General features: G+C 42.7%; 2 protein-coding genes across 2 annotated transcripts; one reads left to right on the top strand and one right to left on the bottom strand.

Moving 5' to 3' along the window:
• The first annotated feature begins 2,778 nt into the window (after positions 1-2,778).
• On the top strand, positions 2,779-15,660 carry LOC149322029 (G protein-coupled receptor 54-like). Its single transcript, XM_089521924.1, has 5 exons — positions 2,779-3,082; positions 8,554-8,678; positions 8,907-9,042; positions 11,916-12,154; positions 13,716-15,660. Exons 1-5 carry the CDS (start codon positions 2,779-2,781, stop codon positions 14,073-14,075), a joined length of 1,164 nt encoding a protein of 387 aa, XP_089378050.1. The 3' UTR covers positions 14,076-15,660.
• Positions 15,661-32,771: 17,111 nt separating this feature from the next.
• LOC149322028 (C-type lectin domain family 4 member E-like) lies at positions 32,772-56,372 on the bottom strand. Its single transcript, XM_089506947.1, has 6 exons — positions 56,303-56,372; positions 48,363-48,473; positions 43,734-43,868; positions 40,114-40,262; positions 36,524-36,621; positions 32,772-32,967 (listed from the first exon to the last, which is right to left on the bottom strand). Exons 1-6 carry the CDS (start codon positions 56,319-56,321, stop codon positions 32,832-32,834), a joined length of 648 nt encoding a protein of 215 aa, XP_089363073.1. The 5' UTR covers positions 56,322-56,372; the 3' UTR covers positions 32,772-32,831.
• Positions 56,373-60,948: the final 4,576 nt, after the last annotated feature.

The following is a 60,948-nucleotide window of genomic DNA, read 5'->3' as shown; positions in this document are numbered from 1 at the left end:
AATCATATATTTCCTTTGGAATAATTTTCAAAGAGGCAACTGTACTAGACTGCTTCAGTTTGCAAAGTGATCTTGTATCGCCTTTGAGACTGAGAGAAAGAAGTTGGCAACATGAGCATTTGCCTCTGATGAAGTAGATGTATTGTAAGTCCACAAAAGCTTATGCTATAACTTCTTTCACACAGTTATCTCAAAGGTATTACAAGATCTATTTGCATTATAGTATTATATAGTTATGCTACTAAGATAGCGTAATTAGTAAAGATGGGAAAAAGTAATATTGTTTAATATGATGCAATGTCTTAATTACTTGATATGATTATAGAAAGATAATGAGTGATACTTTAATGCTAGATATGTTAACCTTGGGAAGAAAACATATTTTTGGTTTTGTGAAATGAGGAGAATTGGGTAGAGAAAGAACAGAATTATTTAGATTCTTAGGTAGAGAGGCTTGAGTTAACCATGACTATTGTTAAATAACTGCAGAAGGGAAGAATGGAAGTCATCTTTTTCTTTGTCTTTAATCACATACCCAGACACAGACTTGTGGAAAACAAGTTTCAAAGGGGGAAAGTACAACAAGCATGTGTTTTTCTTAAAATGGGGTTTCCATTATCATAATGAAAAGTAAAGTTCTACTCAGTTTTTGTCATGATAGTGGGCTTAATCAGACCTGAAAGTTTTTGAAAAGAAAATCAGTCCTGCAGAGTAACTAAGCTTCTCACTGAAAGTATTATGTGTAGCGGAAAAGAGAAATGAGACAAGGTGAGTTTGTTATTTTTGTTTTTATTACTCAGATCTAGCTCTTCTGAAAGAAAAAGACTGCTCAACCCTGCCTTTTTCATGGTGCAAATAAGTGGTCACGAGGTGAAGGGGCATTCCTAAGTCTTGGCTGTCCATGGGATCCTCAGCACTCTTCTTCAGCACCACCTCTCAAATGAGTTGACTTTCTTCCTATCAGCATTTTTTTACTATCTGTTGAAATAGAAATGAAATCTACAACTTGAGTCATTATAGGTTTAATGAGCATTATAGGGTTAATGGTGAGCTACTGAGAATACACATAATCTTCAGCTGGGTATGTATAGCTCTAATCAACTTTTGAGCCTTTATTATGCTAGTTTTAGTTGTGAGTCTTTCCCTCTTTTACTCACTCTATTCTTAGCCTTCTTTTCTGTTGTATTTTTGCTTCAATCTAGTTTGGGTTATTTGCTGTTTTGATACTGTGCTTGCCATTCTTACTATGGTTTATTTTGTATCCTTTGTATATATTGGTTTTGTATACTTTTGTTACATACATTGTTTGTTACCCTTTTAAACAAATATAGATAAAGCTTATTTATAGCACCCTTTGTTTTTGGTCTTTCGAATGCTATCCAGGTCTCACATCTGTACATGAGGAGTATAATGGCTTGGACCATCCTAACTTCCGTGTTCAGAGTTGTGTCTTTACATTTTATGATTTTATCCAGCCCTTTCAGAGCTGCCCTTTCCATTTTCCATTCCTAGTCGTCTTCTGATATCTTGACTGCAGTCTTCATTGAACCAAGGTATGGGTTCTGCTATTTCAGTTTTTCTCCTTGTGTAGGATGAATTCTTGTAGATCTTCCATGGTTGTATTAACTTCTTCTTCTTCTTCTTCTTCTTCTTCTTCTTCTTCTTCTTCTTCTTCTTCTTTTCTTTTTTGACGTTCAGCATTAATGCAGCCTTGGCACTTCCCTCCTTGACCTTCCTCCATAATTCCTACAGGTCTTTGTTCGTTTTCTGCTAGAGACAAATGCTATCCTCTGCTTAACTTACGCCTTTAACATTCCTTCCTCCTGGCTTCCCTCCTCCTGCCTCAGGATATTTTCTGCACATAGATATTGAATGGATATTAATGCTATCACAGGATGGGGCGATAGAGGCTGCATCCACACTGCAGGAACAAAGCGGCTTGATACCGCTGCCACTGCCAGGGGCTCCATGCTGTGGAAGTTCGGGGACTTGCATTTATTGGAACCATTTATCCTCCTCTGTGGGAGCGCCATAACTGACTCCAAATCCCAGCATCCCGTGGCAGTGAAAGCGGCGTCAAAGTGGATTGTTCCTGCAGTGCATCGAAATAAGTGTGCAGGCGCTGGGAACACGCGTGGAACGCCAGAGGTAAAAGTAGGCACACGCACAGAGAGATCTAAACGAGCTTGCAGGCAGCATCGACACGTGTACAGCGTCACATGTGAACACTCTAGGAAGGTACAAGTGGCGACTGGCTGAAGCGGTGGACCTGCTTGCCCCTTTTCCCCCCGGGCAGAGCATCGTGGAACCCCCCCCCCTTAATTTTTTTGCGACCAGCCTCCTCCGGAGCCAATCCCCTCCTTCGCCCCTCCTCTGCCTTGCTTTTCCCCTTGGCACTGAGCCCTGCCAGCTTGGCTCCCCCCTGACTCTGGGTCCAGTCCTTGGCGGAGGCGGCTGAGGAGGGACTCCCATCATCCCCAAGAGAAGGAGGCTGCCCTCCAGCCAGGAGGAGGAGGAGGGCAGGCTCCTTGGCACTGGGAGGGCATCCCTAGAAACTGGGCAAGGGAGAGGGGCTCCCTTCTGCTCCCCCTTCCTCCCTCTCAACTCCCAGCCAACCTCTTCTCAAGCCTGCCACGATGGGGAGCAGGGGGCTGGAGCAGGGCAAAGGGAGCCTCTTGAGTGTTGCCTAGACTGATCCCTGCCAGGCCCCACAGCCCTTGACCAAGCTGCCACGTCTGCCAGCTGCTCGGTGCCCAAAGCCTTCCTTGCTCCAGGACGATGGGGGCTGGCTCTTTGGGTCCGGAGGCCTGGCCCTGGCAGCCCACCGATCCCTGGCCGAGACAGCCGGGCAGTGCCCCCAGCCCCAGCCCGACGGGAGGGCAGGCAGCCTGGCTGCTGAATAGCACCCTCGGAGGAGGAGGGCAGGAGGAGGAGGAGAGCGCGGCCCCGTTCCTGACCGACGCCTGGCTGGTGCCGCTCTTCTACGCCCTGGTGCTGCTCCTGGGGCTGGCCGGCAATGCCCTCGTCCTCTACGTCGTCGGCAAGCACCGCCAGATGCGCACCGCCACCAACTGCTACATCGGTGAGTCAGGGAGGGAAGGGGCACCCAGAGGACCCAGCAGCAGCAGCAGCCCAGAGCCCCCAAGGCAGGGGGCCACGGCAGGGGCACGGCCAAACACAAAGCGAACAAAACCCTCCCCTTCATTCATCAGAAGAAGAAGACGGATTGCATTTGTATACCGCCTTTCTCGCGGGAGGGTCCCGAGGCGGCTGCCATGCTTCTTCTGTGGGTGCGTGAGGGTGGGCACTGCCAAATGGAGCGGCGTGGCCAAAGGAAAGATCCAAACCCCCCCCCCTCGTCCCCCGTTCATCATAAGAATAAGAATAGTAGTGTAGTAGCACCTTTGAGACTCACTCAAAGAAAGAAGTCGGCAGCAGGAGCTTTCCTAGACTAAACTCTACTTCCTCAGATGCATTTAAGTCTAGGAAAGCTCCTGCTGCCAATTTCTTTCTTTCAGTGAGTCTCAAAAGTGCCACAAGAACTCTCTACTGACTAACTGGGCTGTATCTTTGAATGATACTACTACTACTAATATGCATCTGAGGAAGTAGACTTTAGTCTAGGGAAGCTCCTGCTGCCACCTTCTTTCCTTCAGTGGGTCCCAAAGGTGCTACAAGATCTCTCTACATACTGATTCCACAGACTAACAGGGCTATATCTTTGGATGATGATGATGATGATGATGATGATGATGATGATGATAATTTCCTTTGTATGCCACCTTTCTCGCAGGAGGGACCCAAGGAGGCTGGAAATGCATGCCTCTTGTGTGTGTGAGTGTGGACGTGGAGAACAGTCCATGTAGCCGCATTACCAAAGAAAAGACTTTTAAAAACTCCTATTTATATTGATAGATTGATTGACTGATTTTCATTTGTGTATGCTGCCTTTCTTCCAGGAGGGTACCAAAGCAGTTGGAAATTCAAGGTTTTGTGTGTGTGTGTGTGTGTGTGTGTGAGAGAGAGAGAGAGAGAGAGAGAGAGAGAGAGTGCACCACCAAATGGAGGACAGATGACAGAGCCACTTGACCAAAGAAAAGATTTTTAAAAACTTCTATTAAAAATCACTTATTTATTTCCCTTTGTATGCTGCCTTTCTCCCAGGAGGGTCCCAAGGCGGCTGGAAATGCATGCTTCTTGTGTGTGTGTCTTCAAGTCGTGTCCCGCTTATGCCCACCTGAAGGCGACCCTCTCATAGGGTGTTCTTTGGCCAGGTTTGTTCAGGAGGGGTTTTACCATGGCTTCCCCTTGAGGATGAGAGAGTGTGACTTGCCCCAGCTCACCCAGTGGGTTTCATGGCCAAGCTGGGAATTGAACCCTGGCCTTCCAGAGTCCTAGTCCAACGCTCAGAGTGCTGCTTGCTTAACCCTGCTCAAAATGGAGGGCATTTGGGAATTCCTCCTAGGCAGAAGGTGGAAAGAGAGGAGAGGTCCTAGGAAAGGAGGGCGCCTGCTCACCCTGGGCCTGCCTGCCTAGGGCCTTGTCAGTGGGGCTGGCAAGCTCTCTGGGTTTCTGTCTGGCTTTTAATGGAGCTGTCCAGAGTGCTGAAGGCATTTGGGAAGATTGTTGCTGTTGCTGTGTGCCAGGGGTGCCCAACTTGGAAGGACGCAGGGGCCGAAATTAAGGTCGGCTGGGTTGTTCGGGACGCCAATAGGTTTAGGACGGTGAAATGTAGGACATTCAAGCAGCATGGAGGACACGACCAAATAAAAGCTAGAAGCATATAAATATAAATCCATCCTTCTTAGCCATGCTCAATATGGAGGACGTTGTGGAATCCCTCTTCCTGTTCAGGAAGGCTGAGAGGGGGACATGTCCAGGAAAAGGAGGGGAAGCCTGGTCACCTCTCCAAGCGGCAGACATCCCCTTCCTCCCTCCCTCCCTCTCTCCTCTTTATTTCCTTGCATATTTCTTTCTTTCCTTAATCCTTCCCTCCCTCCCTCCTTCCCTCCCTCCCTCCTTTATTTTCTTGCTTCTTTCTTTCTTCCCTTCCTCCTTTCTTCCTTTCCGCTCCCTCCCTCCCTCCCTCCCTCCCTCCCATCTTTCTTTCCTGCTTCACTTCTTCACTTTCTTGATTATTTCTTTCCTTGCTTCTTTCCTTCCTCCTTTCTTTCTGCCTGGGCAATGGGGTGAGAGGAGTTGTAGGCCTGCACTGAGCAAAAGCTCTCCTGGGAAGGAATGGCAAACTCTGGGCAAAGAGCCCATTGCTCCCGTCCTCTAAAGCCCCCTGCGATTGGGGAGGACTCTGGGAGCTGGGACATCCTCCTCCTCCTCCTCCTGGTTATTTGACCCCAGGCCTCCAGAAATCCTTTGGCGGGCCACATCCGGCCCCCAGGCCGCATGTTGGGCACCCCTGCTGTGTGCCTTCAAGTCCTTTCTGACTTATGGCATCCCTAAGGAGAGCCTGACATAGGATTTTCTAGGCAAGATTTGCTCAGAGGAGGTTTGCGATTGCCTTTTCCTGAGGCTGAGAGAGAGTGACTTGCCCATGGTCACTCAGTAGATTTCACAGCCAAGCAGGGAATCCAAGCCTGGTCTCCAGAATCCTAATCCAACACTCAAACCACTGCGCCATGCTGGCCTAGGATTCAATATGATGGAGAGCTCTTTAGTGCTCAGGATAAGACCAGGAACAGATTGAGCACCCCACTGACATGGAGCCACAAGCCCCCTCCCCATCACCTGTATCTAAGTGTGCACCATGGCCACCTGAGTTTCTGTTCTCACTTGCACCCTGAGCAGAAAGAGTCAGACTCCTTCTAGCACTGCTGCCTGGTATTCTTTTGCTGCCACAATTTCATATAGTTCCCTGGTTTTGACTGTTGCACTGCACAGATTGCCTATTTAATTTCCTCAAACATCTATCTTTTCCCCACTTTTATTACCTGTGGTTGTAATATAAAGACAAAGACAAAGGCGTTGGAAACTAAGGTGGTATTTATTAACGTCTGCACAAGGTTTCTGTTCCCCCCTCCAGTTATCTTCTTACAAGCAGTCTTCAATGAGTATGTGGGTTAAGCAAAGACGTGATGGCTGGTTGTTAGCTGTACATGGTGTTGTTCTGCACACAGATTAATGCTGTTGTATTGCTTGCTGTAACTTTCCTCATGGCATGCAAGAAATTCTGTTGTTAGTTCTAACTAGAGTAGTTCCACTGACTGAATAAAACTTAGTTAAGTGCTGACTTACCAGGTTTCCATTGACTGTATCCTCCTACAGACAATTGAATTTAGAGCAAAGTGTGTGAATGTTTAAATATTCATTCTCTATGATACTTGTGCTTAATCATTTCATAAACAGTTGGTTAAAATATCATCTTCCCTTTAAAAAGAAACAAATTTTTACTTAGTGCATTGATTGTTATCTACCCCTCCTACTCGCAATACTTAGACTGTCAAAATCCTGCATGCATTGTTAGTTTTGAGACCACATTAGCATCAAACATGACTGCTCAGAAAGAAGTCTCACTGAGTTTAGTGAGTATGCTGAAATCGTTTCTGGCCAGCTCAGTGGGTACACTGAAATCCTACCCACACCGTTGGATTCAGTGTATAGGATTGCCCTATAAACAAATATTTTATTTATCAAATAGGTATTGGTGGAAGGTAAATTTCAGTAACTGATACCAATTCAGCACCCAGCTATAAAGGGTACACAAATAAGAACATATCAACATTCATATTATATTATAATAGGATTATAAAATTATATTATAGCATTATAGCTTGGTAAAATAATTATATTCACTTTTCCCCTTTGAAAGGCAAAGGGTTCCTTCCTGTTCACTGTCTTGAATCAGGAGTAAAACGAGTCTCAGCCACAGAAACATACTGTACAAAAAAGGAATGTTGTGACACCTTAAAGACTAATCGATTTATTTCTGCATAATCATTCATGTACTACAGCCCACTTTTTCATGTACTGCTACCCACGTAAACCCATGAAAGCTTATGCTGAAATAAACTGGTTAGTCTTTAGAATGCCACAGGACTTCTTCCTTTTATACTGAAACAGGCTAACACACTTATCTTTCTAAAAACTGAAACATATTGTGAATCTCTCAGACATATGATGTCACTTCTAAAGAGAGATCTTGAATTCCGCACCCTGCTCAGTTTTCCTAATGACTGACACTGCATGAGAGGCACTCAGCTACAATTCTCTTGTTACAGCCGGACAGAGAAAAACTGATTGCCCACTAAAGAGATGTCCAAAAAAAGCACATTCAGTTCCCCTGCGCTGACTAGCAGAGCTAGACAACATGTCTGAAGCTAACCCACATACTCATCCATAACTTGTTGGGAAGAAACTAACTGGGAGAAACATTCCCTACTTTGGACCGAATTGTTTTCTCCTTTCCTCAGGTTATGTATACAGTACACTGTAAGTATTTCACATGGTCTGTTATCTGTATCATTCAGAGGATATGGTGTCATTTCCAGTGTGTCCAAAAATTTATCATCATTAAACATGCAAGAATTCATGTACAGGATTGTACTTCATAAAAAAGGTGCTTGGGAGTGGTCTAGACCAGTGGATATCAAACCTGAGTTCCCAGACATTGTTGGACTGCTGCTCCCATAATCTTTAAATATTGGCCATGATGTCTGCGATATCTGGGAGGTGAAGTCCAATAACATCTTGTTGTGGTGTGCCTTCAAGTCATTTCCAACTTATGGTGACCTTAAGGTGAATCTATCACACGGTTTTCTGGGGCTGAGAGTGTGTGACTCACCAAAGGTCACCCAGTCGATTTCCTTGATGGAGTGAGGTATTGAATCCTGATCTCCAGAGACCTAGTCCAATGTTCAAACCACTATGCCATGCTGACTCTCCCAACATCTACGGACCCATATTTGGCAGCCTCTTGTCTAGAGAAAAATTGTGTTCTTTCCTTCACTGGAGCTTTACTCCAATCTCCACACTTCAGTTGACTAGATACTAGGTCACAGTCTCCTCTCAGTTCCCTAGTTTTTTTTTGATGGGATTTATATCTCACCTTTCTCCCAAAATGGGATTCATTTTGTCACATGAAGGGCCTTTATGGGCCATTAGGTGTGATCAGCTAAAGCAGGGGTAGGCAACCTGTGGCCCGCAGGCCGGACGCGGCCCAGCGAGGCCTTGGGACCGGCCCCAGCCCGGTCCTGCCGCCGATTGCCACCGGGGCCTTTGGGGGGCAATTGTCTATAGAAGCCTCAGAAACATGCATTTATATTAACATTTTTTTAAAAATCAGCAAATTTTTTCACGTGTCCTCCATTTTATAAAAAGTGCCCTCCATTTAGTTTGTCCTACATTTGTCCTGGTTTATTTATATATTTATTTTTTTTTTAAAAAAATATTTAATTATTTATTTTTTGGCTTCGGCCCCCCAGTTGTCTGAGGGACAGCAACCCGGCCCCCGGCTCAAAAAGGTTGCCTACCCCTGAGCTAAAGGATCCCCAGCAGGTAGATGTCCAGCCTATACTGACCTCACCTTTGTATCTTTTACAGCAAACCTGGCCACTACTGACATTATATTCTTAGTATGCTGTGTGCCCTTCACTGCCACACTCTACCCTCTGCCCAGCTGGGTGTTTGGGGACTTCATGTGCAAATTTGTCAACTATTTGCAGCAGGTAAGCTGGGAAGTGGAAGGAACTGTATGCAATATTTTAGTGTGCCAGGAAGAAAATACAATGTTATGGATGTGATGGGTATGTATCAAATGTATATATACTACACACAGGTGTACATCTGTAGGGAAATGTTGGCTGTTCTTGCTGGAAATGGCTGAGGGATTGAGTTCTGGAGTCTTACTGGAGCGTATAAATTCATACTCCTTCACCACTTTGTCTTCTCACCAGGTGACAGTACAGGCTACGTGTATCACTCTAATGGCTATGAGTGTGGACCGCTGCTATGCTACGCTATACCCACTGCAATCATTGCGGTATCGAACTCCGCAGGTTGCCATGGCTGTCAGCATTGCTATTTGGATTGGTGAGTGGGGTAGCCAATTCTCTAAACATACAGGTACTGAAAAGAAGAAGGCTAACATTTGCTTCCTATGGATTAGCCAGATGAATTCTTAGCAGTTCATTCCTAGTATTTCATCCACTCTGATCCCTCTTGAGCTGGTCTCATAACTCAACATGTAATGAATTTCTGCAGACTCTTCAGTTTATTTATTCTAGTGATTTATATCCCACCTTCTAAGTGCTGCAGAAGCAAAACAACTTTGTGGCACCTCAAAGGCTAACAATATTTTTATGACATAGTTTGAACAGCCTACAGTCTACCTCCAACAAATGCCCTAAGTGCTGCCCTTTATGTGAAACAGACATGTGGGTGTAGGCAAAGAGAAATGGAGACAGTGAGACCAGAGTGAAATGAAATGGGTTGGGGGGGGGAGGAGATACAGGGCACAGAGCATCAGTCCTGACAGAACTATATGGCATTTCACTTGATACCTCCTTTCAATATGAATTACAGACACACAGACACACACACAACCCTTCTTTGAATACTGTTTTCCAGCCAATTATGGATCCATCTGATGGTCTTTCCATCTATTCCATGTTTAGTCAGTTTGCTAATCAAAATATCATGGGAAATCTTATCAAATGCTTTGTTGAAATCCAATAAATCATATCCACAGTATTCTTACCATCTACTAAACTAGTGACATGGTTTAAAAAAAGAAGAATAGTTTGGCAGGATTTGTTCTTGCCTAACCTATGCTGGCTCCTACTGTCGTTTCATTGTTATCAGTATACTTGCATCCCGACTTCTGTATAAGCCATTTGTATATTTTCCTAGTGTTAAAGTCACGCTGACTGGACTCAATCTTCCTCTTTTTTTTTTCTTGCCTTTTTTTGAAGGGAAGGACAATGTTTGCTCATCTCCAGTCCTCTGGCACATCTCCCTTTCTCCTAGATTTCTAAAACCTGATGGCAAGTAGTTTTGCAAGTACATCAGCAAGTTCCTTCAATACTCTGGGCAGCAATTCAATACTCTGCAGATTTGAACTCATTTAGATTAACCAGGTGATTCCTGACTAACTCCTTACCAATCTTGATTTGCAATCCGTATTCCTTGCCAAGGTCTCTGTTAATAAATGGAAGCACATAGTCCTCTTTTGGAGGAAAAACTGAAGTACAATAGGTATTAAGCAGTTTTATATTTTTGCTGTGTTCTGTTAGCATTTTACCATTCTTGTTGAGCAACAGTCCCACCATTTTCTTTGTCAGTCTGTTGCTTCAAATATAATTGAAAAATTCGTTTTTGTTACTCTTTTTTTTTTTGCCCAGCCAGTCTCAGCTCATTTTGAATGTTAGCTTTCCTTACATTACTCCTACAAGCGTGGGTGATACATCTTCCTTGGTGATTCATTCTTCCTTCCATTTTATGGATCCTCCCCCCCCCCTCCCCTTCACTTCCTCCTAAGATTTACTCTGCAGTCATATTAGCTTTTTCAGATGTTTCCAATTTTTCTTTTTCCACGGAACTGTTTGTGATTATACTTTTAGCAGTCTCTTCTTTCATGAAATCCTACCCAGGTTGAGTATCTTTTTCCTTTAGCATCTCTAGCCATGGGGTTTTACCCAATATTTCCATGAGCTTGATAAAATCAGATGTCCTGAAATCCAAGGTTTATGTTTGACTACAGTGTTCTTTGGCATGTCCCACAATCATGAACTCTAGCATTATATGGTCACTCCTCCCTAAATCACCAACTGCTTTGATTCTAGTGACCAACTCGTCTCTGTTGGTTAGGATCAGGTCCAGGATTGCAGACCCCCTTGTTCTTCCCTCTACCTTTTGAACTGGGAAATTATCTAGTTTTCCCAGCAGATATCAGGTTCACTGAAGTTCTCCATAACTACCAGTTGTTGCTTTTGGAAGATTTCTGAGATTTGTTTCAAAAAAATCATCATCTACCACCTCATCTTGGTTTGGTAGCCAGTAGTAAACTCCTACCACAATGTGAAGTCGAAGGCTTTCATGACCAGCATCCATAGTTTTTTGTGGGTTTTTTGGGCAATGCTCTAGAAGAGTTTATTCCTGACATTTCGCCAGCATCTGTGGCTGGCATCTTCAGAGAAAATTCCTTCAGAGAAAAATCCTACCACAATGTTGTTGTTATTCCTTTCTCCATTTATTTTATCCACATGCCCTCCACAGGTCCAGGCTGATCTTTTATGTGGATTTCTGTAAAAGAGAATTTGTCTTTGACATATAATGCTACTCCCTCTCTTTTGCTTTCCCATCTATTCTTTTTGAACAGATGATATCCCTCAATTGTTATATTGCAAACATGGGAGTCAGCCTACCATGTTTCTGTTATACCTATAAAATCATATATATTCCTATACTAGAATTTCAAACTTGTCTTGTTTGTTTGCCAAACTCTATGTATTGGTGTATAGACATTTGAAGCATGTTTGCTCTCATCTTTTATTCCACTGTGAGTTTTACTGTAGCTACCATCCTCTCCTCTAGAAGCTTTTGGACAGATGTTTAAGCTATTATCTCCAACCCCCCAAGGATTCAAAAGCTTTCTAAGGATTCTTAAAGAGCATGCCTTTAAATCAAACATCTAACTCAAACAGTACTGATTTTGTGATGAAAAGATGAGGACAGGTGTTAAACATGGCACAAGTCTCCTCCCAGCCACATGTTTGTGGACACAGTAAGAATGACATTTGAACAGGTCTGAGGTGTTGTTTTAATGTGTGCAAAGTCAATTCTGATTTGCAACCACTGTGTTAATAAATCATAGCTATAGAGGTCAGATAGATTATAATCATAATCTGTCATATCTATGACTACATTACCTACATAGCTCTAATAATGTCATCTCTGACCCTCAGGCTCCTTCATTCTCTCATTACCTATGGCTGTGTACCATCGCACTGAGGTTGGCTACTGGTATGGCTTGCGCACCTACTGTATTGAGGCCTTCAACAGTAAGAGCCAAGAGCGTTGTTTCATTCTATATACTTTCCTGGCTGTCTATTTGTTGCCCCTGCTCACAATATGCCTATGCTACTCCATCATGCTCAAGCGCATTGGTCGACCTGTGGTGGAACCCATGGACCACGATTACCAGGTAAGGTGATGGACAAAAACAACAACAACTGCTTCCTCCTCCTCCCACCCTCTGGTAAATTTTCAATTCAGATAAGCTTTAAAAATTATCTAGGAAATTTAAAACACACCCTTAAATCATGTGGTACTAAAAATCAGTTTCCACAAATTCTACCTACATTGCATCTTGTAGTTGGCAGATGACAATTACATATTGCACAATTACAGTATTGTACAATTACAAGCATCCAGGGTTTGAAAGTATTCAAGAAGTATATGAATTCCAAATAGCAAATCTTGATGTTATCATTTTATATAAGAGACACCATTTTACTACCACACTGTATTTAATGGTCCTTGAACATGCATGGATTTTGATATTTACTGGGGGTCCTGGAATGAAACCCCAGTAGATACCAAGGGCCCACTGTAATAACAAAATGTCTGAAGTTAAAATATTTATATTTCATGTACAACAATGCAGTAGTATCTGGTAATTCCATTATTGCTACAAATAAATTGCTATTTTTAATCACATGTAATAGAGAGTATTTCCTTCACTTTCCTTGTCTTGTTACCGGTAGTCAGCATTGCATATTTCAAAAGATTCACAGGGGCAATATACCATGATAAGGGAAAGCACATATCTTTTTCCTGTATCTGGATGTGTTGGATTTTTGTTGTACTATTCTGTTTATCATGGTTTATATTAGTTTTAAATTTTTTGATAGTTTAATCAGTTTGTAACTTTTATGTTTTGTGGATTTTTAACTTTTAAAAAATTAGTTGTAAGCTGACTTGAGTCCCAAACTGGGAAACAGTGGGGTGATGATGGTGATGGTGATGCTGCTGCTGATAGCAACGGCTGCAGCAGCAGCAGCAACAACAACATCTGCTTTAACTTTTGTAAGCTGCTTTTAGCCTCAGAGCTAGGAAAAGACAGGCTATACAGAAACAACATGATAATAAATAATTATTCCCACATTTCTGAAGATTTACTTGGAAATTTGGAGAAGTCCAAGAATCTGAGAAATTAGGTCTTAATGTATAATATCAAGGTTGATAACATAATATATTTTCATTTAGTCTTTTTCAGTACTTTACCTGACACCATGCACCAGTGAACACAATTCCTAGTTTTTAAAGCCTTCCTCATAATGTACAGAAATACTTTGAAAAATATATCTCTCATTTTGCATTCTTATCTGTTTTCAGAAAAGAATTTTCTCCTTAAGTAAAGCATTCATGTCCCCCCCTCTCTTTCTCTCTCCCTCTCTTTTGCCCATAAGTATCAAAGCTGAGGTTCTCAGTGTGGTTTCTCTCTCCTTCCTTCCTTCCTTCCTTCCTTCCTTCCTTCCTTCCTTCCTTCCTTCGTGCACTTTCCCTTCAGGACTGGTACTTAAGGCAGATTTTTCACCAGATATTTAAATTTGGTTATTGCATAGCAATTACAATTGTTTTTTTAATGTATATAAAATGATTGCTCTTGTCCACCAGATCTACTTCTCCACGTAAAAAGGAAGGGGGTTCTGTTGCTCCTTAAATCTGGATGTCCTGCCTGTTTTTTTTCTCTTTAAACCCAGCAGGTGCAACATCTGTCTGAGCGTTCAGCTGCCATGAGAGCCAAGATTTCCAAGATGGTGGTAGTGATTGTGCTGCTGTTCACCATTTGCTGGGGTCCTATCCAGTTCTACTTGCTTTTTCAGGGCTTCTATCTGCATTTCCAGGCCAACTATGAGACCTATAAGATCAAGACATGGGCCAATTGCATGTCATATGCCAATTCTTCTCTCAACCCCATTGTTTATGCATTCATGGGAGATAGTTTTCGCAAGTCTTTCAAGAAAGCCTTCCCTTTCTTGTTCCGTCAACGTGTCCAAGACAATGGTGGGCACTCAGGCTCCCACAATGCAGAAATGAAGTTTGTCACTGAAGAGACCTAACACTTTGTGTGATGAAGAATTCTTTTTGCTATAAACTGCCCAAGGATGCTGAGGGTCATGTCATAACTCAAAATGGCTGTAAAGCCACCAAGGGATTTGCAGAGAGTAAATGGTGGTTATCTCTATACAGAGTAAAGTGATCAGAATATGAAGGACTCAGTTGCAGATGCATTCAGTGCTTGCGCCTTTGGGATCCATTACTGGTGACTTTGTATTCTGATTTTAACTTAAAATCCCCAGGAGCCTGAACTGAAGTGCTGAGTCTCACGAATGGGATCAGCCTATCCTTTTGCGCTGTGGACTGAGTTAACAGTCTGCTGCCCTTCTCAGTGTATCAGTTTTGTGTGTGGCAGTCCATCTTGGATTTACTATTCTTTAGACTTGAAAATGTAAGAATAAAGTTTTCCGCTGTAATTTCCCCATGATGCATACATACCTTAGAGTTTCTTTAAAAAATAATAATTAAAAATTGTTTCCAGGTCAGGATAATTCAAGACAAAAACTGTGTTTTCTGGCTATTTTCATATTGTTCATTCTGATCATGGAGCATTTAAAATACACATTGTTTCATCTGTTACTGCCATCAAGGCCCGAGCAAGTGGAGAGAGATTAACATTTTACTGGGACTGAGAGACCTGGGACTGGGGGCAATTTAGTTTGTAACTTTAAGGGGAGAAATGAAGCTAAATTGTACAAACTCATTTCCCTGTATCAGAGTTGGGAATTGTGGTCCACTAGATGTTGTTGGACTGCAGCTCCCAGCATCCCTCACCATTGGCAATGCTGAGTAGTACTATTGGGCATTCCAGTTCAGCAATGTCTGGAAAGCTGCTTGATTTCTGGATCTATGTAACTATATTCCAGATTGGCTCCAGTAAGTCTTATTGTCAGAATCTGTTTTAGAGGAGAACAAGAAATATTTTGTGAGTGAGATGCTAACTCAGGGCCTATTCTAACAAAGATTATATGTGCAAATTTTGTGTATTAGTTAAACTAATACTTGCACTTTGAGAGGAATTAGATATCTGCACTTCCTTGTATTACATGCTGTCTTAAGAACCATGAGTCTCAGACTTTCTTGTGCATGGACAGGATGCATAAGGGGAAAGATGGTGGGATTAAAATGGCACCATGTAGGCACATTAATCCCATAAATAATATAAGTTGCTGCTTCCAGAAGAATGTACAGATCAAATATGCATAAATGTCTGCTTCATGAGTATCATGTACCTACTCTATATATTCATGTTTAAATCTAGAAATTTTAGTCAAAAAATTGACTCAAAAATCCTGAATTCACTTATCCACAGGTCCACGTAAGTACTGTAAGTACTCTCATTTAAAAAAGGAACCATCCCCTGTTGAAAGGCAAGTGTGCAAATGTTCTGGAAGCAGTGATACCCACCCTGCTATTCTCTCATCTATCCAGCCTTTAGTGTGAGCACAAACAGTTATGCTTGCTGGAATTTTGTAAGTTCTTTGGCATGGTTTTCTTTTGTTTCATCCTTTAGATCCTTTGTTACATGCTCCTAGGTTTTACCCTTGACTAATTTACAGGTCATATCGAAATCCATCATTTTCGCCCCAAAACTTCACCTCAAATTATACATGAAGTTGATTTATAGTTGAATATATACAGTAATTCCGAAAAAAACATTTTTTAAAATGGTACTTCTGAACAAAAATCTTCAAGTCTACTTTTGCAAAAGAGTATCATATACCTATATTTATCTCATTAAAATAATTTTAAAAAATAAACAACTGCAACTAATTTTAGTTAAGTGGGAATAACCCTATGGCTTTTTTCCACAGTGACAAGGCATAGCTAGTCCAGCATTCTGCTGACACAGGGAAAATCCAAATTGGGTGAAAGTTATGCTGTGTTGGAAAGCATACTGGTTTCCCATTTTCTGCTCACATGATTCATACAGTCATTTTAGCCTTGAGAACATGAAAGTGGGAATGCTGGTGGGGATTATATAATACCATGAGAATGATCTCATATCATCGCCAGCGACCTTTGAACAATAAAAGCAACCATTTAAATTTGTTGATTGCAGTTGGTCCTGTGTGTGATCTCTTGCTCCTTTTGTTTTCCTTCTGTAGTGATGATGTTCTGGCCTCATTATCAAAGTCCTGCTCACCGTGGACACATTTTGTCCACATTTGTTTGGTCAATTTGGCTTAAGGGTTGTGGGAATGGCCAACATGACTGGCCAATGCAAGCTATTATACACAAGCAAAGCACCAACACCTGCTGATTCTTCCTACTATAACACCCTCTAAGCCTGGTAAGACAGAACTTTGCCTCTTGTGAACAGGAAAGGTAGCAACTAAGCAAGTGATTATTCACCCAGATGGCAACCCTTCCCCTTAACTATCCAGGATGGAAAGTTTGCATGAACCACAAGCAAGTGAGTGTTTGTACATGTGCATGCCCAGGCAGGAGAGATGGTATGTTTCTCAAGGAGGAGATATCATAATACATCATATAGCTTGGACATCACAATGATTGTGATGTGGGGGAGGCAGTGTTTATAGTGGCAGACCCACAGAGTTGTATTCATGTCTCCAAACCATTTCCAGTTTGACAACTGTAAGAGTAAGAGGAAAATTAAAGGTCATATATTGTGGGAACAAGGGGACCATTTCTGATAATTAAGATGAATTGTGATGACAGTTTAACATGAATCAGAGCAGTACACTTTTTTTAAAAGGGAGCATTCATGACCAAAAGAAGTGAGTATGTGTGCATGAGTTCCCCTACTGTAACCAACCAGATTTCTATGGGAAACGCACAAACGAGGCACAGGCACAATAACACCTTCCTGCTCACGATTCCTAGCAATTATTATTTAGAGAAAAATCTCCTCTGCACTCTTGAATATAGCCATAAAGCTGTTGATTTTGGCAGATGTTTCAAGTCTCAAAGCTGCTAGAAGATCCCTTTGCATTCTGATTTTCCATATTAACATGGCTATGTCTTTGTGTTCTTTTAACTGCGAGCATGAGAAAAGCAGGAGGCAGAAAAGGACAAAATGGTTTCTCTTGCCACCCTTGTGAAGAACCATAAGCAGATTGAGGAGAGAGCAGCAGGCCCAATTCCACTACACGAAGTTACAAGAACTACACCATGCCATACTCCTGTTGTCAGAACATATTACTGAAGCTATATAACAATTTGTGTGGGTCCACTTCTGTACATATTTTCATTCTCTGTTCTCAAGGGCCACCTACTGGTTGATGTATTAGGCTGTAATCCTATGCATGTTTCAGTAGGAACATAGTGGACGTTTAGAGTAAACAAGCATGCCTAGCACTACATGCACCATTAACATCCAGTGCTCTTGTGCTGTACAAAAGGAGTCCTTATAACAGCTTACAAAGAGAAACTGCTTTCAAATGCTGCATGTTTATAAATGCAATGCATTAAAAACAGATCATTTTCTAGCCTTGAATGGCATTAAAAACCCTGTAATCTGAGTGCTAAAATGGACCTCCATATCCACGGATTCTTTATCCATGGATTCAACTATCCATGGCTTGAAAATATTTTAAATATATATACAGTGGATCCTTGTTATACGCTGGGGTTTGGTTCCAAGATCCTCCGTGTATAACAAAATCCGTGTATGCTCAAGTCCCATTAAGTATAATGACATAGCAAAATGGTGTCCCTAATAAAAAAATGGAACATCAAGGTAAATTTATACTTTTTTGGAACATTTTCAAACCGTGTATGCTTAAATCCGTGTATAAAAAATCCGTGTATAAGAAGGGCCGACTGTACATTCCAAAAAGCAAACCTTGATTTTACCATTTTATATAAGGTACGCCATTTTACTATGCTATTGTATTTAATGGTTCTTGAATATCCATGGATTTTGGTATCATGGGGAGTCCTGGAACCAAAACCCAGCTCATACCAAGGGACCACCTGCTTTTAGAAACACTGCTCCTTCAAGTGGTTTCTGGTTTTTCATCAGATGTGAATTTTCCATTTAGTGTGCTTTTGTTTTGTGATTAGTAATTAGTAATTAAACACAGGCTTAATTTGTAACTTTAACTGTTGAGAACCACATCTCTGAAGAAATCTCATTCTGGGGGAGAAAACAGTTTAATCATAGAAAATATGTCTTCTCCTTAAGATTTGATCCAGAGGTCAGATCATACCTCATGGTGAAAAGATGCATTAACATATATGTAGAAAGCTTAACTGTCTATTGTTGTATTTTAATCACCTTTACTTTAAGGACGGTCGCCTCCCAAAAATAGTATTCTACAGTGAACTCGCCACAGGTCAGCGTAAGAGGGGCACCCCAAAGAAGAGATACAAGGACTCCCTGAAACAACATCTCAGGCTTGGCCAAATTGATCACCAACAATGGTCTGCCCTGGCCTCGCACCGGGAGACATGGAGATGCACTATCCACGATGCTGCAGCCTTTTTTGAAAGCTCACGCCGAACGAGTCTCGAAGAGAAACGACAACACAGAAAGAACCACAACCCAGAAACATCACCCAAGGAGACTTTCTGCTGTGCCTTCTGCATCCGGACTTGTTTATCTCGGATTGGCCTTTTTAGTCATCAACGCACTTGTAGAAAGCGCGGGATGAGTCCTTCCTGAATCTTCATTCGTGAAGTAAAGCCAGAGAGAGAGAGAGAGAGACTTCAAGGAGCTCAAGACTATCTATGTAGTTTGCCCCTTTATTTTATCCTCACTGAAATCTTGTGAGGCAGATTGAGAAATGGTTATGGGTCACTCACTGGTCTTCATTCTTGAGCAGGCATTTGAACCAGTGTCTTGCAGAATCAGACAATCTAATCACTATATCATATTGATTCTCAGACATTTTGAAACTTCATGCAATCACTTCCTCCTCCTTTTTTTGCCTGTCATGTTCTCTGTTCATATAGCATCTGAATGTTTTGTACAGTTATCCGTGACCAGAGTTCCAGTTCTGACAACAAGAGTATGGGCATAGTGCAGTTTCCAAGAGCATAATGTAGCCAGAGTTAGGAGGAGCAGAATTTATCCTCCTTGTTTCAACACACACACACACCCTTTATTTGTCAGCAGAACCTATAGACATGCTTTATATGAGTTGTTTTTTTTAAAGGAAACTATGACACATACTCTGGAAATATGTTCCTTTTCTTTCTGCCTTAGTATATTTAAAAATATCCCTCAAAAGTGTTGCAAATCTTGGCCCTGCAACTGAAGTTTCACCCATCATATTAAGTGAATTCCTCAAATGGCACCCTAGTGATTTAACAATGTGCATTTAGTTAAGCTGTCTGCCAGTTCCATTCTTATCACTGATGAGCTGCCATTAGCAAGTTTTGACTACTGGCTTCTACAGTTTCCAAGGCAACAAAATGCGGACAACATTCAGGAACAAAAAGATAGGGAAATTATCCCAGGAGCTGTGGATGCCAACAAAGAGGTTGGTGTTTGAGTTTAAGGGCTTTATCACATGGGGGTGGGGGGAGAGCTGGGATTAAAAGGGCATTTTCCCAGCAAAGTCCCAAGATCACATTGTGATTAGAGAGGACTTATCCCAGGAATAACCAGGGAATAACTGGCAACAAATCTTCGCTTCCTTGATTTCCCCATGAATGATTTGTTGCTGGTTATTCCCTGGTTATTCCCAGAATAAATCCTCTCTAATCACAATGTCATCTGAAAATCTTCGCTGTGATCTCAGGACTTTGCTGGGAAAATGCCTTTTTAATCCCAGTTTCCTCTCACTCCGCCCCCGCCCCCCCCTCCCCCCGTGATAAAATCCTAAAAGAAGGGACCATGGCTAAAAAATGAGCAGTGCTTCCAGATAAGGCAGCCATTCTTAACTTTATCTAGACTAAGGTGCGGGCCAGGAGAAATTCTGCTAAAGTAAAACAGGGGCGAGCAATGTTTTGATTTTAACCCACAGCAGTCATCTGTATTAAGGAAGTGAGAACTGTGGTGGGTTAAAATCTTTTGTCACACATATTGAATAGTTTTGGTTCCTATGCATGCTAAGTATGTTTTTTCATGTGAGTGTGTGAAGTAGGGGATATTGTGGTGGCAGGAATACAAGGATTAGTTTCCTTCAAAAAGGGAGAATTTCAATTTTACAATGTCTTTTATAGCTGGCTTTATTTATACCATGGAAATAATGCTCTTGTTCAGGGTTCCAAATATCCATGCCCTGAGATGGGACATGCCAGTGCATTACCCATTTACCATGTTTTTCTGTCTTCTCCTCTCCAGAAGAGACTATCAGTATTCCCTGACAACACAGCATAACATAGTCCTCATTGGTATAATTTTGGTGTTTTTTTTGTTTCTTTGCTTTGTCCTCACAGGGTTTTCCCTTAATTTGTTTTACATTTCTCCAAATGTGGGGTTTCTCCAAGCATGCTTGTACCTCCCCTCTTATTTCTCAGTGGCCCTACTGGGGCCAGTATCCTATTAACATTTAGCTACTGAGTTCACTAAAAGAAGGAGTGATATAAGCAGATCCGTTTTAAAGTAAACAAACATCCTATCAAGAGGCAACATCCAGAAAGGAACTTGGGTAGTGCTTCTCTGAAGGCTGCACATCCCATCTAACAATTCCTTTGTTTCTTTCAATTCCTATCTACAGGATCCCCCCCCCCCCCGCCTGTTTCTTAGGTGCATAAAGAATGTTGGGCTGTGTCTCTTAGCCATGAAACCCACTGGGTGACCTTGAGCAAGTCACATGCTCTCAGCCTCAGAGGAAGGCAATGGCAAGCCTCCTCTGAACAACTCTTGCCAAGAAAACCCCATGATAGGTTCACCTTAGGGTCTTCACCATAAGTCAGAAATGACTTGAAGGCACACAACAACAACAACAACAACAACAACAACAAATCTATAGTAATAAGATTTTTTTCTGCTGTAGGTCTGCCTCATTCCATCTTCAATCCTCTGCTGACACATGTATCTACTCCAAATCCAGTGCTGATTTTCATTCTCCTCATGCACAACATGTAGGACAGGCTTGTGGCTTAAAAAATATTTCAGGCACTGCTAATACAGGCATCAGTTCTCAAAGCAAGATAATTGCTAAAGGAAGATTGAAGATATTTTCAGTGAATTGTGCAGTGCTCAACATCTAATCACTATTGCAGTTACCTTATGAATTTGAAAGACTTTCCAATTTATTGCAGCCGGGAGTGTTTTCATTAGAAATTTGACCCATTGTGAAGGCGAAGGTCAAACTGTGTGCATGTGAGCGTTCTATGATTAGAACTCCTCCATTGTTTACTTTTTTCCTGTAAAAAAACAAACTAGGAGACACAGTTTTGACTGAGAGTTTAGCATATTGAAAGAGGGGATGCCTCCATAGTAATGTCTTGACTTAAATCAAGGATGGGATTCAACATTTTTATCAATGACTTGGATGAGAATTGGGGGCATACTTATCAAATTTTCAGATTACACCAAATTAGGAGGATTAACTAATACCCCAGAGGAGAGGATCAACATTCAAAATGACCTGAAGAGACTAGAAAGCTGGGCAAAAGCTAACAAAATGAAATTCAACAGGGAGAAATGTAAGGTACTGCACTTAGGGCGGAAAAATGAAATGCACAGATATAGGATGGGAGAAACCTGGCTGAATGAAACTATGTGTGAAAGGGATCTAGGAGTCCAAGTAGACCACAAGTTGAACATGAGTCAACAATGCAATGCAGCAGCTAAAAAGGCCAATGCAATTTTAGGTTGCATCAATAAAAGTATACTGTCTAGATCAGGGGTGCACAACTTGTGGCCCGGGGCTGCATGCGGCCTGCCAAAGTATTTCTGGAGGCCTGGGGCCAAAAGGAGGAGGAGAATGTCCCGGCTCCCAGAGTCTTCCCTGATCGCACAGGGCTTTGGAGGATGGGAGCAATGGACTCTTCCCCCAGACTTCCCAGGAGAGCTTTTGCTGGAGGCAGGCTTACAGCTCGGGGATGCTTTGATTTAGATTTCCTGCATGGCAGGGGGTTGGACTGGATAGCCCTTGTGGTCTCTTCCAATTCTACGATTCTATGATTCTATGGGAATCCTGTGGCCCTCCAGGTATTGTTTGAGTGCAAGTCTCAGCAGCTCTAGTCAGCATAGCTAGAGATGAGGGATGTTGGGAGCAGAGGTCCAACAATATCTGGAGAGCCACAAGATTCCTATCCCTGATTTCATTGAAGTTCTCCCTACCCACCCACTCGTGATACACCCAAAGATCCTGTTAACCATGGAGGTGAAAAAACATAGGCAGAATTTCTGTGAAATCAACTTGCTGCCTTTTTATTTGGGTAATTTATTGCAAATGATACTCATTGACTCTCCAATTTACATTTCTTTTTATGCTCTCCCACTCAAAGTGTTTGGATGCCTAGAAAGGTTTTTGACTGTTTTAATTTACTTCCTGCAATTTAAATCCATTTTCTCCTTCTACTCAGTTACAAAGGAGAACTGTTCTTTGATTTCTTTCATGGCTGACTTTTTATTCTGTGTATTTCAAAAGTGCTATGATTGGGATGTATCCTTACATACTTATTCAGATTACTTTCAGGCATATTCATCAGCGTCATCACCACAATATTTAGTCATCATGATCTCAGTCCTCAATGTGCATGTTCTTAGGTAACCAAAACTGCACACACACACACACACACCCCATGCATAAGCAGAAGACATCATCAAGCTTACGGGAATCTCAAGGTTTGCTGAAATACAATTTTTGAAGGGTGGGGAGCCTATGGTGGGGAGAAATGCTTATATAGCCCAAAGTGTTAGAAGTACAACAAGTGAAGAATCAAGAATGCCTTAGAGCAAGCAGTAGAAATAGGAGTAGATAATTTGAGTGATCCAAAGTGAGTTCCCTTCTTGTCTACTTATTCTGACCCTTCTTTAATTTAAACTGATATTTTTAGAGATGTTTTCCCACCTCTTCTACCCTCATCAGTCCTCTCTCAGCTCATCTCTAGAATGAAACTACATTATATTAGCACCCTGAGTAACTGAATCTTCGTTCTCGAAGAAAAGCCAGAGATAGTCTTTTAGTTTCATTAAGTAACTTCATGAGATACAGTGTATAATTCCCTTGATCTGATTTTCATTGTTCTTACAGGGAACGTTATCACATGGGAGGAATGTCTCTCAATTTCAAAAGAAAAGAAAGTAGGGCCAATTTGGAAATGAACACAAGTACATGGATGGCTATCACACCACAGAAGAACACAGCACCCATCCCAAAGCCAAAGTAGTGCGAATGCAAAAGAAATTATCATATGAGTATGTACCCTTTGTAGTCTAGAATCCGAATTAGCATCCCTGCACATCCGCAGTGAGGGCAGAATCGGATCGTGACCTTTTTACACTTCTGGCGGGGCTTGCCTCCGGTTCCCATGGTTTTGCCTTGTTTCATGTTATTTGTTCATTCATTACCCTTTATTTCATGTTATTTAGGCAATTCACGTTATTTGTTCATTCATTACCCTTTATTTCATGTTATTTAGGCAAGTCACCAATTCTAAACCAATCCAAAGCAACCTTGCACTTGGTTTGAGCATTGGACTATGGCTCTAGAAGGCAGGGATCAAATCCCACTGGGTGACCTAGTGCAAGTCACACTCTCTCAGCCTCTTCAGAAAATGGCAATGGCAAACCCCATCTGAATAAACCTGCCAAGAAAACCCTGTGACAGGGTCACGAGAGAGAAAGAGGGAGCCAATCTCTTCCCTCCAGTTGAAGAGGATGAGTTTTGCAAAGGGAAAGAAGCAGAAGGGGCTGAGAGGAGGAGGGAGGGAGGCAGTGTGTGTCTGTGTCTCTGTGGGGAGGGCTGCTTCATCCCCAAAACAGCTCCAGAAGTACTTCGAGAGGCTGAGAGAAAAGCCCCCACACCCAGAGGGAGGGAGGGGGAATTGCAGCCAGCAAAGGAGCTTGGGGATTGTAGTCTGATTCTAAGGCAATCCTAGGGCAACCGAGACATGCGTTCCATACCTGCCAATTTCAAATTGAACGCAACTTTGGAGTAGAACAGGATTTGTAAATTCTGTATTTCCCCGAATTTACACATCTCTCGGTTGACCCTCGATTGGGTTCGAACTGACCTAGCATTGACTTCAATTACGTGTGATAACCTCTTGTGCAATAACGTGAATCCGCATAATTGCATCCAGAATCACACTGCATCGATCTTCCTATTACCCCCAATTTCTCCCATGTGATAATGTCCAGAGAGATAATGCTCTATTGCTGGCCTTCTTCATAAACATGCTACCTGTGGGCACATCTACATTGACAGGAAAACCCAATTTACTTTCAGTTACCCCAGTCTGCAGGGACCATAGGCTTGTTTACACAATTACCACACAGACTAAGATGACTCACCTGCTCTGGTAAATCACAGTATGTGCAGCCACACAACTGTGGCCATTCCAGTTTTTCCCCTTCTCCCATGCGTGTACATCTACTTATTTCTGAACTCTCCCTGCCCAGCCCCAAACTGACATGACTATGGAGTGCAGTCGATACAGATACTTAAATACTTGGATTTTCTGCTCACATTTGGAGTAAATCCCAACTCTTTTTGGTCCAGATTAAAGCCCTGAGATGCTGAATTTGATTTGACCCCAATTGTCCTATTCGTCTTCTAGACAGCATTCTGTGAAGATGAAGTAAGATCATTTTATTTGGCCTGTGTAGATATGCTCTTAGTCTTGACTTAATAATTAAATCTTGGATTTAATTGCTGACCATATTTGGAACAGCCTCTTACTATGCTTGCTGATCATTCTAGCTATATTCTCTTCCTGTTCCTTGAGCATTTGCAATTATTATTTGCACTGCTTATTCCATACCTTGGGGGAGGTATAGGTCACATTTTCTTCTTTTTAAAAAATAAGATTTTCAGAATCATCCAGTTACAATCTGCACTTTGGGATGTCTGAATCAAAGCTAAAATTGAACAATTTGCTCCTCTACTTTATGTGCCATTAATATTTCACCTTGCTACTTGGGCTATCAGGCTATTTGCACTCATCTTTCTCTTATTACTGATGATCTGTCATTCTTTTTAACACCCTTTTCTATCTGAAATTCAGTTTCAGAATTGCCTTTTCCCCTTTTTCTCATTTCCTTCCTACAGACTTCTGCTGTTTATAACATCTTTAATTATATCTCATTCCCTTTTATTTTTTTTAAATGTATATTTCCTTTTTCATTCTCAAGTCTTGCTTTTTTTTTTTTTTTTTAGCATCTTACATGGCTGGAACAGACCCTCATGACTTCTATGCTTTTAAAAAGATGACAAAGAAACAATTTATTTCTGCCCCTGTCTTGTACCTACAGGCGTGAAGTGAATGGAGTGGAAGGACCTAGTAGGGAAAAGCACTCATAAATGACTCAATCCAGTTCAGATCTTACATGAGTAATTATGGGAGTTCACCAAGGCTGAAGGGAGGCACAGCAGCAAGTTCTCAGCCATTCCAAAATCCTTCAGGAGAAGCCAATAGTCACAATACAGAACCACAAGGGAAAGACAAAGAAACACAAAACTGAAGCCAGTCCAGAGGACAAGAATCCAAATAAATCCACAAACAGAAAGAAAACAAAAATGCAAAGTTCAGAATAACAAAAACGGTGGGATTTAAAGATGTTTGATCTTTAGACGCCAGGTGCTTGATTGTTGAGCATTTCTTATTTAAGAGGTATTGGCTTTCCCCCCACTGTTTCTTGTCCCAACAATATTCCACAAATGATGGGAGTGTCTTCCCAGTATCCCCCAACTCTAGCTGCCGTGGAGCCCACCCTGGTTTGATGGAGTTCCCCATCAAATACATTGGCCATTAGCTGTTTAGATTAGGCAGGGCTGGGGAGAGAGAGATGGAGTCCTTTCTATACCTGACTCCTGTGCTTCAGATTCCTCAGAATCTATGGGGTAATTATAATTATTATTTATATCCTGCCTTCCTCCCAGTATAGGGATGCAAGACAGCCAAAATTTTTAAAAACAGTCCAAGTTAAAACAATACAAAGCATTAAAAATACAAAGTTTAAAAAACAATTATACAGTTTTAAAAAGTTAAAAACATTACATATGAAAATGGAAAAACTCTTCATAAAACTCTTATACAGTCTTATACAACACCCACGCCAGCGTGAGAAAGTCTGATGGCACAAACATGTTTTAGAGATAGGAAAGCAGGTACGACAAGCCCAGCCAATAACAAATGGAAATATGGCACAAACCCTATCTCTGCACAACTCTGCACAATCAACCAACGCATATGTAAAACAGGGTAGGTCACTAGAAAAAGAAGCCCTGTAGTTTATTATGCTATATGTCCACCCTGTAATGCCACACCATCCAACACAGATGAAAAATGAGACTCATGCAGGGGCATCCCTTGGAGGTGTGGGGAGTGCATACCACACTGGGTGACACCTTAGAGAGGGGATGAACACTTGGTGGGGCAGTCACTCACTCAGTGGCATCCCTAGGGTTGGTGTCACCCAATGTGGGAACTCATGGTGTTCCCCCCCCATTGACTTCCTCCCATTTCCCGCCATACAGAATCCTTAGTAATGCTTTTTTGCACTAATGTTACTTGTAAATCATAATTCCCATATACCACTGAATGTAATGTTAATAGTTGTGACACAAGCAACTAGCAAAATTAAAACTATACCTTCAAATTGCAATATCATACGCATAACCTAAATGTATTTAATATACATAGTGAAGATTTGGTTAAAATGTAATATTTTTAAAGAAAAAAATTAAAATAATATTTTTCAAACATTTTTTTAAAAATATATTTTTTAAAAATTGAAATTTGAAATTGTAATTTAAAAAAATTCTGGGGCACCTCCTTTCTTCTACCACTGAGCTTTGCCTCACTCCCACTATCTCTTAAAGCATTTTAAAGAGATAGAGGCAAATGCCACAATGTTTTCATCAAAATACTGGTGTTTGAGGAGCAATGGTGTAACCTCCCCCCTTAAGGTGTCACCTGGCGCGGTCTGCACCCCCCGCACCTTCTAGTGACAACACTGCACTCACTGTCTGTTCTAAGACCTCTCCAGCCATTCCACCCCCAGCCAGAGCAGAGCAAAAGGAGTTTTTACTAGTGGTGGCGGCAGTGGCAGCCATAGCCTCTTCCCCTTTTGCAAAGGGAAAAATGTCCATGGCCATCCCTGCCACCATCGCCTCTCTTTCCCGTTCAGCCAGCAGCTCCACCAGATCCACAAGGGGCTGCCAGGCAGCAGCAGTACCCCATCCCCATCATGGCAGTGACACCCTGGCTGGCAAAGGGGGGTGCCTGAGGTGTGTGCTGGGCATCCTGATGGTAGCAATATGAGTTACCACACTGGGGTAACATCAACCCTAGTGATGCTACTGGACACATCAGTGTGGCCAAGATGGCAAAAGTTATCAGTGAAGATATACACACATGCTAGGAGAAGTTGTGACAGTTTGCTTTTCTCTGGGCTCACTGGGAAGGGCAAGATTCCACTCCTTCCTCACCAAATGAGTTAACTGAGTTCAAACTACTTTTCCATTTTGAACTCAGTTTGCACCAACTGAAGTAAGCTGAGGACAAAGAAAGAAAGTGGGAGGTGGAGAGAGAAACTGGGACATTTTAAAGCATCTGAAAAAGTGGGACAACACTCTTTGACAGGGTCTGTCTCTGCCAAATCAGGACAGTTGAAGGGTATGTTAATGGCTGACTAATTCCATCATAAAATGGAAGAAAATAAAGGACACACATGAATATCCTGCCTGTAAATGCCTTCCTCCTGCAGGTCAAAAAGGCTAGTGAAAAAGAAATGTTGTGAAACTGGTTCTGTAGAATGGAAGACACTCCCAAAAGCATTATCGTTAGTCAGCACAGCTCAGTGTCAAAAACCACAATTGGTTTTTAAGAACTGTCACAAATGTGGTCTGAAAAATGCTGGGATACAAACACCAAAGTGGTTTGAATACAGGATAACAAAGAAGTGGCTGTGTAGTCTCTTCAATTATAAAAAGGTGGAAGGGAGGGAGAGAGGGAAAGAGCATGCAGCAGTATCTTTAAGACTAACTGGTTTTTATATTTGCATGAGCTTTTGTAGATATAAAACCCACTTCTTAACAAGGAGGAATGAACCATGTTTTCCTGCCTGAAATCAGGCAAAAGAGGATTTCCTAGCAACAGCTATGGGCACATCTCCAGATTTTGTCCTGTTTTTTTTCTAGTTTTATACTGGGTTAAAATAAACTTATCTGCAAAACTGGTATAAAAAGCCTCTGATCATACCACAAACTGACAGAAAATATTGTGGAATAAGCAAAATGTGTATGCAGAATAAAATCAGAAGAACCAGGAACAAAATCTGGGGCTTTCTTTTTAGTCGGTCTGGTGGATACACAGTGAGATACCTTAAGGTAAGATATCCATATTTCGTGCAACAGTTTAATAGTAACTGGACAAATATTGGAATAAATCCAGTGTCAGGTCAGTCTGAAGTAGAGACACTAAAATCTATGGGAATTAAATTAGATGTTCGTTTCATTCAACATTTCCCTATAAGCAGGACAAACGTTGGATTTAGCCCATTGTGTACAGCTCGGAAAGGCCCTGCGGATCATTCCTAACAACAAAATAGTTTGCTAGATGGTTGCTATTTCTGTGGCTTGTCTCTCTAGTCTAATGTACCTTTTATTTAACTTGTCAATAAAACCTTACTTTAAACAGCTCTCTCAATTTGAAATCTAGTCTTTCAAACTTATTGTTTTCACTTTCTTATTCACACCCTTTTTCATTCTCAGAATTGTGAATTATTTCTGCCAGGCTGGCTAACACCTTCGCTTTTTCAATTAACTCCTGTTGGCCAAAAGTGGATCCACAGATGACTTCCAGTTCTTTCAGAAGCCTTATAAAATAGAAATATATTATAATCATATTCTAGATGGGTTTTTCTGCTGTGAACATCAAAAGATCTGTATGCACATGGGGTTTTTTCTTATGGTAATTGCAGACTGACAAGACAGCTTATTCCATCTGCTAGCTACTGGAGAGCTAAGGAGGAAATCTCCCTTTCTGGACTGCAGCCTATTTGTTTTATGTTGATTCACTGTTCCAGCAAGGTGCATTCCAGTTCCAAAACTGGGAAACCACACCTTCAGTGAATTATTAGTTACTTTATATGGTTTCATACATCTCTAAAGAAAGAGCATCGGGATAAGATCTTTTTATATTTAATGCATGTCTTCATTGCCTTTTCAAATAATAGGCTTCCCCAGGTGGACTACAATATACATATATGTATACTGATCTGTATGTATGTTTGTTTTATAGTTTGGGACTGCCCCAAAACCAATGTTTTTGGAGCCATTTAAAAACACCTTTAAAAAGGTATAAAATAAAAAGGTGAAATCAGAAGTATGCAGAAAAAAATGCAGGAAACAATAAAACCAGTACAGGAACCTCAAACCATTAAATACTCTACAGCTATAGTAAAGGGAGATTGGTTTAAACAGATACAACAACATTGTAAAATCACTAAAAAAGAGAGAGGAAACAACCCAAGCAGTGGAGATGGTTAAAGCCACTAAATAGATCACAAGATGCCTGGATAGGGTTGCCATAACCCGGTTGCAACCGGGTTTTTCCCAGTTTTGGCGGCACCTGCCCGGTCACGGCACGGGTGCCGCCAAAAACCGGGAAAAGCCCGGTTGCAGCGGGGTTGCTAGGCAACCCTGGGGCCTCGCTGCCCTCCTCCTCCTCCACCGCGCATGGCCGCGCGGAGGAAGAGGAGGGCAGCGAGGCCTGGGGCAAAGGAGGCTGCAGGGAGGCGGCGCCTCTTGGGCGCAGCCACACCAACCTCCCTGCCTCCCTGCAGCCTCCTCGCCTCCTTCCTGGTCCCTGCGGGGGCCAGGAACGAGGCGAGGCCGCGGCGATCGCCGCCGGCCTGCTCCCCTCCTTCCTGGTCCCTGCGGGGGCCAGGAACAAGGCGAGGCCGCGGCAATCGCCGCCGGCCTCCTCCCCTCCTTCCTGATCCCTGCGGGGGCCAGGAAGGAGGCGAGGCCCCGATCCTGGCCTCCGATTGCGGCGAGGCCCGGGGCCCAGGCGGGGAGGGAAAGCCTCCTTAAGTGGAGGCTTTCCTCGCTGCTTGGCCTCCGCTCCCCGCCGCGATCGCGAGGGAAAATGTAGGGCATAATTTTCAAATGTAGGACACATTTTTTGTGTGTCCTACATTTGAAAATTTTGTCCTACATTTTTCCCGGTTTGGAGGTCCGGCGCTATGGCAACCCTATGCCTGGAAGGATACACAAACATACAAAATGTAGATCTTGGAGGGGAACCTGCAGCTCACAGGCTAAGGACAATATCACAGTACATTATAGCACTATTATTCTACTTTAACTGCTAAGGCTGTTTCCTGTGGAATCCTGGGATTTGCAGTTTAAGGAGGGGCTCTTTAGCATTCTCAGCCAGAGAGCTCTTAGGCCTCACTACACTGCAAATCCCAGAATTCAACTGGAGAAAACAATAACAATTAAAGTGAAATAGTAGTGCTATAACAGTGTATTGTGGTATTTAATCTAGCCTACATCTGGAATCCAACCCAAAGGCCCCTTCTTTGATTCCTCCCTGAACCTGCTCATACTCCACCACCTTGGCTGCTTCCCATCATACAATGGAGACAATAGTATGTCCTCTCACACATGTTTGTTTCATAAAAGTCATTCGAGTCAAATGCCACAAACAATAAAAATTGTAAACCCTCAAGAAAAAGTTTCTGGGTGTATATATCTCTAATTGTTTCTCCAAAGAAGTGAAGGCCAACCTTAACAATGGCTTGTTTTGCATGATTAGTGTAAAACACAATATTGTTGCCATGCAGTTTGAGGCTGGTCGGTGGGAAGTTTGTTTTATGGAAAGAAGAGAAGTACTAGAAGGCTAATGGTCAGGAATGAGCCTTCATACATGCATACTGTAAATATTCATGTACAAGTCTAGAAAATTTAGTAAAAAAATTGACCCCAAAACCCTGAGTCAACTTATCCATGGGTCATTGTAAGTACAGTGGGACCTTGGTATCCACTGGAGTTTGGTTCCAGGATCCCCATGGATAACAAAAACTATGGATGCTCAAATCCCATTAAATATAATGGCCGAGCAAAATGGTGTCCGTTATGTAAAATAGAAAATCAAGGTTTGCTATTTGGAATTTATACTTTTTTGGAATATTTTCAAGCTGTGGATGCTTGAATCCATGGATTAAAAAAAATCCATGGATAAAGAGGGCCAATTGTATTGTACTTTAATTTAAAAAATAAAATTAAAAACCCTCCCCTGTGGAAAGGTAATAATGGCGGGTTACAGACCGCTGAAAAGCAGCGGCCTGCACCTGCCCCTTTCCCAGCCGGATCAGGGCCTCAGTGGCCAGAGCGGCAGCCACTGAGGCCCCGATCCGCTGCTTTCCAGGCTGTGGGGAAGCAGCAAAAGGCCCCTTCCCCACAGCCTGGAAAGGGGTGTCCTTGGGGCTTCAAGCCCCAAGGACACCTCACGGCGGCGGGGAGGAGGAGAAAGGGGCCACTTGGTCCCTTTCTCCTCTGCATCACTGGACACAGTCGTCTGAAGGCTGTGCCCAGCGACGCAAACGGCAAAAGGAGCTCCGTTTTGGAGCTCCTTTTGCGGCCGGGGAAGGGGCGTACTATGCGCCCTGGTGCGGCGTGACGATGTCACGTCCGCGTCGCCCCGTATAGAGGCGGCGCGGTCATGACATCATAATGGCAGCAGCCGTGTGGAACGGCCGCCACCATTTTGTGTGCACTCCTCACGTGCTAGGGTTGGGGGCGTCCGGAAAGGACGCTCCTTTCTAACCCTTGCACGCGCGGAGCCTACACTTTTAGGCCTGTTTGTAATGGGACAATGTAATCTGTTTTGGGAGCACTGACCCCCCCTTTCATCCAGCCAGCCTTTAAGGTGAGCACAAACAGTTATGCCTGCTGGAATTTAGTAAGTTCTTTGGCATTGTTTTTCTTTGCTCCATCTTAAGATTCTATGTTACTGCCTCTTACATTTTATTCTTGACTTATCCATGGGTCATATTAAAATCCATAGTTTTGGCTCCAAAACCTAGCCTTGACTTATACATGAAGTCAAATTATAGTTGCGTATATACAGTACTTGTATTCTCCAATTGACATTTTCTGCCTTCAAATGTGATGGTTTCAATTGCTTTAACTCACACCATGCTATCTGTATAGTATCAGGTCTTTCAATGGTATTCTTGATAGTCACTATTGCAGTATCTGGGAAATTGTACTTTCAAAAGAAACCAAGAAGGAGGATAACAAACCACAGAGTCTCCCTTATCCAAAATGCTTGAGACCAGAAGTGGTTTTTTTTTAATTTTGGATTTTTTTAGTTTTTGGAATATTTGTATATACAAAATGAGATGTCTTGGAGATGGGACCTGAGTCTAAACATGAAATTCATTTATGCTTTATATATACTTTATAAACATAGCTCAAACATAATTTTATACATACTATTTTTAATAATTTTGTGCATGAAACAAAGTTTCTGTATGCTGAACCATCAGAAAGCAAAGGTATCACTATCTAGGCCATGCAAGTGGACGTAGGTTTTATTATTATTATTATTATTTGGAGTATTTAAAATTTCAGAATTCTGGATAAGGGCTACTCAACCTGTAAATAATTTTTCACAAATGAAAACATACAAAACAGAACAAAATGTAATGCTTCTTATGCTTGTTGTTTTTCACAAATGTAATCGAAATTATGCATGCAAGAAGATTTTGTTTTCTTGCTTGCATTATTTGTTCGGTTGACATACATGCATGACTGCTCAGCTGTTTTATTAACTCCTTTGGACTCAGTTCTGTAAAAAAAAAGAGTGATATGTATATTAGCTGCTGAAAGAGGAGGACCCATTTCTAAAGTATCAGTTAAGGAAAACGTGAGGTCACGTTGGCCAAGATACAACAGCAACATGGTGACTGAAAAGCCCCACCAGTGCTACTATGCTTCTCCATTCTGTGGCTTCACAATGTAGCTTGAAAGTGCTGGGGTGCACCCTCATAGTCAGTGCCCAAGGAGCTGGGAAGGCTGCATTTGGGCAGCTAGGGAAAAGGGACAGCTCTCGCTTTTCTGGACTTCCAGCTTAATGCATATAGTATAATACTGGTGAGTTTGGGAGAGCAATGCCTCTATCCTCTTCCCTGGATTGTCTGTTCTTTCTCATTAATACCTTTTCTCCTCATCTGTGAAATACTGGAGGGTATACCACCAGGGCTGTCAAAAGCAAAACTCAGCCCTGTCAAAAGAATAAAAATAAAAATAAAATTCTTGCCTCCCCCTCCCCGCAGCTAGGGTTGCCAGGTTTTTCCAAGTGGAAATGTAGGTCAGCCTCTCTGTAGCAAGACTACCTCAAGACTGGCTGCTACATGTGAGACAGGCCTATGTAAAGCCTGTTTCACGTTTTATGAAAGGAGGGCCTCTTGAAAGAGTTCCAGGCTCCCATGAGATTAGAGATCTTGCTGGAGCCTAGAATTTCACAAGAGGCCTCTCTCTTGCAATACTTGAGGCAGGTTTTATACAGCCCTGTCTTATGTACTATTCATTTCAGTTGCCTGGCCATACAGAGTTGAGAGCAAAAAGAATGAACAATAACCACACTTGCAGAAGATAGACACCCCCCCCCAAAGCATTTGGCATGTAATATAAGGCCACCCACTGTGTACCAAATAATTGGGGATTGAACTGTTGAAAGTGCTGTTGATGTGCACACTTGCTTTTCTCACTGGATCAAAAATATGGAATCTGGAGCTGTGGTTTCCCAAAGACAAAAACATACACAATAGTCAGGCCAGTCTGGACTGCTGCTGATAGGCATTGATCTGCACCTTTTAATATATCTAAATTATAGGCTCTGACCTGCACCTTGATATCAAAGTGCATCTTGACCTGACCATGGGTTTTGATATGTAAACGAATTTCCTTTCCCAGCTCTGAAAATGGATGGGATCATGCAGGAGCTGCTTTAGCTGCTATCAGGCAGATGCCTTAAGGAAGTGTCTCTCTTTGTGATTGAGGGGGAGCCATCTGAATTAAAGGAATGGCATTTGCATAACCATTTGGGTCCCTACTCTAGCGGAGACATTTGGTGAGATCAAAACATGGACCTAAGATGTGAAATACACTTCAAACAGTTTCCTTAGAAGACTGATTGCCCTTTGTCTAGAGACCCTGTTAAACCTTTTAAAAAGTCTCCTAAATTTAGGGATGGGCTGCCTGCCTCTCTCAGGTCATTTGCAGCCAGAATCTATGTCAGTCTGAGATTCTATCGCTTGAAGTCAGAATCGCTCTGACCTGGTCTGCAAAGCCTTAATCATTAAGCAGACTTACAAATCCTCACACAAATTGGACTTCCCAAGATCGAACCTCTACATAAGGTGAGTATTACCTTAGTGAAGTCTATATCTATCCCACATCTAACACGTTATTTCCTGAGCCTTGTATGAATGCATGTGCGTATGTGCCTGTGTGTGTTTGAATCCCTGTTTCTAATAAAAGAGACATTGATTGTACTTAGAGCCTCTGCCTCATTTCTGGATTTCTAGTTCCTGGTATACAGACCGAAGGGGTGATCCCTGAGGTGTAGTAACAGGCCTCCTCTTGTGACCTTGAGCTAATTAAATTCACCATTGATAATTTGGTCACTGTTCACTGTTACACTGCACTCTTGTAATTACCTCCCGCCCCAGCCTTGCTGTGAAAATACTTGCTGTCCTTGCCAGTGTCAGTACTTTGTCATTCAGATTCATGGACTACCTATAAACTGAACTGAAACACCATTTATAATCTCCAGAGTAATATTGTGAAGTGAAAGGCTTTTGTGGCCGGAATCCATAGTTTTTGGGATGCCAGCCACAGAAGCTGGTGCAATGTCAGGAATAAACTCTTTCAGAATACGGCCACATAGGCCGAAAACCCCACAAAAAAACTAATTTTACATTGGCCCTTATCACAGGTGAAAATTGGAACTCTAATCCAAAGCCATTCCGAAGCAAAGGGGAAGTAGAGTCAATTTGAATCCAGGCAATTAACATGATTAATTATCTCATGTGAAGAGCGAAATTCTGGTCATTCCTGAGGCAAAGTGGAGCAAGTGCAAAATAAATTACCACACCAGACAGATTCAACTATTCGAATTGGCACCCTTGCACATGCTCAGTGGGGCTTTGGACACTGTCATCCTTCCCTGTTACCTCTGCTTGCCCCTTCCTTAGCACCAGGATGCAGGGGGCCCGGGGGGGGGGGCGAGATTGGGTGAAGCAAGAGGAGGAAGGAGGAGGAAGCAGAAGGATGCAGGGGGCCACTGGGGGCAGATCAGATCTCGGACGAGTCCATATTTTTGTTTTCCTGGTGGGAGGGCTTGGGTTTCTTCTCTTCTTTCCTCACTTCTTTTGAGGATTGGGCTCCCTGAGGATGGAAGGCCCTTTCCCCTTGTTCTTCTTGTTTTGGTTCCCTGGCTATCTGGTCCACTGGTTGCCTCTCTCTCTCCCCATCTCTCCGAGGATTTAGGTGCTGGCTACCCACCTTTTGCCTCTGTTTAGGCGCATTTGGTGGCCTCTCTCTCCCTCCCTCTCCCAGGAGTTTTTGTGCCAGTCTCCCTGTGGCCTCTCTTGGCTCTGTTGGCGTCAGTCTCCCTATAACCTGTAAAGGAGGAGGAGAAGGATGCAGGAGCAGGACGCAGGGAGCCAAGGGGTGTGAGATCAGGGTGATCTTCCACACCAGACCAATTTGGATTGAAATCGAAGTGAGCTTGGAAACAATTTTTATGCATTCGCTTGTTACCGAATTCACAAAAATCAGGAGTGACTTTGGATTGACTGTGGATCTGCCTCAGAATTGCTCCCCATACATCACACTTTAATATGAATTTGCATGGTTGGACTAGGAGTGACTTCAGATTTGAGCTGCAAAACCCGTCGTGTGATAAGGCCTGTTATCTGCAATGGAATGGGGAACTTTTGGCTCGCCAGATGTTGTATTGCAGCTCCCAGCACCCTAGCTATAATATAGCAAATGATGACAGATGATGGAAGCTGCAGTGTAACAATACCTGCAAGACCACAAATTGCTTACTTCTCTTAGCACAGTAATCATTCACTAAATTATGCCTGATAACCTCTGGAATTATCCCTCATTAGGAACACACTTCTAGGGTTTGGGTTTATTTTTCATGGAAGAGATACTACAAAGGATGCACTTATTTCCCTCCTAATGTCACTGGTAATGACTGACCCTCTCCCCACCTTGTGTCTTTGGCAATCTTCTCTGACACTTGTTCCATCTCATCTGTCACTAAAACAAACAAACAAAAAAAGCAGTTGCAAGAAGAAAAGAAGCCATCATAAGAAAACACAACTTACGTGTCTTGTACAGGTGTATCATCCACCCAAAGCCAATGTCCTTTAGCATACCTTCTGAGGCCAAGCCAGTAACTAGAATTCTGTTGATGATTCAGAAACTTTAAGGAAGAAATGAAAACATAAAATATTTGATCAGTGTCTGATGCCATGTCTCAAGTCCCCATCAGATAAGGATGTTGGTGAAGTTCACCTGAGTCTGGTAATAAATAGTCAGGGTTCAAAAAATACTCCCAAAGAGGACAGGTTTTAAAATGCCTGGTCTCTTTCCCCACTTCTACCCAAATCTGACCTGAAGAAATAGGTAAGACTTCTACTCCAGAGATGGGGAACAAATGGCTTTCAGATAGTAAAACATTCAATGGTGATTATGAGGATGATGTTGTCCAACATTTGGAGGGTTACACATTGCCCTGCCTGTCATATGCATATAGACTATCCTTCCTCATTCTCAGGAGTCTGACTCTTTTGTCAGCTCTTCATTTACAAGAGGACAATGTTGGAGGTTCTGGGGCCCCACTATGGGTTCATGCCTGACTGGACAGATTGCTGCAGGCCACCATTTACCTTCACTGTCCAGAATGACATTAAAATAAAGGAAAGTAAATGGCAACTGACGGCAATTTGTTTTGGAGTTGTGGGAAAGCCAAAGGCAGCAAGAACTGTCTGAAAATGACAGTACCTGCCAGGTTATCTGTCCTTCCTCTACCCCCCTGTAGAGTACCCCTGTACCCACCCCAAATCCAGCATGAATTAATGGGACATATACAGAAAACACCAGAGTTTACTGGAAACTACACCGCAAAGTGTGAGTTTTTAATGTCCGCATTAAAGGTGTTTTTTTTTTTTTTTACTGCAAGGTGCTGCTGATTGGGCCCTGTATCATGTATCCTGATCATTCCAGATTTAGGGAAAATGCCATGCACCATGTGTCCTGGTTGGCACATATTCAGGGGCAATTCATTTTTTCCTCTTGTGTAGACTTGGCCAGGGTCAGCCCTGGCTAGTACTTGGATGGGAGATACCAAGCAATGCCAGCTGCTGTAGCCTAAATCTCAGTGGAAAGCAATGGCAAACCACTTCAAAATACTGTTGACCCTCCGTTTTTGTGGGAATCTGTTCTGGACCCCACCCCACCCCTCGTGAAAACAGGGACTCGCCAATATTCAAGCCCCATAGGCTTGAATGAGGTGTGTGCCTGCGAGCACGTATGCGGGGCACACACTGTGGAAGCAAGCCCCATTGAAAATAACAGTCACCCCTCCATGAATGTTCAAGACTGCGGACTTCAAGAAGCCCTGTGAAATTAATGGGGTTGCCATGACTCAACAGGGGATTCTAAAGGAGGTAGAGAGATCTGCTGCTGAACTGGAAAAACTGTATATGGAACAACTGTCACTTGGACATTCCACCAAGCTGGACTTTTTGGAACAATGGTGAAAAGAAAGTCACAGTTGAAACAAACCTGTATCAAAGCCTGTTTGGAGTCTGCAAAAAGGCATATGGGACTCACAACAAACATGTGGACAAAGGTTCTTTGGTCTGATATGACCAAAGATTTTTTGGTCTTGTCACCAAACCCTATGTGTGGTACAAAGCTAACAATACTCATTGTCTTGACAACACCATCCATACAGAGAAACATGATGGTGGTAGCAGTATTTTGAGGGGATGCATTTCCTGAGCCAGTGCTGGGAAACTGGTCAGGATTAAGGGCAAAATGGATGGAGCCATATACAAGGCAATTTTAAAATAAAACCTGCTTCAGACAGCAAGGTAATTGGGAAAAGGTTAAATTTGTTCCCAGGCAAATAACTGGTTGTCTAACAGTCAGAAAACACCATCAGGAAGAATAATAGGTGAGCAGTCTTGTGCAATTTTCTCCCAGTAGTTGAATATCCTGAAGTGTTGTGAACGAATTGTTTTGCATAACACATTTTTGCATGCAAAATACAGGTTGATTCTCACTTATCTGTAATTCAGAAATACTCCAAAAGCCAAAACATTTTTCATGGGTGGCTGAAATGGTGACACCTTTGTTTTCTGATGTTTCAATGGCATTTTGTTTCATGCAGAAAACTGTTTAAAATATTGTATAAAATTGCCTTCAGGATATATATGTGTGTGTGTTTGTATATTAATCATAATTGAATGTTGTGTTTAAACTTGGGTCCCATCCCCATCAAATACAGATGTTTCAAAATCCAAATGAATAAATAAATGGATACAAAATATTTCTGGTCCCATGCATTTTGGAAAAGGGAGACTCAGATAACTTTTTGCTCAGATAACAGTATTCTTGTATAAAAACACCCCTGTTTTCTGGACAGGAATCAATATTTCCTGTTCAGCAAACTTTTTACATGTGCATAAAATGGGATTTTTGTGCAAAAAGTATGTTTCTGCACAGAATAATTTGTCTGCTACACTCTGGTGCATTTGAATGTGAGATGAATATTGTAGAGGAATATTAGTTTCATCCTGCAACAGGGAGAAAACTGCCACACTTGTTCATCCTTGCCTGTGAGGATGAAATAATCAAGGATTTATATCTCTACAGCCAAAGTAATATTAGAGTGGTTTAAAAACGTATACGATTACCTAAAGACAGAGGTTGTGCAAAATATGCAGATATCAGAACTTGCTCTATGCTTATAATATCACTCCCCCTGCTCCTGCTGCTAAAAACTACATTGGCTGTTCTTTCTCAGTTATCTGAGTGGAGTGAAACACCTAATGTGTATTGCCCTGTAAATATGTGAGAACAGGGTGGGAACTATACAAACATATGAAAGTTCACAGCAAAACACATGGAAAGGGAGGGAGGAGGAATGGTGCCATCTTCAGCAGTTCCTGCCACTTGGCCAAACCTGATTCTAATCCAGGAAGAACAAAACAAATAGAAAAGGGTAAGGGAATCGGTGTAATCCTTAAAATGTACATTAAAACAATTACATTTTAACCTGAGTTATAACTTTCACACAATTAGAAGATCTAGGACTGTTCAAAGAAGAAGCAAATGTGATGTACCATGTGAGGGTTAGAATTAGAACTAAGGTGAATTCTTAGCCCTGTGTAGGTTAGGCCAGGATTAGGCAACTGGGATAGGTCGAGGGGTGTGTTCGCACCACATAATTATAGCACTTTGATACTGCTTTAACTTTCCTGCCATTATCCTATGGAATTCTGGGATTTGTAGACCTGAAAGCAATCATTCTGCAGTGGAAGGGAACACACTAAAGAATTCTAGAGACCTCACTAAACTATAGATCCCAGGATTCCATGAGATGCAGCTATGGCACTTAAAGTGTTATCAAGCTGCTATGATTGTGCAGCAAGGATGCACTGCAGAAAAGAAGTAAAAATGTCAGAAGATTGTGTAAGTGAGGGCAACTCTTGGAAGCCTCCAGGATAGGGAGTACATTTCTCTTTTTTGGTTAGAGAAAGATCCAGGTCTACATAATCTGAAAGATCAAAGGTTTCAGAATTGGGTTTGGGAGTCCAAGGGTCACATTTTGCCCACCCTGGTTTGAAGTTCTGTTCTTTGGCTAGTTTCCTGCCCCTTGTTTACAGGAAAGACATGAGTGGCTCACCTTTTCAGTTGCATTGTCATGAACCACCACCAAGTGTGCACCAAGAGTAAAACAGACACTCTGTGCTTCTTCCCAGGTATGCTGATTACTGGAGAAGTAGTAACATGTTGTCTGGAACTTTGGCCAACCCTCTGGGCACCGAGGAATAACTGCAATGCACAGAGCCCTGGATAAGATAACATGGCACTGAGAGGATTCTGTCTTCCCAGATGAACAAGTACCACCAGCTTCAACTACTGATACGACTACCTCTTCACACCAGTTCAGATCTTACTGGACTCTCCATATTGTAGGTTCAGTGCTATCAGTGTGGATATTTATCTATTTAACGTCCAGCAGAGTACAAGCATGTCGTCTTTGGCTACCACAATGGATCATCGCATCAAGCTGTGTTTTAGGGTGCATCTACACTGTAGAAATAATGCAATTTGACATCACTTTAACTGCCATAACTCAATGCTATGGAATCCTGGGATTTGTTGTTTTGTGAGATATTAGCCTAATGTCCCACCAAACTACAAATCCCAGAATTCCATAACACTGAGCCATTGAATTTAAAGTGGTGTCAAACTGGATTATTTCTGCAGTGTGGCAACAGCCTCTCACAACTAAGGCCTTTCTTGTGTCTTTACTTTTGGGCTGTATAGCTCTGAGCATAATCTTCTCTATTACCAGCCTACTGTTCCCCAAGGGCATATGCCACAGCCCACAGGCACATGTTTCTCAGATCCAAAGAAAACAGAAGCAAATAACCAAATGTGATTTGCTATCTATCTACAGGCTTTGATTCTGTATAAAGCAGGGGTAGGCAACCTGCGGCCCGCGGGCCGGATGCGGCTCGGCAAGGCCTTGGGACCGGCCCCAGTCCGGTCCTGCCGCCGATTGCCGCCGGAGCCTTTGGCCTCTCGCGTGAGGGTGTGGGGCCTTTGGCCTATCAGGAGGAGGCGGGCAAGGGGGGCAAGCGGCAGGCAAGGGGGGGCAAGCGGCGGGCAAGGGGGGCAACTGTCTATAGAAGCCTCCCAAACATGCATTTATATTAACATTTTTTAAAAAATCAGCAAATTTTTTCGTGTGTCCTCCATTTAAAAAAAGTGTCCTCCATTTGAAAATTTTGTCCTACATTTGTCCTGGTTTATTTATTTATTTAATTTTTTAAAAAAATTTATTTAATTATTTACTTTTTGGCTTCAGCCCCCCAGTTGTCTGAGGGACAGCAACCCGGCCCCCGGCTCAAAAAAGTTGCCTACCCCTAGTATAAAGAGAAGACAAAGGTGTATATTTTATGACACAGGTTTACAAACTCTGTTTATGTTTATTTTAGAATGAGATGAGTATTCTCCATGTTCTAACCACTCTCTTCATTCTGTTCAATTGAGTATTTTCCAAGTACTTGTATTACAAGTGATGTGGGCTCAGGGACATAGCCAGGATTTTAGGAAGGGGGGGTCCAGACTAAGTGCCACCATTATAATGAGGCTTAGGTGCGGCGGTGCAGCAGCACACACCATTCATTTTTCTAATGGAAGGGGGGGTCCGGACCCCAAGACCCCCCCCCCTTGGCTACGTCCCTGGTGGGCTGCAAGCAAAACATATAAATGTAGTGCCATCATACAAAGCCACCATAATAATTCTAGAAATCTGAACAAAAATACATACAACATAAAAAACCCCAAAGATTAAAAAGACAGCAGCAGCAATCTAAATATCACCCAAAGTCTGATGGGACCAGTGCACTTTCCTCAGTCTTCTAAATCATGGAAGATGTTTCTATCAACAGTTGCTTATTTGTTGTTTACTGGCTTTTGTTCCCACTTAGTTTTAGTTGCTATAAAAAAGAAAGATAATGTATTTTAAAAAATGATTTATTGCAATTATTTGAGGTGTTGCTGCCCTAGACTGGTGGAAAGGCCCAGCATAAATGCTTTAAACAAAATACCCTAGTAAAGAAGTTGCAAATTGAGCCTCTATGAGGAGGGTATTCCTCATCCCCAGTTCCATCATGGAAGATCTAATAGGAGCCTCTTTCCTGGTGTGAAGATCTGTTAGATATTTTCATTGTCATTCCTGTGTGAGAGAGTAGGGAATCCAGGCCTCTTTCCTTGTGTTATGATTCCAACCCTAACTGTCCCTCCCCCAAGATTTTAATTCTTTTAAATTAGGAATATTTCACTGCAGCTATGCAGTTAAAGTCACATCTAATTTGGGCCTCAGAAGGAGCCCAATTTAAGCACATTACATCCTAAATCATCTGCAGCAATGAATCTCCATAAGACCTCATCTTCCAGGGTAGGTGAGCAAACATGTTTTGTAAGCGTTGTAACCTAGAGATGATCTCACACAACATTTAGATGCCTGTCATCATCCCTCCTAAGATTTTTCCCCAACCCTTCCACTCAACACAGCCCTTTGATCTCCCCTGGATTTGGGCTGCCATAACTGATTGATACATCTCCCAGACTTTTGAAACCAAACCATATTTAGTTGAAGTTGAAGACAAAAGAGCACCAGTATGGTTTGAAATCCACTCAGCCACACAAAGGAAATGACAAACCTAAAATAAAGGCAAACGCAAGGGCAAGAAATATTGCCAAGAAAACCCGGTAACAGAGTTGCCATAAATTAGAGTCAACTTGAAGACAGGTAACAACAAGGATACATTCACTCCTACATCTGAAAAGCTTCTTGCAGAAAGGAGGAAACAATGGGGAGAAGAAGAAAAAAGAATTGTGGCAGCACCTTTAATAATAACTGGTTTTCAATTTTTACATAAACTTTTGTGGATGTAAACCCACTTCTTCATATGCCGTAAAAAGTGTAGAGTAAGGAAGTTATTTTTTTCAAGAGGAGCCCACCTGCTGTGATTATGTATGATTCTGGGCCAAGTGAGAGAACCTACTATATGTACTCATGTACAAGTCTAGAAATTTTAGTCAAAAATTGACCCCCCCCCAAAAAACCTGAGTCAACTTATCAACACGTCAATATAAGTACTGTAATTTAACTTATATGTGTGTGTGAATCATCCCCTGGCGAAAAACAAGAGTGTAGTCTGTTCTGGAAGCACTGCCCCCTCCCCTCTACCCTCTCATCCATCCAGCCTTTAGTGCGAGCACAAACAGTTATGCCTGCTGGAATTTTGTAAATTCTTTGGCATTGTTTTCCTTTGCTTCATCCTTTACATATTTTCTTATATGCCCCTAAATTTGAACCTTGACCTTTCTACGAATCATATCAAAATCCATTATTTTGGCCCCCAAACCTGCCCTCGACTTATACATGAGGTTGACTTATAGTTTTATTTATTTTTGTTTATTAGAGTACTTATACCCCGCCCTTCAGCCCTAAAGGCTATCAGAGTGGCTAGTTGAGTATATATGGTAATTCTGCTCCTTCTCTCTTCGCCAGCAGCATGACTCATCTGCAGTGGTGGGTGATTGGAAGAAGGCAAAAACAGTACAGAGGCTGTCTTTTTTGTGGGCTGGCACTTCGGGTACACAGGAGCTTTTCTTTATTTGTTGTGGCACATCTGCAGTGTGGCATATAATTTGGGAATGGCAGTAGCTTGAATATTAACAATGGCATTTTGTGATGATGTCACACAGATCCATAGCTGAACTTACATTTCAAGAAGGCCAGGACAAAAGCAGATATTGCTATTAACAGGGCAGCACACGCCAAGATATAAAGGAAGCCAATGGGTATTTTCCGAGAACTGCATCTTGTATTGTCAGTAAATGTGGTGAGGATGGACACATCTGTAAATAATCAACAATGAGCAAAGTGACTTTAATAGCACTGGATGGTTGCTACCAAGGATCCAGAGACATGGAACCAGCACTTATAGAAATGAGATGGCTTATTAAAAATAATCAGAAACAGGAACAAACACAGCCCAACTACCCTGCAGAAGCTGGGGAACTTGGTAGGAGCTGAGCTCAAAAATGAAGACGTGTTGATGTGGGATGGCTGGAATTCCTTTACGTTTTGGTGCATGGTACATCATCCTATCAACTTCTGCACTTTCTAACCCTGGTACCTCTAATAACACTCAAGAGACCATATGCTGAGCAGAAGGATAAGAATCAAGTCCTGGACTATAATCTGGAGTAGGTGAGGTGTGGTTTAAAAGGTAGAATTAGAGCCTGGGTTCCATTCTTATTTCTTGGAGAAAAATGAGCCAGCAGGTAGATCTGAATGGATCTGAGTGGTGCTGAGAACATCTCACTATTATTTAAGAAGACATTTATCTTACTCTTCCTTTCAAAGTAGACGTTACACAAATGATTTCCTCTCATGAAATATAACAAGCTATAGGTTATGAGAACTGAAAATGTCCAGAATAGTACCAACATGGCATGGTCACTCATCTAATGGGGTTCATCAACCAACACTTTGGTTGGATGGTTTGTGATACAGTAATTAGATAAAAGGAATTTATCTGGGGATGAGAGCTCAGAAAAATTTCTACATTGTCTCCTAAAACTCTTTTGTTCTCCAGACCAGAAAAATATGATTTAGCAATTGATACTCAAGAATTTTTGTGCTGTTTCATAGAATCATAGAATCGTAGAGTTGGAAGAGATCACTAGGGCCATCCAGTCCAACCCCTTGCCATGCAGGAAATCCAAATCAAAGCATCCCTAACAGATGGCCATCCAGCCTCTGTTTAAAGACCTCCAAGGAAGGAGACTCTATCACCCTCCGAGGGAGTGCATTCCACTGTCGAACAGCCCTTACTGTCAGGAAGTTCCTTCTAATGTTGAGGTGGAATCTCTTTTCCTGTAGCTTGCATCCATTTTTCCGGGTCCTGTTCTCTGGAGCAGCAGAAAACAAGCTTGCTCCCTCTTCAATATGACATCCTTTCAAATATTTAAACAGGGCTATCATATCACCTCTTAACCTTCTTTTCTCCAGGCTAAACATCCCCAGCTCCCTAAGTCGTTCCTCATAGGGCATGGTTTCCAGAACTTTCACCATTTTTGTCGCCCTCCTTTGGACACGCTCCAGTTTCTCAATGTCCTTTCTGAATTGTGGCGCCCAGAACTGGACACAATATTCTAGGTGGGGCCTGACCAAAGCAGAATAGAGTGGCACTATTACTTCTCTTGATCTAGACACTATACTTCTATTGATGCAGCCTAAAATTGCATTGGCCTTCTTAGCTGCCGCATCACACTGTTCACTCATGTTCAACTTGTGGTCAACTTGGACTCCTACATCCCTTTCACACGTAGTTTCATTCAGCCAGGTGTCACCCATCCTATATCTGTGCATTTTATTTTTCTGCCCTAAGTGCAATACCTTACATTTCTCCGTGTTGAATTTCATTTTGTTAGCTTTGACCCAGCTTTCTAGTCTATTCAGGTCATTTTGAATCTTTATCCTGTCCTCTGGGGTATTAGCTATTCCTCCTAATTTGGTGTCATCTGCAAATTTGATAAGTATGCTCCCAATTCTGTCATCCAGGTCATTGATAAAGATGTTGAATAGCACTGGGCCCAGGACGGAGCCCTGTGGGACCCCACTGGTCACTTCTCTCCAGGATGAAAAGGAGCCATTGTTGTGCACCCTTTGGGTTCGGCCGGTCAACCAATTACAGATCCATTTAACAGTTACTCGGCCTCAGAGGGAGCCATCAGGCAGACCCAGCAACATCTTGGACTGCCTGAAGGAAGAGGCCCCTCCCTCCTCAACTGTCATCTCGGCCTCAGAGGGAGCCATCAGGCAGACCCAGCAACATCTTGGACTGCCTGAAGGAAGAGGCCCCTCCCTCCTCAACTGTCCTCTCGGCCTCAGAGGGAGCCATCAGGCAGACCCAGCAACATCTTGGACTGCCTGAAGGAAGAGGCCCCTCCCTCCTCAACTGTCCTCTCGGCCTCAGAGGGAGCCATCAGGCAGACCCAGCAACATCTTGGACTGCCTGAAGGAAGAGGCCCCTCCCTCCTCAACTGTCATCTCGGCCTCAGAGGGAGCCATCAGGCAGACCCAGCAACATCGGGGACTGCCTGAAGGAAGAGGCCCCTCCCTCCTCAACTGTCATCTCGGCCTCAGAGGGAGCCATCAGGCAGACCAGCAACATCTTGGACTGCCTGAAGGAAGAGGCCCCTCCCTCTTCAACTGTCATCTCGGCCTCAGAGGGAGCCATTAGGCAGACCCAGCAACATCTTGGACTGCCTGAAGGAAGAGGCCCCTCCCTCCTCAACTGTCATCTCGGCCTCAGAGGGAGCCATCAGGCAGACCCAGCAACATCTTGGACTGCCTGAAGGAAGAGGCCCCTCCCTGATCAACTGTCATCTCGGCCTCAGAGGGAGCCATCAGGCAGACCCAGCAACATCTTGGACTGCCTGAAGGAAGAGGCCCCTCCCTCCTCAACTGTCCTCTCGGCCTCAGAGGGAGCCATCAGGCAGACCCAGCAACATCTTGGACTGCCTGAAGGAAGAGGCCCCTCCCTCCTCAACTGTCCTCTCGGCCTCAGAGGGAGCCATCAGGCAGACCCAGCAACATCTTGGACTGCCTGAAGGAAGAGGCCCCTCCCTCCTCAACTGTCATCTCGGCCTCAGAGGGAGCCAGCAGGCAGACCAGCAACATCTTGGACTGCCTGAAGGATGAGACTTCTCCCTCCTTTAACTGTATTTTTATTGTATTAACGATTTTACTGTACACCGCTATGATCATCGCGGAATAGCGGTCTATAAATAAAACATATTATTATTATTATTATTACTTTGTCTAGTCCACATTTTACAAGCTTGTTTGCAAGAATGTCATGGGAAACCTTGTCAAAGGCCTTAGTGAAATCAAGATATACTATATCCACAGCATTCCCTTCATCTACCAAGCTGGTAATTTTATCAAAGAAAGAGATTAGATTTGTCTGGCATGACTTGTTTCTCTGAAACCCATATTGACCTTTTGTGATTATGACATTGCCTTCTAGATGTTCACAGACTCTCTGTTTAATGATCTGCTCCAGAATCTTTCCTGGTATTGATGTCAGACTAACTGGACGATAATTGTTGGGATCCTCTTTTTTCCCCTTTTTGAAGATGGGGACAACGTTTGCCCTCCTCCAGTCTGCTGGGACTTCTCCTGTTTTCCAGGCGTTTTCAAAGATTATTGCCAATGGCTCCGATATTACATTTGCCAGTTCTTTTAATACCCTTGGATGGAGTTCATCTGGTCCCAGAGACTTAAATTCATTTAGCTTAATAAGGTGTTCCTCTACTATATCTTTACTTATTCTGTGCTGAAATTCCCCTATTCTGTCCTCTGCTCCATTATCCTCAGGTTGAGCACCCTTTGCCTTTTCTGAGAAGACTGCGGCAAAGAAGGTGTTGAGTAATTCTGCCTTTTCTCTATCCCCTGTTAACATTTTGCCATCCTCTCGACGCAGTGGCCCTACCATTTCCTTCTTCTTCCTTTTGCTGCGGACATATCCAAAAAAGCCCTTTTTATTGTTCTTAACCTCTCTAGCAAGCCTGAATTCATTCTGCGCTTTAGCTTTTCTGACTTTACCCCTACACATGCCTGCTATTTCTTTGAATTCCTTTTTCATGATTTCCCCCTTTTTCCATTTCTTATACATGTTCCGTTTCAAACTTAGCTCAGTTGAAAGTTCCTTAGTCATCCATCCTGGTTTCTTGAGACACCTCCTGTTTTTCTTTTTCACTGGAACTGTTTGAAATTGTGCCTTCAGTATCTCCCGTTTGAGAAAGTCCCATCCATCCTGAACTCCCTTTTCATTTAGTATTTCTGACCACGGGATCACTCTCAATATTTCTCTAAGTTTACTGAAATCTGCTCTCCTAAAGTCTAGAATGTGTGTCTGACTATGCCTGGCTTCTCCTTTCCACTGTATTACAAACTCGAGGAGAACATGGTCACTTCCACCTAATGATCCCACCACTTGCATCCCATTAACCAAGTCATCCTTGTTGGTTAGGATCAGATCTAAAAGACCCCCTTGTTGCCTCTTCCACCTTTTGGACCATGAAACTGTCTTCCAGGCAAGTGAGGAATTTGCTAGGCCTTGAAGATTTTGCTGAGTTTGACTTCCAGCAAATATCGGGATAGTTGAAGTCGCCCATCACTACTACATCTCTCCTTTCTGACTGTGTGGTCATCTGTTCTAGAAAGATATCATCCAGTTCCTCAACCTGACTTGGGGGTCTGTAGTAGACTCCCACAATAATATCCTTGTTGTTTCCCTCCCCTTTAATTTTTATCCACATGCATTAAATATCTCTTACCTGGTCTGGCTGTCCTGTTTTGTTCTGGGACTTGTTGTGGCCATCTTAGCAAATGTGGAGATATAACATTCTCATAATCCCTTTCAGAATTTGCAAGACTGACCTCAGACCCTAGATAAAGGAACAGTTAGTAAATGCAGGTCTTCAAAAGCATACCTTGTTTATTTAATCCCCATAATGTACAGGTGAAATGGCCATGTACAGAAGTATTAAGTATGAAGCACAGCATTAAGCAGCATGAATCAAAAGCTCTTACAGTGCCTGTAAACATATTCACTTGAAAAATAACAATTTCTGAAATATCTACTAGCAGTATACAACTGGTAACACAGATGCTTCTCCTTATGGTACACTGAATGTCACATGGAGGAGCTATGTATACTGTATGTGCAAACTGATTCTAAATGTCTGTCAAATAAATACCAGGGAGTCTAGTCCAAATCCTAGAGAATCTAGACCAAATTTAGAGCAATTTTGTAGACCCCATTCTAAGGAGGATTTTATGTTTTTTGTTTTTAAATTAGCCAATGGGAATATTTTGATTTTCAGTGGTGATAAATCCAAACAAGAAGGTAAAGAGATTTGGTCTTTGTACTGGAACACTAGATATTTCCAGTGAGGAATACATGTATTTCTTCCTCTATATAGCCATTAGGCACAGGGAATTTTAGTAGTGATAAGAACAGATGTAAGAGAACAACAACTATAAAATTGTATGGGCTATTGAAAAATGTTTTGATAGATGTGGCAGAAGAGATCAGAAACTGACCTTTTTCATATTATCATCCTTTACAGATGTTTCTTTCTAACTACAGGCATACCTCAGTTAACAAAGCCTCTGATGAAGAAGCTCATTTTTACAAAGTCTTTTTACACTTGGTTAGAACCTCCTTTTTCTACTCATCCTCTGTCTACTTGGAAGATTTTGTTCGTCTGGTTTATTTGTTTTTGTTTTTTGTAGAATTGGCATTGGCATGGTAAAGGATAGCGGGAGGAATATGTACTTTTGGTTTTGAGTTGCGGCTGAATGTCTGCAGTAAACAGACATGATCTTCAGCTGGAAAGGAAAGGAATTCTACAGCAGCCAATAGTGTGTGGCTGCCTAGCACAGGCAAGGTAAGCTAAACTGTCTTCAGTCCCTGCATGAGTGTGCATGAACAGAAAACAGAAAGAAAAATAGAAAGCAGATTAGACTGCTCATCAATTGCCCTCAGCATGTTCAAATGCATAGATTTCTAAGTTTGGCCACAAAAATGGAAATTGTAAGAAATGTGAAGGCTGGTAAAAGGGGAAAAAACATTTCAAAGCAACTTTCAAGTGGTCTCTAGTAGGTTCAGAATGTTTTTCTTTACCTACAGATGGTGTACTTGACCTGGTCGTTTCAATTCACATGTGCATATGAAACATGTCTTTTTTTTTGTGGCATAAGAACCTATCCCTATTTTTTCCCATATTATTTCTGCCAGTGATACCAAATTTTCGGTTAAGGAAGTCGTGCCCATTAACACATCTACTTGTATACCTGGAAATGACCACAAGATGACCTGGAGCTACCTGAACTTTGTTATTGCTGTGTGCCTTCAAAATTCCCAACTTATGGAGACCCTAACGTGAAGCTGTCACCTTGGGGTTTTTTTTGGGTGGGGGGGTGGGGGGGAGGGCAAGATTTGTTCAGATGGGTTTTTACCTTTGCTTTTAAAAGTGAACAGAAATCAGTGGCTAAATCTGTGTTAGATTCATAGGCTAGTGCAGGGGTAGGCAACCTTTTTAAGCCAGGGGCCGGGTTGCTGTCCTTCAGACAACTGGGGGGCTGAAGCCGGGGGGGGAGCTTCCACCCTCCGGGGGCAGGACCGCGTGCTGGGGGTGGAGCTTCCACCCACCGGGGCAGAGCCGCATGCTGGGGGGTGGAGCTTCCACCCTCCGGGGGCCAGGAGGAGGCCTCCAGTGCTGACGCCCCCCGCTGGCTTTTTTGCCGGCCTCTGACGGGGCCCGAGGCCCCATCAGAGGCTGGCAAAAAAGTCCTAGAGGCCCGCTGCCGCTGCCAGGGCCCTCCAACAGGGCTCCGGAGATTGCACCAGGCCTCCTAGAGGCCCGCTGCCACCGCCGGAGCCCTATTGGAGGGCCCCGGTGACCGCACCAGGCCTCCTAGAGGCCCGCTGCCACCGCCGGAGCCCTATTGGAGGGCCCCGGTGACCGCACCAGGCCTCCTAGAGGCCCGCTGCCACCGCCGGAGCCCTGTTGTAGGGCCCCGGCAACTGCAACGGGCCCCCTAGAGGCCTGCCGCTATTTTGTTTTTTAAAATGGCAATGAAGTCTCGCGCGGTCGTTCCCGTTGTGCCCCACGACGGGACAGGTCACGCGAGACTTCCGCCGCCATTTTAAAAAACAAAATGGTGCCCGGAGCGGCGTGGAAGCGGGGTGGCAATCGGTGGCAGGACCGCGCCGGGGCCGGTGAGAAGGCCTCGGCGGGCCGCATCCGGCCCACGGGCCAGAGGTTGCCGACCCCTGGGCTAGTGATACTGCTTCATAATGTCAATACTGCAGTATTGCCATCTTAATACAGAATACTTCAGTGGTAATCACTATCTTATTTTAGCTATTTCCTGAAATGAAAATAGGAAATCTACTACATGGAATTCTATTATGTAAGGAAGTAGGAAAATGTATACAACTTAAATGGAGCTAATTAAAAACCAATATAGCTTTTAAAAAGTTAGATTTCTTATATTAGAAAGTAATTGTCATGGTGAAGTCTTAGTCAAACTTGGGCATATGTCTGCCTAGTGTGGAGAAAGAAGTGTGTGTGTGTGTGTGTGCAAAATAGATTCTTGGTTTAAGCACCATCTGATGCATGCATACACAGAAACAGGGCTGGACTGAAGTCAGCGAGGCTAGCCTAGCACCCATGCAATTCTGTACAGGATCAAGATCTCAGCCTGCTTTGCAATTCTCTCTGACTAGAAAAGGGTGAAGAATCTAGTCCTGCTCTTTCTCATGATTAGGTGTTATGGCATTTCTTTTTCTTGCAAAGATGGCCACTTGTCATTTGTTTTAATATCCCTTGCCTTCTATACAAGATGGCAATGCCATAGCAACAGTTGAGGACTAAACATGTGTTTCTCTTTGTTTTCCATTGCAGACAATGCAAATTTAAGTGAGACTGTTGTAAGGTTATGCACAGTTCTCTAGACTATGAGTAACCTCATGTAGAGAGAAGAGGGAGGATGGTCGGGTTGAGCGGGCGAAAGAGGAGCTTGAGGACCCAGGGGAGAGGGAGGCAAGCAGATGGGAGGGGGAAGCCCAGCTGGGACCGGGTGAGGAATTAGAGACCCCACCTTGGGGGCGGGGAAGGCCGACTGGGGCCTTAATAAGGAGGAAGGGAGAGGCGCTCGGGGGGCGGAGAGTTGGCGGAAGACTGGGGCGCGGTGAGAGGTACGGAGGAGGGAAAGGAGAGGAACCCAACACCAACGGGACGGATAAGAGGAACTGGGAAGGTAGTACTCCCGGTGGACGGGTGAGGGTAGGGCCGGTCCTTACAACCCACCCGGTGTGTCCACGGAGAGGAGAGGGGACCTGGGCTCAGCCGTGGAACCCGGAAATAGACCAGGGAAGAGAAGGAGCTAGAGAAGGGGAGGAGCCGTGGTGGTCTTTGAGGGAACGGCGGCAACTTCCTGACTCGAGCCTCAGTCCGGGGCCCAGAAGACGAGTAGAGACGCCCGGGTGCGACTACCGCCCAGCCCGACACCATACCCTGTAAACACTTACCTGGAAGAGAGACGGCATCAGTGAAAGTAACTGTGTCGGAGAGGTTTTGCTTTGGTTTCAGTTTGTGAAAGGGAAGAGTTAATAAAGTTGTGTTCTGGTTGCAAGCATCATTCAGGCTGTGAAGAGTGTTTGTGAACCAACTCTAGAGCAGGATGGAGCCAGCCCCAGGGGTGCCCTCGGCGGGCATAGGAGCCACGCCCACACCTCAGTTAATTTTTCCTTCAAAGTAAACATGCAGTCGGTGCTATCATAAACCTCTCTTGAAGCATGGAGGAAAAATTGTTCTTCTTGGAAACCCTAAAGCGACCCTATCATGGGGTTTTCTCGGCATATTTCTTTGGGGGGGGGGGTACCACTGCCATCCTCAGAGGCTTAGAGAGTTGTTTTTGGTAACCCTAAAGTGACCCTATCATGGGGTTTTCTTGGCATGTTTCTTCAGAGGAGGTTACCACTGCCATCCTCAGAGGCTGAGAGAGTGTGACTTGCCCTAGGTCACACAGGAGGTTAAAAAAATGACCGACCGACCGACCGACCGACCGACCGACCGACCGAACGAAAGAAAGAAAGAAAGAAAGAAAGAAAGAGAAGATGTTCGACAGAAATACCATGCAAGGGGGGGAGGGAGAAGAGAGAAAGAAAAAGACAGAAAAACAGAGCAATTGTTTCTTAAATTTCTGATTAATTATTTCTGATCAATTATTAGGATAGGAATTGAGGATTATTTGGAATTTACCAGTCCAAACACTGACTGTAGGCCTCTAATAGTTAAATTATAATAGGAGAGGATATTAGAAATATTAAACTGATATTGTTGTAACATACATCACCTTGAACTTTGTTTTTTGCATCCAAACAAGCTGCCTTTCTATGGGCTTTATGGTCTGCTTTTGCATCCAAACAAGCTGCATTTCTATGGGTCTCTGCACCCCTTCCCCAGCGGCATTGGAAACAGCCGCTTTCCCCCTCCTCGCCAGCGTGTCTCCTTCCTATACACACACATCTAGCACAAGCATTCACACACATTCTATTAATCTAAAAGCACCAGCATTTGCACAATCTGTCAAAAAAAATGTTGCTTGCTTGCAAAGCGACCGGTGCGAGAAGGGAAGCATGTCCCACCCACTGCCCACCCTCTGCTCTGTCCACGTTAAAACGCGAATACAATCATTCCCCAGTAGCTCTCTGCCCTTTCCCCAGTGGCATCAGAAACAGCCGCTTTTCCCCTCCTCACCAGCACTGGAAGCAGAAGGACTACTGGATGCAAAATGGTGCAAAATTGCAGTGCTGCACCATGGATATGTGGTTCCTTCGAGGTTGGGGGGATACCAGGCCCGATGCAAACTTGCATTCCACACCAACACCACATCAAATTGACTGTGAATTAACCTTGGAATAAGATTTGTGAATTCGCTCATTCACTGAATTTACATATTTTTGGATTGACTTAGGATCGGCCCTGGAATGACCGCGCAATGACAGCAATTGTGTGTGATAATCTCTTGCGAATTAATGTGAATGCACACGATTGGGCTTGGGATGGCTTTGGATTGGCATTGGATTGACTGGAAGTTTTTGTTGTGTGATAACAGCCATTGTTGGATTACAATGCTCAGAATCCTTGACCACTGACCATGTTGGCTAGGGGTTCTGGGACAGGGGAATAACATCTGATAGCAACTGGCAAGCTATGTTTGGGAAGCACTGGTCTGGAATTACTCTGGCTAAAATGCAAATAAATAAGCGGTTTGGAATATCAGTATGCAAAGGGATCTTGGAGCACCATTGAGACTAACTGAAAGAAAGGAGTTGGTAGCATGAGCTTTTGTATACTTGAGCCTACTTCCTCAGATGCATGCAGTAGGCTGATGTCTATGAAAGCTCATGCTACCAATTTCTTTCTTTCAGGTTGTCTCAAAGGTGCTACAAGATCCCTTTTCCTCTGGGCTAAAATGGACTGGATTGATATAAGGTGCCCATTTCAGGTTTAAACATAAATACTTGTACCTTATATTCTCCATCACCCTGATGCTCTTGCATTACTACTCCTATCCCATTCCTTATTATGTGTCTTCATGTCTGGTGAGCCAGACATTTAAAAAAAGAAGGAAGAAAGAGAGAGAGAGAGAGAGAAAGAAAGAAAGAAAGAAAGAAAGAAAGAAAGAAAGAAAACCCAGGTAGAAACCCAGACAGATCACTCTGGTTCCTATGAAGCTGACATTATTTGAAATTGGCTACTGCTTTGGTTTAAGCACTGCTGTCTAGAGTTGCTGAAATGTGATGTTCCAGTCCAACAACTGCAGGGCCATAGTGGTTATTTCACACATTATAGGAAATGGCCACAGAGGATTGTTTCACACATTATGCAGAAGCAATTTTAAAAAAATTTATCACATTTGTACCCCTTTCTTCCTACACTCTACAGGGAAATTTATATGAGATTATTTCATTATATCCTCACAATCACTGTAGGCGATAGACATAGACTGGTCTGTGAGAGTGTGGCTCAAGATGTCACAGGATTTCACAGCTAAGTAATGATCTGAATCTAGATGAAATCTAGCACTCTGCCCGTTATGCTACTTTGATCCTTTCTTCACACACACACACACACACACACACACTGATCCATCAATTACAAAGCATAATTTGAATGGCATTAAAACCCTTCCTTTTCCACCCAGGACCAGAAAACACAGAGTGATGTAATATCCAAAATGAATGTCAGAGAGGAAGTGAGGAATGACTGGATGGGCCATGTGATAGAATGTATGATTTACCCCATGAGTTGCGGGATTGCAATTGCCAACCCCTGCTAATTATGGTGATCTGTTCATAAATAGTGTAATTCTTCTAGGAAAGACACTGAGGAGGAAGTCAAAAGAGATACTGAAAATAGACTAGGACTCAATATACACGAAGGCTCTATCCCAGCTCCATGCAAAGCATCCTGCCCCAGTTTGACCCTATTAACCTCACACTCATCCATTTTAATCCAAACTCAAATTGGTTTCAAAAACCACACAGTCCCCCACCTACCCTGATGTCACTTTGGTACAAAAAGCATTTCTATCATGTTCATGTGTTCACTGTATCAAATTATTTTAGGTCACATGACTGCAGCAGCTGCATTTTTAATCCTTCCAGGAATGCACACAGATATAGGTATATTTGCATACCCATATAAACCAGTAAACTTTTTTGCTTCCCTGTCATTCTCACCACCCACCTGCACTCTCATTGGATGGTTTATACAGGATTCCCCCACCTTTTGACACCTCGTTTTTCTATCTTTGACACTTGCAAATTACTGACAAGTTCTGTTCATTCAATGAGGAATCCTCTCTTTCATCAGTCTCAAGGCTTGCCTATGGAAAGAGAGGACCCCTGTGGACCCATCCTTGAATTAATGGAACCTGTCAGTGTACTGTAAGCTAACGGCATGCCATTTTGCAGATATAGAATTCCAACAGATTTTCTGGAAGAGTTCTGCTGCTCCCAAACAGGATAAGGAAATGCAGGAAATTAAAAATAAATAAATATCAGAGCATGTATGCAGATATTCATATATTCAGATATCCAAAAGACACCTCCATTTCAGAAGCTCTGCAAGCCTTTGGGTATTCAGATATGTGGATATCTGCATACATATATAAACTGAATTAAAAAATAAATGTCCACACCACAATTGCTAGATGTGGATGACAAGGTAAACCCATTTGGGACCCTTTCTGCCATGAACTTTGCCCACTCCCATCCATCCATACACTGAATTTTTTTTTTAAATGGCAATACTGCATTTGCTGGACCTAGGTAACTACCCACCAACCTTTCCTGCCCTCCAACCCCCCAATCCCGATTCAGAGCACAAGGCACAGTCAGGTTCTCCCCTACAGTCAGGTTGCCTGGCTACTAAAAGTGAAAAGATGTTCTCCTTATCCAGTATTTTAGATGGATTTAGATTAACCCACCACCACCACCACCACCACCACCCAATCCCTTTAGATTTATTTGAATTTAACAGGGCAAATAGCTTCTGCTCTATCTTGCACAGGATGTGCCTATGTTCTGGACATTAGCCAAAGCATTCTGTTTCCCATCAAGTTTTCATCTTACTTTTTCAAAGCTGTTTCAGAGATTGGAGTAAACAGACCTCTTTCATGGCTATTTGGTTTTTACCTGGCCTTTGGTATGCCATTTGTTCTTCTCCTCCGGTGTAGTGGAGCTCCAGTGTTACAGGACAGTTGGGTCATTTAACATTCCTCCTCAAGTGAGCTGTGTGTCTATTTCCGCAAAGACAGTGACCCATTTGTAATGGAATGGACCTCAACGGTTGTTGCGTCTTGCAAAACTCCCACCAGCTCTTCCTGTAGCTGAAAAACCACAGACAGTGTAGTTCCCAAACCATGATTCCTGTGCCAGCTCCTTCAGTTTCTCTACTCTCTCAGTAAGGGTCATTAAAGGCAAAGAAGAGAAAAGGAAGGGCAGATTATAAAGTCTGGGTTTGCTAAAATATCCATGACACTGTGTGGACTATTTTCTTTTAAAGACAGACTGGCTACCTCATGAACCCTTGTGACTCTCATTTTAAAGTATGCCTCTGCAGAAACAAGAGATAATACAGGAACTCAAGGAATCTAAGTTATATTTTCTCCAATTTTGACATTTCACTTGGCTTAAATGTTGTGAGTCACCTTGGGTACATTTTTGGTTGGCAAAAGGCAAGATATAAGTTGTCAGAATAAGAGTAATAAATGAATAAATAAACAATTATCCTTCATTTATACAGAGATATGGAGTGGGCAGGGGGAGTTATGTTATTAATGAGTCAGCATGCTCATCTAGGCTTGTACCACAGAGACCATGCTACATGAGGTCAAGGGGTAAAACTCTCTCCATATTTTTTTTGGTAGCTTTTCTAGTTCTTTCATACCTTGGATCAAACATTGATCAGAATGGGGACTGCAGTCAAGAATCCACAAGAAGATTAGGAATGAGGAGGGCAGCTATGAAAAAACTAGAAAAGATCTTAAAGAGTAAAGATATACAACTGAGCATAAAAGTTAGAATTGTTCAAGCTATTGTATTCCCCATCACCATGTATGGGTGTGAGAGCTCAACAGTGAAGAAAGTGGATAAGAAAAAAATAAATTTATTTGAGATGTGATGCTGGAGAAGAGTGCTAGGGATACTGTGGACAGCCAAAAAGACAAACAAATGGGTCCTAGAACAGATCAATCCCTGAAAGCTAAGTCGAGACTGTCATACTTTGGCCACATAATGAGAAGACACGGCTCACTGGATAAGTCTATAATCCTAGGAAAAGTGAAGGGATGTAGAAAGAGAGGAAGACCACATGCTAGATGGATGGACTCTGTTAAGAAGGTTATGGGTATAAATCTGCACAATCTAAGCACAGCAGTGGAGAACAGAAAGTCTTGGAGATGTCTAATCCACAGGGTCTCCATGAGTCAGGATCAAATCAAAGGCAGTTAACAACAACAACAAATGACAACTATGGTGTATTCTAAATACATAGTATTTGGCCTCATTCATTTTGCTAGCCACGCTTTAGAGCTTGTTTTTCTGTGCTACATGAAATGATGGTGATCTTGAGATGGAAGAACTTTCTGTAGCTCTGTTTTCATACACTGGAACATGGAACCTCTGTTAAGATGGTCCAGCCCAGAAAGCTGATGGATCTAGATGGCTTCCTGCTGCCTTAGCAGACAATTCTGTCGGATCCCTGGGACACATTTACCCTAAACACTTATAGCACTATTATTTTCACTTTAACTGACTTGGTTCCATCTTATGTGATCCTGGGATTGGCAGTTTAGAGAGGACCATTTATTACAAGAGTTCTAAAAAGAGCTCTAGGATGGAACCATGGCAGTTAAAGTGGAATAATAGTCCTATACTTCTATAGTGTGAATGGGCCCATGTTTGTCCTCTGGAATGTGGAAATAATGAGGGCAGTGAATACGATCACCCATGAGCATCCACTCTTAAAAAGTGGAGCCAAACCAGCCTCCTGCATTTCCATGGAACTAGTTGTAAGCAAGTGAGATGGAGACTAGAAAACTTTAGCAGAAAACTCAAAGCCATTTTAATCAAGCACAAACTATTTGAAGGTCTACTCTGTGGCAATGCAAGCAGCACAGAAATTATTCTTTTCTGCCACCAATGCATCTGGAAATAAAAAATAATCAGATGGTCAGAGGTCTATTACGTTCTGGTTTCTGAAAAGATAACATAGACCATTCAACAGCCCACTGTGGATGATTTGCATGGCACTTTGCAGATTAAAAATCACTCAGATCTGATCTAGTTTGGACACTATAGTTGATACAGTCCCAGTGGATATAATTTTGGCCCCTTCTTGCTAAATAATAATAGGTTCTTTTCAATTTGTACAGCCTGAAGATGTGGGCAAGAGCCTTTGAGAAGTGAGAGCCATTATTTGTCCACTAGACCATTGCTCTTTTTGACTGAATTAAGGAGCCAAAGTTGTATTGGCCAAGTGGGTGAAGGATTTCAATATGCCTAAAGGAGGCTGTTGTAATGCCTCTAATGAAAAAGCCTCCCTTGGTCCTTCAAAAACTATTGGTCATTATTCAACAAACCATTTTTTGGGCAAGGCATTAGAATGTGTAGTGGGCTCCCACCTCCAGGTGTTGATGGATGAAACAGATTATCTTGATCTATTTCAATCTTGAATCAATCTAGTTTCAGGCCTGGCTTTAATCAACTCAGTAGACCATCTTTGCCAGGAACTGGACAGAGGAACTGTCTCCCTATTGGTTATGCTGGATTGTTCAACAGCTTTTGATATTATGAACCATAGTATCCTTCTGGAATGTCTTGCTGAGGTGGGACTTACTGTTTCACAGTTACTCCATTCTTTCCTGAAGCAACAAACCCAGAGGCTGCAGGATTTCTGTTCAACTCCTTGGCCATTGGCCTGTGGAATCTCTCAGGGTCCTGTCTTTCCCCCATGCTATTTAATATTACGTGAAACCACTGGGAGAGTTTGTCTGGTGGTTGATAGTATATCACCAGTATGATGCTGTGCTACACTAATGCACAGAGCATGGGGAATAAGCAAGATGAACTTGAACTCCTAGCACAACAAAGCAAATATGATATAATGGTGGGATGAGTCTCACGTTTGGAATGTAGAAATAGAGGGGTATAGCCTTTTCAAGAGAAACAGGCCAAACAGGAAAGGAGGAGGAATAGCCTTATATGTCAGGGACATTTACACCAGTGAAGAGATCCAGGACATCAATCCTGGAAGCCAGGTGGAGAGAGCATCTGGATAAAAATTAAAGGGGAGGGAAATGACAGGGATGTTACTGTGGGAGTCTACTACAGACCCTCAAGTCAGATGGAAGAATTGGATGATGTCTTCCTAGAATAAATGACCACACATTCAGAAAAGAGAGATGTAGTAGTGATGGGCGACTTCAACTATCCTGATATTTGCAGAAAGTCAAACTCAGCCAAATCCTCAAGGTCTAGCAAATTCCTCACTTGCTTTGGATCCTAACCAACAGGGATGGCATGGTTAATGGAGTGCAAGTGATGGGATCCTTAGGTGGGAGTGATCATGCACTCATGGAGTTTGTTATACAATGGAAAGGAGAAGCCAAGCATAGTCAAACATGCATTCTAGACTTTAGGAAAGCCGATTTTAGTAAACTTAAAGAAATACTGGGGGTGATCCCATGGTCAGCAATACTAAAAGAGAAGGGAGTTCAAGACGGATGGGAGTTTCTTAAAAGGGAGATACTGAGGGCACAATTTCAAACAGTTCCAATGAGGAAGAAAAATGGGAGACGTCTCAAGAAGCCAGGATGAATGACTAAAGAACTTTCAACTCAGCTAAATTTTAAACAAGACATGTATAAGAAATGGAAAAATGGAGAAATCACCAAAGAGGAATTCAAACAAATAGCAAGCCTGTGTAGGTGTAAAGTCAGAAAAGCTAAAGCACAGAATGAACTCAGGTTTGCTAGAGAAGTTAAGAAAAACAAAAAGGGCTTTTTTGGATATGTCCGCAGCAAAAGGAAGAAGAAGGAAATGGTAGGGCTACTGCGTGGAGAAGATGGCAAAATGCTAACAGGGGATAGATAAAAGGCAGAATTACTCAACACCTTCTTTGCTTCAGTCTTCTCAGAAAAGGCAAAGGGTGCTCAACCTGAGGATAATGGAGCAGAGGACAGATTAGGGGAATTTCAGCACAGAATAAGTAAAGAGATAGTACAGGAATACCTGTTTAACCTAAATGAATACAAGTCTCCAGGACCAGATGTCTCTACACTAATGCACAGAGCATGGGAAATAAGCAAGATGAACTCGAACTCCTAGTACAACAAAGCAAATATGATATAATAGGCATCACTGAAACCTGGTGGGATGAGTCTCATGATTGGAATGTGGAAATAGAGGGGTATAACCTTATTAAGAGAAATAGGCCAAACAGGAAAGGAGGAGGAATAGCACTATATGTCAGAGATATTTACACCAGTGAAGAGATCCTGGACATCAATCATGGAAGCCAGGTGGAGAGCATCTGGATAAGAGATGTAGTAGTGATGGGCGACTTCAACTATCCTGATATTTGCTGGAAGTCAAACTCAGCAAAATCCTCAAGGTCTAGCAAATTCCTCACTTGCCTGGAAGACAATTTCATGGTCCAAAAGGTGGAAGAGGCAACAAGGGGGTCAGCTATTTTAGATCTGATCCTAACCAACAAGGATGACTTGGTTAATGGGGTGCAAGTGGTGGGATCATTAGGTGGAAGTGACCATGTTCTCCTG

Source organism: Sceloporus occidentalis, unplaced genomic scaffold, assembly GCF_023333645.1.
Source record: "Sceloporus occidentalis isolate IW3139 unplaced genomic scaffold, rSceOcc1.0.p SCAF_1, whole genome shotgun sequence".
NCBI lineage: Eukaryota > Metazoa > Chordata > Lepidosauria > Squamata > Phrynosomatidae > Sceloporus > Sceloporus occidentalis.
Note: the sequence above shows the minus strand (reverse complement) of the source record. Positions and strands in the feature narration are given on the sequence as shown.

What these genes read in the sequence shown, in the direction of transcription:
- LOC149322029 (XM_089521924.1), top strand. Translation starts at nt 2,779, where the DNA reads ATGGGGGCTGGCTCTTTGGGTCCGGAGGCCTGGCCCTGGCAGCCCACC. An exon ending in CAGCATTGCTATTTGGATTG is followed by an intron (nt 9,043 to 11,915) that starts GTGAGTGGGGTA and finishes TCTGACCCTCAG; the next exon opens with GCTCCTTCATTCTCTCATTA. An exon ending in CCATGGACCACGATTACCAG is followed by an intron (nt 12,155 to 13,715) that starts GTAAGGTGATGG and finishes CTTTAAACCCAG; the next exon opens with CAGGTGCAACATCTGTCTGA.
- LOC149322028 (XM_089506947.1), bottom strand. An exon ending in AAACAGGACAGCCAGACCAG is followed by an intron (nt 43,869 to 48,362) that starts GTAAGAGATATT and finishes GATTATTTACAG; the next exon opens with ATGTGTCCATCCTCACCACA. An exon ending in GATACACCTGTACAAGACAC is followed by an intron (nt 32,968 to 36,523) that starts GTAAGTTGTGTT and finishes TTTTTTTTACAG; the next exon opens with AACTGAGTCCAAAGGAGTTA.